Source organism: Centropristis striata, chromosome 18 (assembly GCF_030273125.1).
Source record: "Centropristis striata isolate RG_2023a ecotype Rhode Island chromosome 18, C.striata_1.0, whole genome shotgun sequence".
NCBI lineage: Eukaryota > Metazoa > Chordata > Actinopteri > Perciformes > Serranidae > Centropristis > Centropristis striata.
The window spans coordinates 5,039,791-5,095,461 of NC_081534.1; the positions used below are offsets into that span (position 1 = coordinate 5,039,791).

The 55,671-nt window shown below is 40.6% G+C and overlaps 1 protein-coding gene across 1 annotated transcript; it reads left to right on the forward strand.

Annotated features, from left to right (window-relative positions):
- Nucleotides 1–1,969: 1,969 nt before the first annotated feature.
- Nucleotides 1,970–54,316, forward strand: pak5 (p21 protein (Cdc42/Rac)-activated kinase 5). Its single transcript, XM_059356198.1, has 12 exons — nt 1,970–2,224; nt 10,973–11,196; nt 13,566–13,610; nt 38,524–39,363; nt 43,752–43,958; nt 44,844–44,985; nt 45,068–45,222; nt 46,441–46,574; nt 50,217–50,343; nt 50,848–50,973; nt 51,064–51,198; nt 52,437–54,316. The coding sequence occupies exons 1-12, from the start codon at nt 2,170–2,172 to the stop codon at nt 52,590–52,592; spliced, it is 2,346 nt and encodes a 781-aa protein (XP_059212181.1). The 5' UTR covers nt 1,970–2,169; the 3' UTR covers nt 52,593–54,316.
- The last annotated feature ends 1,355 nt before the right edge of the window (nt 54,317–55,671 follow it).

A 55,671-nucleotide genomic window follows, 5' to 3' on the forward strand; every position in this document is an offset into this window, starting at 1 on the left:
TCCCATAATACTAAAGCAGCTTTTGTGGGCAAGTGGGCTGATATGAAGACCTCATAAGATACAGTAGGTCAGCCACAGGCCACCTCCAGATTCAGATAATAAATATAATTGCTAGTTGCACATAAGCAGCAACCTCTGGGCCTGAAAGGTGGAGCTAATGCTTTAAACTGCATTCTTTCTCACAGCCGTCAGGTTGTAAAAATAAGTCTGATTGTATAGACGTCTATGAGAAAATGACCCTACTTTTCATCGTATTTATTACCATAGTAAATATTTTCCTGATTACTTTATTGTTTGGATAGCTAGTTTCAAATGTTATGCAATACAGCATGATGTTTACTTAGTGAATGATGGTCCCATTTAGAGTAAAATAGACAGTAAAGCACTGTATACTTTCAGACGTGTCTATCTTGTTATTGACAAGTTGCTACAATAGTCCATTGTGCGTTTTCATTTGAGAAGTTTGACCCATATACAGTTTGTTTTAAGCTCATTAAAATGTAGTTAATTGTATATATTTTGGTCACCTAAAAATGTCTTTGTCTGTTCGGTTGTAGTAAAAGACACTTAAGGTGTTGGCTGATCAGTTAAAACATCCAGGGTTTCTTAAAGAGACTTTCCTCATCCCTCTAATGCCAGATCCAGAGTTTTTGGTGCCTAGAATTTCTCATACAAATGTTTCACAGCTCATTTGTGCTGCTATTTGTGGAAGAAAGTGTGCGCTTGTTTGAACGCTCAAAGTGGTTGTTTTTAAAACATATAACAGCCAAGAAATTTAAATCTTATGGACTAGAAGTTAATCATGTTGTCTTCTGTTTCAGTTTGCCACTGAATATTTCACACTATATGAGCTAAAAGCTGCATAACCTCTATAAAGCTATGGCTTTACAGAAAAGCTTCATTGCATTTAACCCCAAGCAACTTTAGTAATTTCAGTGTTCGAAAAAAAGAGAAAAGAAAACATGCCTTTCAAACCTGCTGGCGGGTTATGGGGTTCAAACTGGGCTTCCTGGTCAGGTTTCATTCAGAAAAGCAGATAAATGTGCAGATATGTCAGCTGTTTGCTCTTATTAGTGCTGTTACAGCTGATTCACATTTTTAAACCATCAACTCACATTGACTGGCTTGAAAGAAGGTCAAAAGTTCTTTCTTGTAGTTTGTCAAAATAAACATGTTCAATATTTTATTAAATTGCTTTTTTGTAATTTGGTCCACATTCATGCAGAGGTGTAATTTCCCATGCACCCTCCTCTCCTCACCAACACACACTCTCCCTCCCTCTGTGACAGCCTCGCACTGCTTTGTGTGAGTGTGTGTTTGCCCTCAGCACAGGGCCGTCCCTGGCTGCCACAGCTGAATGTCCCCTCAGCGTCGGCAAATGGCCAGACTCTGTCACAGCCGCTGACTGGGCCAGCTGTTTCTTTCTCTTTCTTCCATCTTATCTCCTCTGTCACACTATCTGTCTCCCTCTCTGTGAAAGAGGCAGTGATAGGGCGCCTGGTGGTGCAGCACTTGACACCAAAGTTGATATCCACACATGCTGGCATCAGTGGGAGACGGTTTTGAATGTGTGTGTGTTTGACAGGGCAGCCGGGACACAAACACCATCCTGTGGATTGTGGGAACACAGAGGACACTTGCGCTCTCTGTTGTTTTTGCCGTGCTTGTGACAGACCGACAAGTGGGAGGAGGACAGTGAAAGTCAAAGGGTGCTCAGTTTGGAACGCGTCTGGTCAAACCCAGTTAGACAAACAATGAAAGTGAAATGGGATGGGTCCGGGCTTAAGCTGTCTGGCCGTGCCCAGGCTGCTGGCGTAGGCACTTTTTTGTGCCCTGTGCATCTCACATGGGGAGTTATCAGAGCGTGCAGGCAGGGACAGTCATACTGTAGCAGCAGCAGCAGCAGGCTAGCCGTAGTAGTAGCAGCTCGCTGGGGGCTGCAGAGGGTCCTGGATTTGACCTGATTCGTCAATTCGATAACTTCACAGAAGTGTCGCTCCTCTGGGGATTCATTGGCTCACAATTCAGCAATCATGGCTCGGGCGGGGGACTCACTGTTTCATGTTTTGTTGAGAGAAAATTGGGGCGCATAATGGATTTACCAGGAGTGCAATTTGACATCAAAGTGCAACATCTGAGGAGGCTCTGATTGTCCCAGTGTGTCTCGCCATGGCTTACCCAGAGCCTTTTGATTGGTTGAAAGAAACTGTCAGTTTTTTGCCAGGTAAGAGCAGCGATTTAATGAGTTTACATACGGGTTGAAATAAAAAGCTTCGGAATAGTAAGATTACAGATATTATCATCAGTTTTAATTTAACATGCCGCAGTTTCCTGATCATCCCAGGTCTGTAAACATGATTTGAATGAGATGTTACAAACTTCTCAGCGTGTTGTAAACACTGTGTGCGGATAATAAAAAAAAGCATCTTCCTCATCTCAAGTTGTTTACTGCTCTACAGATACATCTACGGGGAATGGGAGGTGAAATGCATGTCTGTGTAAACAGTTTTTGAGCCAATTAAATCATCTGAAGGAACAAGGTCTGGAGAGAACAAGTGAATGCAAATGGGACAGAATTGAACAACACACAACAAAGCAGGCCAGGACAAAAGAGGCGAGGGAAACAGAACCAAGACGCGATTGATGAGGAACACATTTTGCCTCATTTTGTGCATTTTTCTGTCACTCAAACCAAGTAAAGCTGCAACTCAAGAACACTGGGGAAAAGGATAAAATCCTGAACAATAATCAGGTTTGGGTTTCATGAAACATTTGACCTTTTAATTAAATTAGGAATTCCTCCTCTTCCCTGTAGCGCCAAAAGAAGCCGAGAACTTTGCCCCTCCCTCAACTTGTTTATCAGAAGGAACTTGTGTCCTTTTCATGTTGCATTTTAAATTATGTATGAAATGTATTTGCATATTTGTGCATGAGTGAGCGCTCTGCATCTCAATGCCAAATTATGCTTTCTAAATTACAATCTAAAGGATAGAAAATTAATGTGGTGTTTGGAAAACACATGCATACGTCATTCTGCCGCAGAGCGTTAGTGTGCACCGGGGAACCAAAAATAGACATACAAACACCAACACACATGCACTGGGACCCTGTTTTGCTATAGCGTGAGGCAGGTTCCAGTGAAAGTGTGTGTGTGTTGAGGTGTTGTTGTACAAGAGGGGAAATGCCTGTGGAGGCTCAGATGGTGACAGATGGTTTGAAGACAAATCAGCCTGGGAGTCAGGATCTCTGCCCTGGGACTAGTCGCCCCTTTAAGTATGTTTGTGTCACTGTGTGTGTGTGTGTGTGTGTGTGTGTGTGTCTTATAAACACTTTACACATATGTGTAGCTATGTGTGGCTGAGCATCTGTGTACAGTTTATTAAACTGTCACTGAGTGGTATTCTAACATTACCATGTGTTGCTGATAGATATTTCGAGGGCTGGGTTATAAATGTTATAATGTAAAGATAACTGATACATAGATTGTGTCACTACAACAAATTTGATCTATTTTATTTTGTTCTAATGTATTTGTAGTTATTATTTGTATGTATTGAATATATGTTAAGTAGATTTTAATAGAAAATGTGTAATGTGGAAGCACAAATCTTTCAAAAATAATTAGGTTTTCATTCATTATTTATCATTATTTATTTATAAAATTATATATATTATTATTTATTATATATTTTTTTCAAATTTGTTTACAACTATTTTTCAATTATATTTTAAGTTCAAGAAAATATTTTTTTTTTTTTCAAAGATCAATAAACGCATGATATTTCTAAAGTCAATGAGTAATCGTATTAAATTGTGGTGATCTTGTTATTTACCAAGCTAAATGTGATTATGATTTATTCCATTATCAAGCAGCCCTTATTTAAAGGACACTTGCATGCAGAGCAAAAGTTAGCTTCACACATCTCAAGAGCCCTTAGAGCTGTGGTTTATGAGTGAATACATATAACACACTCACATATAGACACACCCGCAGTCACAGCTCACTCCAGTCCTAAACGCCGAGAATAATGGAGTTTCATAATCTCTGCCATATATTACCAGGTGCAATTTCTCATCGCAGTGACATTGTTACTCTTTGGCAGAATAACCTTGCAGGCATTAGTGTGAAACTTCACAAAGTGCTTTACAATCTGCCCATAAATTACAGCTCAAGAGGTGCTTATGTGGCAGCCTGGAGGAGTTGTGCAGTGAGTCGTTCCTCTGGCCTCTGCATGGAGCCAGTTCCCAGAGGCCCCTACACTTAAAGCACCTCAGTCCCAACCTGTTTCCACTGTTGTGAGAGGGCAGCTGCTAAAAGCTCCGCAGTAAGTTTGGACTGTGTGAGCGCCTGAACATGCACCTCCATCTGCTGTCTTACATGCATTCAATGGTGTGTATGTGAGTGCTCAATGTGTTGTTGTGTCTCTTAGCAGTTGAGCCTGGCCTAGACGACTTAAGCCCTGCTAGCCTTTAATAATCTCATTCCCAAGACGTACCATCTAGGTCAGGGGTTTCCATCTTCACTGTGCTTACAGACCACAGACAGGGTGAAGGAGGGTGTCCCAAAAACATTTTTGTCAGCCATAAAATTAAAGTTTGATAAAAAAATATCTCTTCTGTCCAGCTCAAGGCAACAGCTCCCCTTACATACTGTTGCCATTACAGCATGGCACAGAAGCAGTGTAGCAGATTTATCACATTTATTAAGTTTTTTAAACACAATGTAAATATAACTTCCTCTCCACATGAATGGATTATTCAGCCAGCTAGGGCACAGGCCCAAGGGTCCAAAGTGGCTGAGCCCACAGGTCTTGATCTGCAAAATGTCACTTGATGACTTCATTTACGAACCATGGCGATAGTTAAAATGACCACAAAGAAACATAAAGCAACTACACTGAGACACAAAAAGACTACTACAAGACACAAAGCAACTACAAAGAGACTCAAAATGACAACAAAGAGACACAAAACAACTACAAAAGCCAAAACGATAAAATCTGTAGCTATTGTAGGAGAGGTGCTGGGCCCTTTTGCATTTCTGGGCCCCGGGGCCCATTGTCTTGTAATCCGCCCATGCCTCTCCACTTCAAATCTGGTTTTAAGTTGGATGTGGCATTATGGGATGTGTTTTTGTTTCTGTTTGTACATTGCTCTAAGGTAACAAGGGCTTCAGCTACCGCATGTGTCAGCTGATGATTCAGTGCAAGGCTGCGCGATCAGGCCCAGTTTAGTCACTGTGTGTTCCAATGCGGTGACTGCAGAAGGCAACTTTGCAGTCGATATTTACAAAATATTTGAGCAGCGCCTTCTGTCAGACTGTTCCTCTCCCAGGAGCTGTTGTTCAGCTTCATCCTTGACGTTGTCTTTATTGACTTTGTTTGGGAATGTCATTTCTAATCAGCATGATATCTACTGTACATGTCAGTGTTTCATCTTGCAGAAGCCACTTTGTGTTCATGCACTAAAAATAGTAACAAGGTCAGAAACCTTGGGTCGATTCGTGGAGGTTTAGGTGGACATCAGCCAAAAGTAGAAGGGGCTGCTGACTTGTCCGCATTGCATACGAGATTTGTAGCTCAGCATAAAATGGAAAAGATTAGAGCTAAGGAAGGATTGTAAGGCTTTTGTTTCTGCTGGTTTTCTAAGGGGGATACCTGCGGAGGGTATTGAAGTCATGTGTGTTTGTGAATCAGGCCATGTGATGGACCAGGAGAAAGAGCAATCATGTGTTTCTTTAACGTCTTACCTCTCTGATGCTTCCACTAATTTGTCTTAAAGAAGCAAGCCTGTCTTTTTCCATGTTTAAGTCAGATTCCCAACATGTCCCCATACAAGGGGTGGGCAATATGAGCTGAAGTCAATATCACGAGTAATTGAACATTTACCTCGATTAAGATTAATGAGCGATGATTTCGTTTTTTGCCCTCATAGTTCACTGACATGGTCTCTACTGTAAATATGCTCAACTATGAAAGCTGCGAAATTTTTTCTAATGAAAGAGTGCAAATCTTTGTGAATCTATAGAAATGAAGGAAACACACACAGATGAACTATTGTCGTTATTTATTGAATATTTCTAACTGTTTTTTCATGTTCAAGTTCTTCTTCATGTTGCTTGCATCTAGCAAATTGGTCGAAAGTAATAAAAATCATGATCATGGGCAACATAACGTCAGTTAGCGGTTTTGAATGTTGGTTTCCATTAATTTTCAATTAATTGCCAAGCAACCTACCTACCTCATACCTATATGAAAGCATAGGTTTGTCAATGACTCTCAAAGTGACATGTGTAACTGTTCTATTTAACATTGTGAAACTCATAGTTTTGTCACAGCTTTAAACACATGGACATCATGGTCATGTGACTGTTTTGGGATGTTAAGACAACATAAGCAAGGTTAGATTAAAGAAAACAGCGTTGGGGCGTCATTACGTGGCATTACGTCATTTAACGTAACAATTTCATTTAACCATGTAACAAAACCAACTGTTAAGTTAAAACAACTCCATGTCCTGTGTCGTTTGCCCTAACCACCACCCCTCATCTCACTTCCTGTTTTCCATAGTTCACTAGAGGTCGCCACCTAACTACAAACCTATGGGTCATAATTAGCTGCTTGCAAAGACAGTCTATATGGACATTTTTAGGTGAGCAAATGACTATTTTCTGCCTCACTTTTTGGTGCAAGGAATAATTTTGATTTTGTAATATTTTGCTGAATTGTTCAAATTTTCACAAATACTTTTTTGGGTGACACACTCACTAAAATTCAGTCTTTTCACTGTCAAAACTTCTGCATTCGTAAATCTTTGGAATTGTATTTTTTGTTATCAAATTTCTTTTTTATCCAAGGACAAATTTTCCTTGCTGGAGACAACTTGTTTGTTGCGCCTTGTTGAGTTGGTTAGCATGATAGGTGCCCTGTGCAATTTCTAAATTGACTAAAAACATTCTATTGAGACATTTGGTTCCCAATCATCATTTCTCTGCATCGCTCTGCTTGTCTCAGAACTTTTTCCTCCTTTGAAATACTCTGACTGAAACTGATATGGCACAAAAGTTGTTAAGTGGAAAGTGTAATTTTCTTAATCTTCTCAGCTTATCATCATGATATTGACTGTCTGACATTTCCTTTTGAAAGCATCACTAATTTGCAGAGTTACTTATTTGCTAAATAATTTGTGCTTACTAACTGCCAGCACTTCCATCCCCTCTTGAATAATAGCAGTCATCTGAGTTTAACCTAGAATAATTTTACTTTTTTTTACTCTGAACAAGACAGAATCATATTCATAGACCATTCAATTACAATAACTTTCGAACTGAGTAATCAAACACCATAAGCTTATAAATGCAGTGCTACAGTTGTATGTGGCAGCTGATGAAGCTCTGTTGTTAGACCTTCACTTTAGCACCTGAATGCACCACCAGGAACTCATAAATCACTGTGCATTTAAACTGATAAATTGGGAAATGGTTGTCAGTAATAGATGTTTTGCAAAAGACTGGTATGGCCCTTTAAATATGAAAGTGAATGGGGTCATACAAAAGTTGCATAAATAAAGCTTCTCTATTTTCTCAAGTTAAAAGTTGAAATTAAATATTGTAGTCAATAATATAATAATAATAATATCATCAATGTTTTGCACACTTGAATTTAGATTAAAGTGTGCAAAGCATTGATTGTTGTTCACATTTTTAAACCACTTGCTTTTCATTTATACATAAACTGTATCTATCTTCTATTTTACTGAAAAAAGATGGCATATTTATACTCATATTGTTGCAATACATTTTCTGTCTTTACAGTGTAAAGCAAAGCTGACAGTGAGTGCAGAGTAAATAACAGAGTTGTGTAAACATGCCTGTGGCACAAGGTTTCTATCTATGACTTAACACCTTTTTGATCCAGTATTGAGCTTTCTAAAGGCACCACTGTGCTGCATAATAATCTGTTGTGCTATGATTTTGCTGCACAAAGGCCTTCAGCCTTCTCAGCTTCCATCCTCTCACGGTGACTCTTCACATTTTTGTCTCTGTTAATTTTGCTATATCTCTTTAACTTTCCCACCATGCTCTGCTTCTGTTCTTATTTTCGGCCTCCACCCATTCTCTCTCTCTCTCTCTCTCTCTCTCTCTCTCTATCTCTCTCTTTCTCTCTCTCTCTCATAAATCTATCTCTCCATCTTTCCTGATTGAGGCCACTAATTTGGTCTGTCTGGCTCTCCTGCAGGGCAGCAAAGGAAACGATTGAGACAGATTTACATGATTACATTTTTTTACTTTGTTTGTTTGAAGTAACATTTAGAAATAGACTCTCTGGTGACTTCTGTTTTTGCATCTACTCAGGATGTACTGCTATGTCAAAACAGTTAATCATTAAACTAAAACCAATTAGGCGCACTCACTTCATTTAACCTCCCAACACAACAGCATGTTTTTACTGTCTTATTCAACAATTGACCTTTCACTGAATCTTCTGCTAATCCTCACATACATATAAAATACATATTTATGTCACATATTTAAGTGGTGTACATGGGGCTTCAAAAACTCTGGATCTAAAGATGTCTGATAATGGTGACATTTTTTTTTGTCTTTCCTAAATCCAAAAAGTCAAACAGAACATGTCGGGAACAGATAAATCAGCATGTTCATTTGCTCTAGCTATTAGCATGCCCAGCTAGTGTAATTAGCTTACTACCTACAGTAGTAAGCTAGTATTACTTCCAAAGGCAAGGGGCATATCATTTGTTTACTTTATTACTTTTTGGAAGTTACAGGTTATGTTGTTAGAAAAAAAAAACCTGTTCAGGAGTGGAACATAAGCTGTGTGTTAGGCAAGATGCTAGTAAATTAGAATTTGAGCTAATGCTAGCAGCTCTTTAATTGGTTTTGGGGAGTTTGTACAGGAAGTCTGAAAATTAAAATAACAGGAGAATCTGGAAGTAAAATACTAAGGCTAACGAGCGCTACACTGAAATATATCCTGTCCTCTAAAGTTAACTTACACAGATTGTCAGTTGGTGAGGATGCTGACTTTTTTACTTCTACTGTTAGCTAAGCAAATTATATTAGCATTATTTTATACTAATGGCCATCATTTGCCACCATATTTGGGACCTTTTTACAGGGTTCTTGTTTTAAAAAAGAATTAGTTGGAAACCTTGAATATTCATCTGGTTTCAACCAACTACCTATGTTAGCATTAGTATAAGCTTATGTCAGCTAGCTACAGCTGCTAGCATACAGTTGTCATATCAGCCAACAAAATCGATTGTCAGCCAAATAAAAAGCCTACTTTTGTTTACGTACACTGTGCCAGCCAGTGAATATATATATATATATATATATATATATATATATATATATATATATATATATATATTTCCAAATACATACATTCTACACTGTAAATACTCAAGTGAGACTTTCCTATATGTTTGCTTCAGTGAAGGTTTCTGGCTTGTTTTGTGCACAATGCAAATGCACTACACACATGTAAATAAATATGTGTTTAGTATGGACTGGCACAGCAAACTTTATGTGTGCTAAAGCCATAACAGAGGGAGGAAGAGAAAATAAGAAGGGGGGGAGGGGGGAAGAAGGATGACTTTGTTTTCCTCTGAGGACAATGCCTCCTAGAAAGAAACAACACAATAGAGCCTATTCACGGCCACACCAACAACATCATGACATTTTGTTCCTATGACTGGACATCATGCTTCCGCCCAAACCATCTATGCCACAGTGGGATTTCCAAACAGATCCTCTTGGAAGTGGTGTAAAGAAGCAGCTGCTGTGGCTTCTCCCTTTATCTAAATCACCATCAAACCTTACATAAAACCCCTCACAATCCTAACTTGGCATTCTTCTTCTCTTTGCTTCAGTGCATCCGTTTTTTTTTTCTTGTTTATGTTACATAACCAAAGTGGACACTTGGTTTTCTTGCATGTTTGGAAATTTTTGCTTGTTCTTTCCTTGTTTGTATCCTGGAGCATTAGGAGGCTGAGCCTAGCATGCTACAGAGCAGCAGAGTACATAATGGCACAGTACAATATAAAAGATTCAGTTTAAAACCGGTAGTTACAGCCAGTCAGTCTGATGTATGTGGGATAATTCTACTGTGCAGCTTGCATGCATGGCAAGCAAAACCTAATTGATTGTTTTACTTCAGACTTATAATAACTAGGGTGATTATGAGTTTAATGATCTTTCATATGCTTTGCTGTTATATAAAAGTGTTAATACCTTTATGCTGTATATACACATTCACCATAGTGTGCCATCGGTAAGGCACAATGAGCAGGATTGAAAGGCTGCTAAGAGATGGTTGGTGAAAGCTACTGTAAGATCCTCAGGCATTTTAGACAACTTCAAGTGTTGCTGCACACCAAATCTCTATAAATTATTCTTTACTTTTACCCAAATAAACAACTTTCATGGAGCTATTTCAGGTTTGTACAATAACTCAAACTTTTTTATTTTTTTGTGGCACATTTATCAACTCCATCAGCTGCACTCCCCATATTGTGGAAGGATCATTAATCAAAACCTGAACAGTTCATTCCAATTCAATGTCAAAACGTTGATATGTATTTGCTCGTGCTCTGGTGTGTGCAACAAAACATATGATGCATGCATTGTGGTTTATTGGATTTTCAGAAAATGAGTGCACATTTGATATTGCTGTGATGCAAACAAGATTAATAACACACTCTGCATCCACTCAACCTGATGTAGTGTCACACCTCCCATATACAGTTTGATATAAGTGAACACATTCAAGGTTATTGTGCTAAATCCTCTGAAAAGGCAAGAGTCTGTGCTGCCTTTCAAAATAAGAGTTTTCCTCCTATCCACATTACAGGCAATGTGCAGTCATGGGTTTTATCTCGTCAATCAATCAATCAATCAATGCTGCAGTTATAATATTAATCTACAGCTTTCTTCTTTGTCTGTTTCCAGGTTTGCCAGGGTTTTCCAGCATGTTTGGGAAGAAGAAGAAACGGCTGGAGATCTCAGCTCCGTCTAACTTTGAGCACCGGGTCCACACAGGCTTTGACCCACGGGAGCAGAAGTTCACCGGGCTGCCACAGCAATGGCAGAGCCTCCTGGCGGACACTGCCAACCGTCCCAAGCCCATGGTGGACCCCTCCTACATCACCCCCATTCAGCTGGCACCAATGAAGGTAGAGTGTGAATGGACAGAGGGCATCAAGTCTGAGCTCTGGGGACAAATCATTATAATTTTCTGTCTTATTGCTCACCCCACCTTTCTTCCATCTTTGCAACTCTCTTGCTCTTCTTTCTTCTCCCAAGCTTTCACCCACACCCCTGTGCCCTCTCCGTCTATATGAACTTATATCTGTGTATTCCCTTTTTTCACCACTGTTCCTTTTACTTTTCTATCTTTGCCTTCTCCCTCTGTAAAGCTATGTTTCACTTCAATGTCGCTGTTTTGTCACCACTCCATCCTCCACTTGTTACACTGTGTTGTCTTTCTTCTGAGACAAAATAGATCATTCTTCAGTGCCATCTGGCCACTTCACACTATTCAAATTGCTGTAGTATATGAAATTATACACCTATTTTTGTATTGTATATTTCTTTAAACCTGTATTAAGCAATTTTGTGATACTAAGTAAGACTGAATGGCTCCCTTGTGGTGTCAAACCAATTAAAAATTAAAGCCAAACTATATAACCTTTAATAGAAGAAAAAACGAAATCTTCCATTTACAGATTAAACGTTGAATTCATAAGTAATAAAATTAACCCTCAGTTTAGAGCACTCAGGGATTTAGTTGCTATAGTTTTAGTTTGTCTGTTACTGTATGAGTTTTGCTAAACTGTGTTCACCTAAAGAAATTAGGATTTGATTAAGAATATATTCACACATTAACATTACGTCAGATATAAAAATAATCTAAAATCTAAAAGTAATTGATACATGGTGGAAATAAATAGCTAAATGTAATGAGCAACAGTCCAAATGATTAGTTAATGGTACTAAATAAGTTATTCATTCATTCATTCATTCATTCATTTATTATCCTTAACCGCTTATCCCCATACTGGAGCTGATCCCAGCTGACATTGGGTGAGAGGCGGGGTTCACCCTGGACAGGTCGCCAGACTATCACAGGGCTTAAATAAATTATAAATTATTGAAATAGTTAAAAGTTAGGAATAAATTTAATTAGTTTGCTGACAGTACTGCGTATACAGTTTGATAAGATTAAAATATTGGACAAACTGTTTATATGGTGAGCTGAAAGCAATGGATAAACATTTAAATAGTGGTCATGGATAAATCATTGAAACATTCAGCCTTACTTCAAGTTGTGGTAGTTGTAAAATTGCTGACCAACACAACCTGAATATTGACACTTCAGTTGTATGAAAATAGTAGTAATAAACAACACACAATGCCAGATCATCCGACATTGCTTAGGGGTGCTTTAGACAAAAAAGCCTAAGAACTACTGCCCTACAAAACTTCTGAATAACTTTTCTGTTTGAAGAAATACCAAAAGCTGACCAAAATGATACAAAATCATTTTTTAGCAGTTAAGATCAAACCATAGGCAAGAGAATATGACCTAGATATTTTTGACAGACTTATGAAGCACTTTCTGGTGGACAGAAACATGACTTGCTGTAAATATAAGTAGATACACCCCCCCTGCTGGTCATCAATTGCTTAATACAGCTTTAAAGACAGCACCTCATTTGACTTTTCCATTAGATAATGTCACAATCTGATAAAACCCAAATGCAAACTGATGTTTCTTCTTCATTCGGCTGTGTGATGTCTCCTTCTAACTTCCCCTGTGATTGCGTGTCTCCCCTTGTCTCTGAACCTTCTGAGTGTCTCCTCTGATGTGTTGTTGTTCATTGGTTCTTCTTAACGTATCACATCAACACATTTGATCCACTGAACAAGGTCTTTAGCTAATTACAGACATTTACACACCAAACTGTTTTAATAAAAATGCTCCTTAGTCTTTCTGTGCACCTTTCTCTGGGTTGTAGCAGAACATATGATTAGTTTGAGGCCCTTCTCTTGCATACTGGAGGTACTGGAGGTTGTTTTAAGCCTCGTGGGTCTTCACAGAGGCACTGCTTAAAATGTGGTGTTTATATTTTTCATTGTGCTGTCTGTGGTCCCATCATACTGCATGTGTGACCCACTGCCCTTCAGCTTTGAAATCTAGGAGCCTTTCCTGTGTGTGTTACAGCACCTGCTTACACCATTTTTGTTGACCTTGATATTACTTAACACTTAACACTTGCCCCACAAACATGTTGAAGTTGACAGAAAGCACTGCAGCACTTTTAGGAAATCTAAAACATTAAGAGTAAAAGCACCATTGTGAGTATTTACCATCAAGCTAACTTGTATATTAGTCTCTGAGGAACCACTTACAGGTCCTGCTGACAGGAAAATACTTGATCAGACATCCACATAAGTCCTGTAAGAGAGAACAGCAATATGCCACAGGAGATATCTCTGAAGAGGGGGAAACAAGAAAATAATTCTCTTGCTCTCTTCACAGATATCTCCCAAGAAAGTCCGGTCATCCGAAACGCCGTTGCCCAAAGTATGACTTCCTCTTCCCTTCTGTTTTTAACCCCCTTTTTTTTTGTTGGTCGCTATCACACAGTCACAACTCCGCTGTTTTGTTTCCACATCTCTCCTCCGCTGCCTGCTGCCATGCATTCAGGTGGAGGTGGTGTGTCAGCAGGAACAGGGAGAAACACTGAGAATGACTCCACACATGACATAACTACATTGCTCTGCCAAGTCTTTTCTTAGGCCTCATCTCTCCACTCTCCTTTTGTTTCATTCGCATGAGCCTCCCCAGAAATGACAAGATTAACTGTAGCGGCATGTTCCCTTGTTTCTCCCCTTGCTATGAAGCGCCATTGATAATGATGATGATAATCATAATGACGATAATGATGATGGTGATGATGATGGGTGCTGAGATGTGAAGTGCATGTTGCCATGACAGCTGATTCTGCTCCGCTGTAGGCCACCACTCTGTAGAAAATAGGTCAGAAAGGGTTTGCATGTGGACCCTTTCTTTGACCCACCTCTTGATCCGACCCAAACCAGCCTAATCAGGCTCTCTCCTCTCCTCTCCTCTCCTCTCCTCTCCTCTCCTCTCCTCTCCTCTCCTCTCCTCTCCTCTCCTCTCCTCTCCTCTCCTCTCCTCTCCTCTCCCAGTATTAAATTTTAATATTGTTTCTGCGTCTGAAATAATAATAGTAATAATTATATAACAATACATTCAACTTGTATTGAGCTTTTCTAGGTATCCAAAGATACTTTACATCAACAACAACAAAAACAAGCAGTATGCAAATGAATTAGTCTGAATGAAGGTACAAGAAGAACAATTTGCCAGCGGATCTATGTAGTTAAAAAAAAATAGGTCACAAAACAGGTCACTCAAGTCAAGATTTGAGAGTGCATTGACATACTTGTAACTGCAAATCAAGTTTTTAGAGTAAAATTATGGGTTTTTTTTCTCTGGCTGTTTTGGCAGTTTATGAGCACTTAGCAAAGTCACAAGGTGCTTGCCAGCAGTTTCTAATTAACAGGCTTAAATAAGACATGCCTATACTTGTCATGCGTTTTATTGCTTAAATATTAATAGAACAGACTGTCATCCCCCCAAAAACGACCCCATGGGTTGTCTGTACATGTAGCTGACAGCCATTTTACACCAGGTGCAGATTTTCATCTGAAAAAGTTGCATGGAAAAGTATGAAAAAGTATTTGTTTGGTTCTAAGGAATGCTTGCACACAGCTGCAGAACATTTTTACAGGGGAAAATAATTCAGATGGACCTCGATTTCAGCAGATTTCCACCTGCAGAAAGATATGTTTGACCAATGCAATCCTGGGTTCCAACTGATGTCATACCTCCTGGTTGGAGGTCATAGGTAGCCTGCTTGCTGTCAAAAGCAAAGCAGCACAGTAGCATGGACCGCTGCAGGAGGAAGGTTTCAGGTTAGGGGCAAGGGGAATGCTGGCGGTGAGCCGAGGGGGCAACAGAACCAGGTTTAACTGCCTAGGCAAAAGAAATACACAAGTTAAGTAACAAAGTAACTAACTGTGACCATTTCACAAACATTAACCATGTGTTAAAACTTGTTGTAAAAGAACTTATAATTAAGTTCAGCCAGCCTCCCCTGGAGAAAAAGAAATCCCACATGGATCAGGCTCTGGTAGAAATCTTTTAGACAAATAAAAAAGCTCATCACAGACTGCTGTGGAAAGAAGTTTGATGTTACTTAGAAGTCGGGGTCACTTCACTCCCACGTCAAATCCAAAGGATTTGCATCGCTCGCTATCAGAGTGTGCATGCAAAGAATACAAACTAACACATTTGTGTGGAAGTCGTGTGTGAGTGCACTAGTTTGACGAAGCAGATGAAGAAAATCCTATTTGCTCAAAGTTAGTGACACCGATGGCCTCGCCTTCAGTCCAAACCTGTTCTGTGCTTACACATTCATCTCCTGATACTCAAGATTATTACTCCCATGTTTGTCGAGTTTTTAGCGTTTAATTGTTTGTCTTTTGTTTGTGTGTGTGTGTGTGTGTGTGTGTGTGTGTGTGACCCTGACTCCCAAGGTGGGCCGTGTTATTTATAGGTTCTCACCCATGGCCTGATATCCTTCCCCCCTGGTTGCCCTGACACTTGATTGACACAAGGCTTCCTCTGCTTGGCAGACTCCCCCAGCTCTGTCTACTAAGTGTGTGTGTGTGTGTATCTGTGTGCACACCAGGTGGGCATGGATGAAGCGGTCTCAAGTCTGGCAGACCATCAATGCTGTCCTCACCGAAACAGTACAGAGATACAGAGTACAGTAAAAGGTCAACAAATGGCGTCTGCATGCGTGCACATGTGTACATTTGTCTGTCTGCGTGCAGGCAGATTGTGTGTGCGTGGTCATAATGCCCAAATAACTACTACCTCTGCCCTCTGGCTTGTGCGCTCATCGTTTATTCACAAGGCTTGTAGCCTTGTTGTCAGACTGCTCATCTCAGCTGAGCATTAGTATTGCTTAAAGCCTTGGCTCTCATCTCTTTTCTCCCCCCTCCTCCCCCACCAGCCCTCAGCACACATGCTAATCCAGAAGTATAGGCTAACACCATGCCCTAACAGCATTTTCATGTTTTAAACATTGTGCTCTTAAAGCTTCTGCAGTCTGACAATTTGAAGTGTGTGGTGGTGCATGAGTAAGTGTGCTATAACTACCTCCGTGCAGAAAGTCTTGTTTTTTTATGTTGTGTTTCTTGTTTTGATGCAGATAGTTCTCATATGTGTGTATGTGTGGGTGTGTAGGAGGGTTGTTGTGTGACACGAGGTTACATGTGTGTTAATGTGTTGCATTCATTAGCACAAGCAGGGGCATTGCCGTGGCTATTATTAATGGCGGTCTCATGTTGCACCTTGACTTTGACACCCTCAAATTGCCGCCTCCTATGGAGCTGAGGAGGTAATTTACCATGATGGTGTGTGTGTGTGTGTGTGTGTGTGTGTGTGTGTGTGTGTGTGTGTGTGTGTGTCGTAGGAATGTGTAAGTACAGTGTGTGTTTGCATGCGTTTGTGAGGGTGAGTGCTTGGGCCTGCTAATGCTATCTCCTTGTTCCTGTTGTCTCATGTTTTCTCAACCGTGGGCCAGTATAAGATGTCTGAGAATGACCTGTGTAGGAAAGGTGAAACTTGTAAAAGCAAAGAAGTTTGGTGCAAACAGATTCTTCAGTCGGTGGTTGTGTTTCTACTGCGTCACCTGCCTCAGTTGGCACTTTGCTAGTTCAGTTTACAGGAAACTACTTTTCTCTACTTGAGTCTTATGAATTACTTTACATTTGGGTCTTTTAAAAGGTGTAAAAGATGTCGGCACAGCCAACACTGCAGTCAATTAGTAGTGAAGTAGTAGACTCCATAATGTATCAAAGCCATAACAACCTGACAATATAACTATGAAATAATAAAGTGCTCAAGAAAGAAGCAGGAAGATGTACTGTACCTGCAGTGAATTATCAACATCATTGTTATAATGGGATTCTATGAAACAACAGCAGTAAAGTTTATATCCTTCACACAAGGTCAGAGCACTGGCAGATCGACTTTGGCAACTCTCACAGGAAGACAGTAATATACTGAGTTCAGCAGTGTGGGGAAGAATACCTTTGAAATGTAATAGATAGTGGATTACAAGCATGTGATAAGTAATGTTACTATTTTACCCTGTTATGGTCAACCGTCCATTCCAATGGGCATGGCTTTTCTAGGATGTCTAGATTTATAATTACAGTCATCTAGCTCTACCCAAATGCACAAACATATTTCACTGGATGTCTATAAGCCAATCATAATGTTCTGTATCATCTAAAGTGGACTGCAGTAGAAACACAAGGAGGCAGAGTAAGGCACATTTTAATCCATCAATCATTTTGTTGGCATGGTTGGCTGGTTGCAGGCATGGCAGACGCAGGTACCTTAAAGCAATGTGCAGTGATTTGATTGGAAGACAAGAGACCATGCAAATTCACATGAGAAACAATCAAAATCAACACTCAGAATTCTTACAGAATTGGGGTGGAGTCCTCGCTGCGGTGGAGCCGGGTTCGAATCCGGCCTGAGCTCCCTTTGCCGCATGTCCTCCCCTCTGTCACCCCCTTTCTATCTGTCTCTCGCTTTCAATAAAGCATGTAAAATGCCCAAAAAATAATCTTTAAAAAAAAAAAAAAAAAGAATTCCTACAGAATTCCAGTGTATACTGCAAAATGAATGGAGTCTGACAAAATTGCACTCAGATTTGTCCCCACGACTCTGCTGACGTCCTGTTGTCCAGAAATATGCCAAAAGAAGGAAGGAAAGCAACAGGATGGATGTTATTTTATACATATAAGCTTTTTACCAGGAAGGATATATTCAAATGTTACCCCTTATGATTTTTAATACCGTAAACTTTCTCAGTAAGTTATTAACAGAACAGATTACAATTTTATTAAGTTTGAAATTGAATTACGCAGTTCTGATAGATGTAACTTACTCCTCAACGTTCAAGTGAAGATATGGCAAGAAGTAGTAGCAACTAATAGAGTTATAGCAAAAATCAATCTGTACACATGCATTTTGCTGTCAGTGTGCTGCAGAAAGAGTAAAGCTAAATGAGAACTGCTCCTTCATTTCCACTTTTACCCCTTAGCATGTTTTATTCTAAAGCAATTTAAATTATTTGTCTTGATTCCAGGGTTATCAAACAGCCCTCAAGGCATGAACATCAGCATCAGTAAGCCAGTTAGAGAGAAAAGAGGAAAAAAAAAACTTTTCAGGATTTTAAGACAAATCATGATTCCTGAGACTAACTTAAAGATTATTCTTCTTAATTCTATGCTGGCTGCAGAGGAGAGATTTTCACATTCACAGATAATAAGTGAACCTGGAGGGATCACAGGATTAATATATGCGCATCATGTTTTAAAGGTGGATATTTCTCTTTAATGCCCCCTTCTCTTCTTAAAATAACATGCTCCTCCCCTGAATGAAGATCAAATCTCCTCCTTGAATCTTCTAAAATCTTATTCCTCTGATTATTCCTCCTGTCTTTGACAGCAGTACATCACAGCACTGACTGCTTTTTTTCTAAAAAAAAAAAAAAATCTTAGAGTGGTTTGTATTGCCACCATAGGTCGGATATTTTCAGCTTGAATTATGTGTCATTTCACACTTAATAATGGTTATTTCCATCTCACTGCTTGTAGGTGGGAAGTTAATATGTAGTTAAATGGCTTGAGTTGATCCACAGGTTTTCCACAAGTGGGAATTTGAAACCAGGCATATGAGAGTGATATAGACACTATGCATACAGGGATGTTAAATCTGTCTGCATTTAGATTATGAGACTGTTTTCTGATTCTTAGTGAAGGTCAGTGATGTTGGTATTAAGGGTACTATTGTAAATTAAGTTTATCTGCTGGCTGCCATGAGTTTTTTGTACTATAATGCTGCAGGATGTTTGAGAAATAAAAAAAATTGAACTGAAAACATTGTGGTACTTAGGCATAACTGGGTGTTTGTGTAAAGATGTGGTGAGTGAGTATGGCGTGCTGGGTGTAAACATCCCAACCAACAGGTCCATGCATATAAATCAGATGTGTGCATAACATTATTCTCCGTTATAAAAGCTTAGAGGTCAAATCTAGCCTTCAATAGAAACCTTTAGATACATAAATCCATGTATTTCAGTAGTTATTCTACAATGAAGATATACTTTCCCCCCTCCTGCCTGCCTTGTCTTTCTCTTGTTTGTGATTTCTTGCATTTCCCAAAATGACTGCTGACAACCTCCAGAGTACATGCCTAAACTTCTTGCATTGAGCTGCGGGTTACATGTGCTGTAGGTAGTGTAGGTGGAGAGAGCTCGCTGGTATTTTGGGTAGCTGAACATCTCTGTGCTGTCAAAACCATTATAGCTGCACTGAAAATATCTCATCCTTACATCACATTGGAAGAAGAAATAATGCAGCAAAATGTGTCCAGAATTGCGAGGTATACTGCCAGAAGCTGTCATGTCTAAATAAGCAGTGTTGATTTCGGGTTTATGGTTGATTTGTTCATTTTAGTTTTCTTTGGAGAACTGTTGAGCATTGTAGGTGTATACTTTTTAGTGTTGTAGAAATTAAATTGTGACAGTTTTGCTGTCAGATAACAGTAAATACATACACAGTCTTCTTTAATGTCATTCATCCACAAAAGTCATATTTCACGGACTTTTAAAGTAGGGTAGCCAGCATAATGTAATTCCAACATTCTGAGATGTCAGAAAAGCAACAATAAAACAATAGAAAATCCTTGTGTTATCCTGAAGTCACCAGGCGGAACAATTTCCTTTCCTTCAAGTAAAATAAACAGAGATCATGGTGCATTCAGGTGCACTTCATAAACTCTGAGAATCTCAACCTGTTGTTGTAAAGTACCCTTCTAAGATTAATTGGCTTTTCTTTTTTGTTGTTGTTGTTTGATCAAATATGTTATTGTTTTAATTAATTATTTAAATTGAGCATATGATTTTAATGTGGTACATCCCAAAAAATATGGCAGTTATGTCACACTAGATACCATGTAGCTTTTTTAAAGAAAATGCAAATGACAAAGTTTGGGAAGAAAACATTTCATGAAATTTATGAATCAGGAGTTGATAGTCTAACAGTGGCATAGCTTCAGAACTGGGGAAAAAAGTTTAAATTGAAAACTGAATGGAGCTGTGACAATAAAATTTAAATCAAATTATACCATGGATTTGGGGAATCATGACTAATATAACTGTATTGGCATCACAATCAAGATGAAACATGTGCATGATCTCATCTGGTGAAAGGGCCACAGACAGCAAAGGGAGAGAGGAATGCTGCAGGAGGAGGGCTCTATTTCCACATTCTGATGTTTGTCTTGCATTTCCAGAAACCTGCATGTTGCAGCTTTAAATGGCACTAAGTCAGACATTTACAGTGTGTGACAGTGAGACAAAGAACTGATCTGGCACAGTGAGTGTATAAGGCACGTGACAATGGGCATGACATGCAGGGTGATAACTGGTACAGCTCTACTGTAAATGTCAGTGGGTCAGTGATGGCAGCCGCCCACCTCCCCCCCAACCAGCTTTGGCAGGTGACCGAGGAGGAAACCCGATCATTCTGGGTCTCAGAGGGTTGCTGCTGTGGGTGCAGACGGCCAGACTCCCAGTTCTTCCGGGGCTGGATGCAGCTGCTGCCCGGCATAGTGACTTATTATGGCAGGGGGGCGAGGAGCGGCGGAGATCGGGGCCGGAGCGAGCAGAAGAGAGACGGGGAAGCTGAGGCAGCTGGTGGGAGCGGTGAAGACTGAGGAGGCGGTGGTGTTCAAACCCCAGGCACAGACGATTCATAAACAGTCACAGGTGGGGTGTTCGGCTGTTTCTGTTTCTGGTGAGCCAAAACTGCATGCTGGTATGCTGGCTATGCAGATTTGTCTGTGCAACAGGTCTCAGCTCTCACTGCCAGCACTTCCCAGCACTTCCAGTAGTGTAAACATATTAGAACAAACAGTGATGTTGCAGGTAAGAAAAGCAGCTGTTCCATTCAGTATTTATTCTGTCGTTTTGTGCTGACAACAGGGATCTGGTGTTTCCAGGGTCGCATATTTGTCCCTATTTCTGTTGCATTCTTAACACTGAAGCGTGACACACCATGAATTATAGCTTTACAGGTTGTTTTCTCATGTTTCTGGAGAGAGGGCAGGTTTGTGCTCTGCATGGCATGAGTTATTTTTGTACCTTTGCTGGGTTTGCTGTATGTATACATATTGAAACAGAGCTTAGACAGATAGTGTTTCTGATTTAACAGGGTCACCCAGTCCTTGCTCCAGGGGCAGAAATGCAAACCTGTGTCTTTATCGAAATAGGGAGAAGTGGACTATTATGGGTGTTACACGTGTAAGCAGGGGAGTTGCTAATTTGAGGAAGCATTTTATTGCAGTGTATATTAATGGTATTGGGTGAGCTCCAAGGCAGTGGAGTGTTCAGACTGAGAATGAATGAGGTCCAGACAAGTGCTTAGATGTGGAGCAGGTCCAGAATCACTAACATGTCCACTTGTTACAAGCTCTTGTAACCCAAAAGCCTGTCCAATTTTTAAACTATTTTTGGGGTGGATGTTTTGAAAGAACATGAAATAAAAAAGGCCTCCTCCATCACTCTATAGACACACACACACACACACACACACACACACACACACACACACACACACACACACACACACACACACACACACACACACATACACACATAGTATTTCTTTGCTCCAGATCTGCCACTTGCACTCTAGCCTGTCATGCACAATGACTTTAGCATTCATTCAACTTCGTAATGGAGAGAAGAAAGTTGGGTCGCTTGTGATCGATATGCGTTTAATTTCAAGTTTGATTTGAATTTGACTCAGTATGTATCACAATCCATCTTACATTGATTTAGGATTAAATTGGTCAAAGCAGAAATAGACTTGAAGGAAAATAACTCCTGATTGATGCATGTCTGCGCAGCCATGCACCCTCATGCACACACAAACAGATAGAGAGAGCATCTGTCTTTCTTGGCACTGAGCTGAAGTGGATGGCATTGATTTAGACCTCTCTCATTCCTTCCTCCACTCTGCTCCTCCTCCTCTTGCTTTCTCACTTTGTCTTCTCTCGCGGCTGCCATTCACAGTCACACTCTGCAAATCACCTCTCACGGAGGCTTCGGAGCCACAGTCAGCGGGGGAATTTTGGCTTTCAGCAGCGTGAGCCGTTCTTTGCCAGGGCAGCTCAAAATGTCCTGGCTAACAACCATCCTTCAGTGTCTGAATGTGGGTTTTTTGGAAAGACATTTAGGCTGTGAATTTTAAAAAGGGAAGGATTGTTGCAAGAAAAACTGATTTGAGAAGACTAGTGTGTCATACTATCAAATCTGCAAGTTTGCAGTGAACTGGAAGTGCTCTCTAGTGTCTGATCTACTTGAACACTGTGTGTCTTCTGGAGTTAGAAGAAATGTGCTTCTTCTTTGTGGATATTTGCATCCTATTAAAGTGAACCACAGCATTTGAAAACTACTTTAATCGCTCCTGACAAGCTAGCGTATCTCAAAATGAAATAACACAGGCTCTAAGAACGTTACTTGTCTTCTTTGTTTCTCCATCAGATGATACTTTACATGTGGTATGAGTTGATTTAATGCCTGGACCTGCAGTAACCTCGTGTGGCCAGATAGGAAACTACAACTCAATGTTTTTCAAAATGTTCACTATCTTTATCACTGTGATAGAATGTTGAATGAAAATGTTGATCCTTCTATCAGCATTTCAGAAATTCATTGGCCTTGTGTGTGATATTTTTAGATCTATTTTGACTGGCTGTATCAGACCGGACAAATCATTTTCAAACATTTGAGTACAACTTAATAGAATAGACAGTTAACAGTTAAGTTCATTTTCTCATATATTTTAACATGCTAAAAATAATTCACCATTCATTTGGTTTAAACTGTCCATGACTTTGACCTGATTTTCTAATAAAATGCCTGTGGAGCATAAAAATTCCCCCTATTCAATGCCAGAAGTTAAAGATATCCATGCAGTAGAAATATATATTAATAATATGTTTTATAATATTAGCTTACTCATAGCTACTATCTTCCATATTCACTTAATATGGCATGGCTTAGTTTTAGAGTTAACTGGATAGTATTTATGGAATATTTCAATTTGAAACGGATCAAATTTGACCTGAACACAATCAGAGGGTAAATGTGTGTTAACAGAATATTGAACTGGGAAACATAGGACCCTGGGAACACAGGTGGTATAGGGCGACTGTGGCTCAGGTGGAGCAGTGGCCCACTGATCGGAAGGTCGATGGTTTGATCCCTGACTATGGCAGCCTACATTTCGAAGTATTTTTGGCAATATACTGAACCCCAAATTGCTCCCGAAGCTGCGTTCATCTGTGTGAGAATGAATTCCTGATAGTGTTGCACCATGTAGGGTAGCCTCGGCTACCATGTTGCCATGCTAATATTACAATACAATATTACAATCTTAATGTTCCAGCTCCAGGGTTATTCATTACATTTTCCCAGTCTGGAACTTATTTTACAGATTCTTCCAGCACCACATGAATGCAGCAAACATGCCCTATCATGCAATGTTAGCAAAAATGAAAAAAATAATTGTGTATCCATCCTGTGATTCAGATCCACTTTGAAATGTAACGGGTTCTTCCTTGGATGTGCTGTATCCTTCCACCAAGTTTCATGACGATCAGGCCGTTAGTCTTCAGTTTTCCTCCTGACAAACAGACAAACTGAGCTAAAGACTGGCCGAGGTTATGCTACTGTATGGTATTAAACTTCACATTCATAATATAAAATGCCTTTTGATTGTGACCTTGACAATTGATGTAACATAGAAGTGTGTGTGAGAGAGAGAGATAAAAATGACAGTAGTGGAATAGAAATGAGAGGAGAAAAGACGGCAGGAGAGAAGTCTAATGAGTGGATAAAGGAGTAGAAAGTGAGCTTTGAATGAGGATGGAAGAGGTGGAGATGTGATGTAGAGACCTATAACTGGCTGACTGGGCTCAGATTAATGAGTGCCGGTGTGTAATTAATCTATAGTGGGCAGCTGTCTGTTTATCTGTCTCAGAGTTGACAACAAGATAACTGAGGGACATCTAATTGATCCCCTCCTCTTCTTCTTTTTTCTATCCGTCTCCTCTCCTCCTTCAGATCAGAAAGTTTCCCTGACAGTGACAGACTCACTTGGAAACTCCTCAAGAAGGAAGACTATTTAGATAACTTAGTTGATCACACTGGCAAAGACACAGTACTGCAGATGTTTATTTGCTTATTATTATTGTTATATTTTCGAGCAATTTCTGCTGGCTGTGTTTCGGAATCAGCCTAAATCTGCCAGTGCTTAGAGGGATGGAAAAAAAGGAGGGTGTCCAGGCTTTACTGTGCTAATATGCTTAAGGTCGGGGATTTGGTCTGACTGTATGTTTGTATTTCATTATGCTTCTGCCACTAATCCATTTTGCTGGAAATCATCTCTCATTCCCATGCGTAGCACCCTGTGTGACTCATGGATCCTGGAGCTTGTAGCTGAAGCTCAACGCGGCTGAGGTCAAAGGTGACTGGGTCACACTGGTCTGAGCTGCCGGCTGGGGAGCTGTGGGGGTCGGAGGCATCTCGTCAGAGGAGCAAAACATAGCCTCAAATACTCACCAGCTGGTGTAAGGGGCTCCACAGCTCCACAACCTGCTCATAGCAGCATGATACACATAAACACACATGCTGTACACTTTAACCAGTGCTATACACACTGATGCATTAATCCCATTAAACACCACCAAAGGCTTCCTGTAGTTCTGTGTGGCTAAAAGTAGACACCAGTGTACACAAATGCATGTGACAAAAAGAGACTCTTTACCCTGAAGAAGTATGGGATATGCAATGTAAGCAGTTATTTAAGTAGTTCTTGACCTTCTTAAACTTCTGAGCCCTTTAAATGATGCAGTGACCTGTGACCCCTCATGTCTATGAGCCCTATGAGGAGTTTTCAGACGGCTTCATTTAAATAGTTTCTAGATGCCTGAAGAGGTTAAACTAAGTCAGGGGTCTGCAACCCTTACTAACTAAAGAGACATTGCTGGCCAAAAAGTGAAAAACTGTTTGAATGGAGTCATAAACCTTATTTTGAGGCTTGCAATGAAGATGAAAGAGCCTGCTAAATCTAAATTACCCTACCAACATTACTAATAGGACATAATGAGTACTTATTAATATAATTTTGTCAGAATGCAGGCAGGACCCAATTGCAAATGAGAGGCTGCAGGAGAATTTGGAAAGAAGGAGATTTGGAATCGAAAGCTAGCCTTGCCAGTGAAATTCAAAACTAGACTTGATGGTTAAGGTGCCAGGACTTTCTTAAGCTATGATGCACATTTTAGTTCACTCAAACATTTTTTTAAATGCAGAATATAAGCAACACATTTTTACAATCGAAGAATACCAATTGCTTTGGGCCTACGCCAATGAAAAAAGAAAACTAAAATGTAATGAAATAAATGTTTCATTTTGTATAAATTTTTGTCACATTTACAGGGAGCCACTGCAGATTGCCTGAAGGTTGCCTAACCCTAAACTAAATGGTATTTCAAATAATAAAAGCTTAATAAGTAATGAGTAAACCTAATTTTCTGCAGCAGAATGTAGTTTTGATGATCTGGCAACACCTTATGTTTATCTTGACAGGTTCTGGTAGGTATAAGGCTTGAGATATACTTGCTGCTTAACCACACCTTAAGTACATAATCGGCAGTGTTGGGAACAGCATATTTCACATACTTGCTGGAGGTTTTCACTAGAGGGCACACCAGAGAATATCTAGGCCGTTAAATCAAGCACACACAACTACTGCAAATAGCATTTTAGTATGGAATTTCGGACGCAGCCTGAGACCTTGCTAGAGGTTACTTTTAGCTTCTTGTTCCAAGCTTCTCAAAAACTTTATACTAACATTTTTTTTTTGACTCAAGTTTGGGACTATTCTTAGTTTGAGAACCACTAAATCATTTAAAAGCAGTGAAACGTCTTGAATTCTCTTTATATTCTTTGCTGTTTTGATAGAAGAAAAGGCATCCATACTTTTTTGTATGCATGACGACAGAAGCATTTGCTGTAAGACTTTGCAATCTGCTTTAGCTGAATCATTTTCAAGTCATCTTTCATTTCTATGTATCGTATGATGGTGTCCACCTATTCTATGAGCCCCTCAGTGTCTCCTCAGTAGGTTGAGATGATGGTTATTAACTACAGTAACTAACAGGCAGCAGGATGGCCTGAGGAAACAGGTCAGCTCACAGCCTATTAATCATGGAAATGCTCCAAAATCCGCTCCTTGAATAATCCTGTTCATGTTTTGCTAAGACCTCATCTGTAGTTCTAATAACATGTCAAGAAATCAGTGAAACTGTTCTGTGAAATCCTCCGCTTAGTAATGCAGGTGGGTCAACCTGTCAGCTTGCGTACTGATCTGAGGTCATATTTGACTGGGTTTTGAGGTCAGGATTAGTCGTTCTAATTAATAACTGAGATCGGAGATATGTGCCACAGGGAATTATTACCAGAAGCCCCACTGTACTTTGTCCCTTAATCAGTGAAATTAACATCCACATGATTTTAATTCAGAGTTATTTAATTCACAGTGAAATGTGCCGGTTTAGATATGAAATACTGAGTCAGACCAGCAGAGAGCAGCAGAGCACAACACACTTTCTGCTTCTCACACATTGCTACACACAAAACACTGCTGTGAGTGGAAAACTGTCATTGGCTGCTCATTTTGACTTTGCTTGACACTAAAACGTTTTGGTACTTAAGTAGCAATTACATTTATGCCTTACTCCATGAAGATCTTTTCTTACAAGACGTGACTACTGCTCAGATCAAATAATCTGGTATTAATTGAGAGACTATTGTAAGAATACTGAAATCATCTCAGTAATTGTGTCTTAACTGCCTTTCATTTTCCTTTAAATCAACTAAGAGCAAAAGTATTTAAAGGACAAAGCTCGTAATATTCTGTATTTTTCTGTCAAGCCAAAGCCTGATATGTCTTATGAGCTTATTAGCTAACTTATTAATAAACTAATAAGGGTATTAGTTTATTCCTCTGTGAAACAGAGCTCCATTGTTGTCTGAAGAGAGTTAAAAACACATAACAGAACTACACGTTTGCACTGGCCAACATGTTCCTTCAGTATTATAAACTGTAGTTTATTTGAAGACCATTTGGCTTCCATAAATATGAGCACACCAAATTCATTCACCCGTTCACACACACATTCATGCTGGTGGCCGAGGCTACCAGGGCACACCATTAGGATTCAAACACTGACCAACACAGCATCAGGAGCCATTTGGGGTTCAGTATCTTGCTCAAGGATACTTTGACATGTAGGCATCGAATCACCACCCTTCTGATCAATGGACGACCGTCCAACCAACTGAGCCACAGCTGCACCACATGGTTATCTCAGAGCAACCTGGTCTCACAGAAATCCGTGAAATAGCCACGGATTTCGCTTAACTCAAAATCCGTGGAATAGCCACGGAATCACTCAAATTTCCGTGAAACTGACATGGATTTCGCTACAATGCAAGTTAATGACAGTCATATCCCGTGGCTATTCCAACATACAAAGTGATTATGTACATTCACTGAGTGAATATTTAGAAAATAAAACATATTTCTCGCTAGAAATGTGATCAAAATCCATTTTTATGCTAGCCTGGGTATACCCAGACTGCCTTGCGCGCTCGAATTTGATTTCGAACCTCCAGGCCGTCTGGAAACCAAGCGATTATCTTAGCCCTGTTTTAGGGATCCAATCACAGAGCGGGGAGGGACGGTGAGACGATGACGCGTACTACTCGGCACTTGGAAGCTTTCCGGATCCAACATGGCTGCTGCGGACGCGAAACTCTCTTTAGCTGTAGATGGTGTTTTAAATAGTTTAGAGCGAAAGTTGAAAGGCGAAAGGTCTCTCGGCAGCTCCGCTGTCCCCCGGCTCGTAGCGAGATCACCGGTAGCGGGACTATTAGCGCCGCACGGGCGGTTTCTGCGGCTCGTTGCGCCGAGCCGGTGAGACCGCCGGTCACCGCCGGTGATCTCGCTCCGAATCGGGGGACAGCGGAGCCCCCAGAGACCCGCAGCAGCTTGTTTATTGCCCATAAAATCAGTGGATGTGTGTGGCTGAATGACATGAGGGGGAATAAAGCGTGAAAATAAATAATCTTGCAGAAAGCGAGAACTGGAGAAGCAAAGCAGCAGCAACACTCTCTCACAGACACACACACAACAAACATCCATCTCTGTTGCTCTACTACGTCATCTGGTATAACTGATCTGATTGGCTAAGAGCTACCTACAGACGCTTTGATAGACATTCTAAGCGCCCAATAAACGGCTCCGGAGGATCGTAAACCACGCCTCCTCTACGGAGAAATACATTGTAGGTGTCCAGACCTAATCTCCAATGAGATTTGGTCTGGTGTTAGCCAGGCTATTTTTATGCAGAAACTAAGTCAAAATATTGATTTTTCACTAAAAATGAGAGAACTGTCCGCCATGTTTTTTGTTCTGACTGCTGGGACCTTGAAAGTCACGTGACTTGGAACAAACCAATAGCCACGGGATATGACTGTCATTAACTTGCATTGTAGCGAAATCCGTGTCAGTTTCACGGAAATTCGAGCGATTCCGTGGCTATTCCACGGATTTTGAGTTAAGCGAAATCCGTGGCTATTTCACGGATTTCTGTGAGACCAGGTTGAACTCATTAGCTATTGGTTTGATGGCGATTTAACCTTTGGTGGCAATATTTCAGGGGTTCTTGTGCATACAGATAATGAGTATCTGGGACAAAACTTTCTTTTCCCAGCACCAGCTATTGCTTGTAGTACTGACTGTTTACTTGCATATGACCGAAGCCTCCTCAAACATGATTGGCCAATACTTCTCGCACTACAATTGGACTACAAACAGAAATCAGAATGCTTTGGACATCAAAATCTTCTCCCATTGCCTACAGATTCTGCGTTCATATGCAGAAATCTATTTTATAGAGATTCAACATGTATTATTCCACATCTGAGTTAATAAGTTACTCATATTTGAGTCATGACAACTAAAAACTAAAGAAACCTGCTGTTTTAGGAAAATAATGAACCTTTTAAAAACAAAAAGTATATAAACATTTGTAAGCCATATATAAGGATGTATGTTTTCACTAGGAACTAATGGGTTTGGGGAAGTAATAGAATAGTGGAGCATATGAAACATTTCAGGTTAAAGGGTCAGTTCACCCCAAATCAAAAATGCTTATTATTTTCTTACGTGTCATCTAGTTTGTTTTGGTGTGAGTTGCTGAGTGTTGGAGATATCGGCCTCTTTTATAAATCATGACCCTGTTGCTAAGCTAATCCATACACCAGGTCATGATTTCTGTAGAGATATTGCTGTATAGTTCTCCAAATTATTGTTGAGCACCACAAGTCAAGAAGCACATAGCTCCATTATATTCGAAAGAAGCCAGATGTCTCTACTTTGATAAATGGCAATACAAGTAAGAGGAAAAATCTGTATTTTAATATTGTGGTGAACTGTCCCTTTAAACAGGTTGTTGCTTTGACCGCTTGTATCCACCAGAGGGAGTTAGAGGATAGGAACACTTTCATCTTGCTGCTTACCTGAATCGTGTGAGATTATCTATTTAAATCCTGATGTTTGCTGTGGATTCATGCACAGATATGAGCCCACATATTCTACAGTATCACCTACATCTGTGTGGAGGCTGATAAGAACAGTGACGCCACACCAAGCTGCTTTTATCAGCTAATGATGGATGTTTCATTTCAAACAAACAAACAAACTCTTCACTCTTTGTTTATGCATCAGCCGTGGTAGTAGCTTTTTTGTTCATTCATTAATCAGCACTGCAGGTCATGTTTGGTCCTCAGTGAAACACTCAAAGGAGAGTCGTGAGTAGTCTCTTTGTCTGCCGTCTCAAGGGCTCTCCGATATTATCTTTCTCAGACGGCCGTGAATAAGCTTCTGTTCACAAATTGGTCACTGATGCAGAAGGATACTGCACTTCAGGAGCAGCGGTGGCGGCAGTAGTAGTAGAAGTGTGTGCCGAACGTATTTGTGTGTGTGTGTATACATAAATACCCACGCGGGCTCTGCAGTGTGAGTCGTGACAGACCGAGAGACTCACAGAGTAGAGATGGTGCCTGGGATTTGATACAAAAGGGAGAGAGAGGGAGAATGGTGGGACGTGGATAAAGGAAGAGAAACATTTCTGTTGTAAGACATGTATAATAGTATATTTACAGCATGTCAGCAAAGAGTCAGTAAAACATGATTTCTATGTGGTCGTGTTCTTGCAGAGTTGGGAGTGGGTGTGTTGAGTAGGCGATGATCTGCAGTGTGTGTGTGTGTGTGTGTGTGTGTGTGTGTGTCCGTGTGTGTGTCCATGTGTGTGAGATAGAGAGAGTGTGGGGGTGTGGTAGGTGATGAGCTTTCATGTGTGACTAAAGACTCACGACTGGGAGGAGTTACACATCTGCCTCTGTTGTCGTGTTGTGTGTATTTCTTTAAATCTGTCAGTGTGTGTGTGTGTGTGTGTGTGTGTGTTTGCGTGTGTATGTGTATGTGTGTAGATACAGAAGGGTAGTTCCCATCCTATGCTTAGACCATACAGGTGCAGGTTAGTGAAGGAAAAGTACAAAATATTAACATAGCAAAAATTACTGGACTAAAATAGGCAACATTTTAGCCAGGGCTGAAACATTTGATTGGCTAATTAATCAATTAATCTATTCAAGTGTCTATAGGTAGAAATGTAAAATAACATTCATAATGTTTTCATAATGTTTTCATTACTTTATAACCAGCGGAAACGAAGAATAATGGTGTTTTCATTGGCTTAGAATGAGCCCTTCATATCTATGTGTCACTTTGCACTGGAACATGGTTTGTCCGTTCTGGGCTACTGTTTCTAGTATCTCATTTATGTTATCTGAAGGCCATCATAGGTCCTCCACACGCTTGGAAAGGGAGGGGTCTTAAGTTGATTGCAACCTCATCGCTAGTTCCACTTAATGCCACACACTGCTCGTTTAAGTGGATCAGCAGGAAACAAACCTATAAGTATTTTGATGATTGATTTAATCATTAATCAAGCAAAAATGCTCATGAACATATTTGGGTTTGCATTGTAAAAATAATGATTTAATTAAAAGTCATGTTGTCATGTTGTGCATTTGTACCAACCAGCCACAGGTTCAGTTGATAGTCTGAGAATGGCACAGCCTTCAGTGCTGAAAAAAATAAAAAAAATAAAATTCAAAATTTAATTGAATCGTGACCTTAAAATGGAAAATTTGGTAAAGTCTCAGTCCAATTTATTTTATATCATGTAATCAAGTGTGTTCTCTCTACTTTTTCCAATAAGTGTGCGTGTCCACACCAAATAATTAGTTTTCTTCAAAACTGGAATATATAAAAAAATCTTAATGTAAAAAAACCCTAATAACTTTTCAGCACTAAATCAAGTTTTTTTCAAGAGCTTATCAGTGTCCAAATGTTATCTCACAAAAGAGAAGCAATATTTAGCTTGACAGTTATCCATTTTTCATTTTATTTAACACATTTTAAACGGTTTGCATAAGCCTTGGGAGGACAGTATCAGACCTGCTTATCGGATGGTTGAATCAGTTGAATAGCTCCCCCCTCCCCCTCCCCCTCCCCCTGCTGTCGTCAGTATATCGGTGCAACCATTCCAGTGACTTTCCGAAAATGAAAATTCAACATTTACAACCACTTCATGCCGTGATTGGTCAGCTGTGCAGAGGTGAGAAAGGGTGCAGCAGGATGGATGTCTTCGAGGAGAGACTGTCTGAAAAAATGCATTGTCTCCGTTTTTAACAGCATCTCAACCCTTTATGACTGTGCTCTTCTCACAATGCCTTCCAGTGTGAAGCAACTATAAACAGCACATCTTACAAACTAGTTCTGAACAAGGATAGATAGAAGCTGGGAAAGAGTCATCAAACTTTTAAACCTATAACGCAGCATTTCAGTTAAAACAGTTGAAAGTGCAGGGAGGTTTAATTTGTGTCAAATTCCTGACCAAAAAGCAGTTTGAGGACCAAAATGAATTGAAACAGCAGTGCAGTGGAACCATGCAGCAGAGGAGCAGAGCTGCTCTCCTCCTCCTCCTCCTCCTCCTCCTCCTCCTCCTCCTCCTTCGGCCTCTCAGATGTCCCGGGACCCTGCTGGCCAGTGAAGCGCAGCCTCCAAACCAGGGTTCTAGCTAGGAGTCACAGGAAGGGCAAGCTCATTAATTATCTCTCCCTCTCTTCCTCCCTCCATCCTCCCATCACACCCTCCCTTCATTACCAGCAAGGTTAATCCCCCCTTATCTCCCAATGAGCCTCATTTTTCATGGCTCCCTTTCTACGACACTTCCTCCCTCCTTTCCATCGTCACCCCTCCATCCCTCTATCTGTGGTTCCTCTTTCTCTTCCTGCACAGCTGCTTTTCAGAGTTTCTTCTGCTTTTCTACTGCTAATTTTGCATCATCGCACTTAGTTTGTTTTTGTCACTCCTACACATACTTTCTCTTTCACCTTTTTTGTTATCCTCCCATTTTCGTCTTTCCTTTCCTTTCCTTTCCTTTCCTTTCCTTTCCTTTCCTTTCCTTTCCTTTCCTTTCCATTCCTTCCTTTCCTTTCCTTTCTTCCCCTCTCCCCTTCTCTCCTCTCCTCTGTCCTGTGCTTACCTTGAACAGGCCGTAGTGAGTGGAGAGAGTAGATCTATTACAGCTTATCACTAAAGGACAGGCCAACGCCGCACGCCGGTGAAATATGGCTGCTGTCACAGCCGCCGCCGAACACGACCCGTGCACAGAGCTCGCAGAGCTGTAAGGACAGGGGGAAGAGGGGAGAGAAGAGCGGGAAAGGGGGGTGGGGGGGCTCCGGGAGCCAGTATCAGCCTCCTAATTCAAATTAATGGAAAGATTTTCAGGCTTGATGCCGACCGTTTGACAGTGATTTGGCACACAATTAACCTTGTCTCCCTCTCCCCTCTGCACTCTCATCACCTCTTCGGTTTCATCCGCTTTGTTTTCTCCGACTCTCTCCATCCCCTGTACCTGTCACGCTCATTGACACAGTCTTATTGATTATAAACCAAATGGAGATGATGATGTTTTATTAGATAACTGACACTCCCTACTGTTGTATGCCAATTGAATTAGCTCTGAATCACCGACATCCACGTAGCGTAACATGATGTGACTTGCCCTCATTTTAAATTTCACACAAAGCACGCTTTTCACAAATTCATAGCACAGTTCAGAGGACGTGTGAGGATAATTCTCATGACAATACCAGCAGCAATGAGCATTTGCAGCAGTTTTATTTACATCTGTTAACAGCATTAATGTGACACAAGGATTATTTTTAAGAAAAATGCAGCTTATCAACAGGGAGAGCAGACCTGTTTGACTTTTTTCACCAGTGTTTGAGTGACTTGTGATTTTTTATGTCAGCCCAAGCCTGCTCTATGCACTGCAACATCTGTCCAAGGCATGATAGATTTCCACTCACCGACCTGTTTAAAAGACCATCCGTCCTGCAGCCTCCGCCTCTCAGCTAGACTTTACTCACTGCTTTTATAGGCCGTTTCACCTTGGGTTCCAGGTCACAGCACCAAACAGCCTATAGCTCTCAAACAGAGGAGAGCAACTGGAGTGTTAAAGAGGGAGAGGGGAGGTGTACCAAGTAACCAAACAGAAGAAAGAGATGATGTGTGAAAGAAACAGCCTTAGTATTAGTATTAGGCTTGTGCAGAAGCTTAATGTCTGTCTGAAACAACTGCACCCACAAATAAAATAAGTTGCTTGTCCTGTATTACTTATTGAATGGCTAGTTTTTAGCGTTCTTATTTCAGAGCGATAAACTAAGTTCATGCTCTATTATGTAAACTGTAGTTTAGCAGTTAACAAACTGCTGCAGAATATCTGCAAATTCACCACCAGTAGTACTTACATTAAAATAAAATGCAGTATCAAAATAACACAATTGAATTTGAATTTTTTTTTATTTTTTTTTAAATCAACACAATTGATTCGGCTAATTTTATTGAAGCTATACACTATTTGCATCTAACTATTTGTATTTGGTAACAAACTGCTACAAATATGCAACACAACAAAATTAGCTAACTTAGACTGATTATCTGGTTTGATTACAAAGTTAGCAGTAGGACTAACCACCTTGGAATAATACGTTACCATTATGTGTGTCTTGTTCTTCCCCTTCTGCCAACATTGCCTAAATGCAGCACTAGTTAATGGCAATGCTAGCAACTTTGTGTGGCCGTCCTTACACATAGCTTTGCCTTAAAATACTAATATCAGCTTGCCAACAAGTTCACAATCAGCACTAAACACAAACAGAGTCCGACTGATGCTAGATTTTTGGGGCTGATGTGAAACCGATATTAGTGAGTAAAAAATACCAAAATCAATATATCAGCCGATTTCATATATATATACATGTAGCATTAGCATTACACTCTATTGTGCATTTTTGCAAATGCGTGACACACATTTATGTTATAACTTATAGGCTAAGTTTCCTTCTTTCTTTTTGTCTTTCGGCTCTTTGCTCGTGTTTTGTGATGACACCATTTAAAACTTACCAGAGCATTATTTTCTGCATTAAGTTGAATTATGGTTAGAATTGATCCTCTAGGGAACTTAAATATATGTATTAGGTTATAGTAATTAAATCATTATTAGTTGAGATATTTCAGTCTCACATGGGACGACCGACAGACTGGCATTGCCTTCCCCAGAGTCACTGTGGAGCCAACAGGCAGCAAGGTAGATTTAATTTAATTGAAGAGCCCTCAGTCAACACCTCTCTTATATTTTTGGGTAGGACATTCCTTCTTAGATACACTACCGGTCAAAAGTTTTAGAACACCCCAATTTTTCCAGTTTTTTATTGAAATTCAAGCAGTTCAAGTCAAATGAACAGCTTGAAAGGGTACAAAGGTAAGTGGTGAACTGCCAGAGGTAAATAAAAATAGGTAAACTTAACCAAAACTGAAAAATAATGTACATTTCAGAATTATACAAGTAGACCTTTTTTTCAGGGAACAAGAAGTGGGTTAACAACTTAACTCTATGGAGTCTTGGGCTATTTTGTCCATTTTTTAATTCATTTCATGTCTTTGAAAGTCATTTTGTGTCTTTTTTTGGTCATTTTGTGTTTTTTTTTTAGTCATTTTGTGTCTTTTGGTGTCTTTTTTTGTCATTTTGTGTCTTTTTTTAGTCCTTTAGTCCAACATAAAATGTGATTTTGAATCTTTTTTTACCTTCAAAACACTATCATGCTCAATAAAGAATTTTAAATGTTGCAAATGTGCATTAATTTCAGAGTACACTGAGACATTAAACTGCATAATTTTCAATTCAATTCTGGAAAAGTTGGTGTGTTCTAAAACTTTTGACCAGTAATGTATATACAAAGGAAAATAGAGTTCTTAATGATAATACTGCTTTTAATAGCTGTGGTAGCCTGGTTGAGACACAATCCCATCGATGAATGAGATGAGAGGAAGGGAGTGTGTTTGCAGTGACAGTTTGCAGGTAGCTAAGTGAAGGCGTGTAGATGTATCCTTGTGTCAGCACAATGTTGCTGAGGGTTGATGATTATCCCCGCTTTTCTAAGACTCTGCCTCAGCACATGTGACATGGACAAAGTACAGCGGAGACAAGTATGACAGGTATTTGACAGACAGCAATGCATGAGCGTTGTCAAAGGGTGTCAAAGAACTTGCTGATGTGACATTGTCGGTTCTAAGAGCGAGGATCAGCAAACACCTTCAGAAGTGGAAAAGACTAACAAGTATACATGCAAATAATACAATGGGTCAGCCTTTTTTTAAAGGAACATGAGGGTTGTATCTCTAAAGAGAAAATAGAAAAGAATCATGTGGTTAGTTTAAGTTATCACACACCACATATCCAGTCCCACTGTGTCCCAAGTGTCACATTGTGATGAGTGTGTAGTACATTTGTGGCAATGGCTGCCTCAGTGGGAATTAAACAGCTGTCCCTGTGGAACAGACATGCTGGGTTACAGTTAGCTAAATTAGCTACTTAAATTTAGTTCAGCTTTTTTGTACTCCACTATTGCTACAGCTTTAAATAGGACCTATAATGCTTTTCCTTATTTCTGCCATTTAATATATTGTTTCAGTGTCAGATGTACAAATTAAACAACATATTAAACAAGGGCAAATGTGTAAAAAAAAATGTGGTAAATGTATGTACAAGTGTGATTAAAAACCTTACCTTTCCGACTGTTCTGTTACGATACATGTAGAACTAATCGGGAGCCTTAATGATGCTACACCATCAGCTAACGGTTAGCAAGGGACAATCAATATTAAAAATATGCAAACAGCCGACTCCTTACAATGTCATACAGCCCAGCAAGACACTTTTAAGTGACCAAAATGTTCCAGTTAACTTTGATGAAGTGAAAATCCACAGTACACCATGGTGCACAATTATTCACTGTATAACCCTGCCCTAAATCATGCCCTGCTGTATCATCTACTTTTCTCTAAATGGGGGCTGTAATTTACTAAATGAACACCAGGCTGTAATGAAGAGGACTTGAAACTAATGATTGAGACCATAAATGTCTAAATGAATGTTTACTGAGGTAATCAATCAACTGAAAAGTAGGGTCATATTCCTATTGCATATAAAGGAAATCATTTTTTGCCACCAGTGGTGTCTCCCCCTGCTGGCCACTAGAATGAATACAGGCTCAGAGGTTGCCTCTTGGTGAATAAAGGTGTTCTAGCAAAGACAGCATGAGAAAACATGCAACATTAAACATTGTAAACTAGTAGAAACGTAAACTACAAGTATGAGCCTGAAAATGAGCATAACGGATCCCCTTCAACAAACGCATTCATTTTATGATATTCTAGGTAATATCATTTTTTGAATTCCAAGGGATTTCTGCCAGCTTGTGAAAGAGTTAGCATTGACAGGTGGGTGGGTAATTTGTGTGGATAGGGAGCTGAAAACTGACTTAGACCATAAAAACATCAAGGTGCAAATACACTCAACGCCTAAAGCATGATGGGCACTTTCATGAAATACACCAAGGATGGTAATCCAGAATGGAAGGTAGCAGTGTGAAAGCACAGAGGGATTTGTAATACAACTGAGATTGTGCAAAATCTAAAAAAAAATATCACAAGATGTCGACTGGATGGATTTGATATTTGAGTTATTTAGAGGCAGAAATAAAATTTAGCAGTTTTGTTTGATCATCACAAAAAGCTCTCGAATAGATTATGTAAGAGTTGGAAATTCAGACAATAATCCCTACAGCTCAGCCTCCTCTCAGCACTCAGCAGTCACGCAACATGTTTCCATTGTTCTAATGCAGCGTTTCCTGTAATGGTAGACAGACAGGTAGATAAAAACTGAGTGTCTCTCTTGATTTTCACTGTATGGAGGCGGTGATCCTCACAGTCTGCTCCACAAAAACAGCATACGTGCACGTACATCATGCATGCGCACAGAACGTAGTTCAGCGAGTCCCTCTGTAGCACCAGTTCCCCATGACTCACGACACGTCCGTGTAAAGGGCTTAACACAAGGTAGGAGGGGATAAGCAGCACCCCTGATGTTTAAGCTGCCTTTGCTTTGAAGCAGATGTGAGCATGTGTGTTCAGTCTCCCTCTCTCTCTCCTTTCATTTGTGTGTGCAAGCGCATGCTGGTGTGCTCATGCACCTCACGAGCGCTAAACCAAACATCACGACTATTAATGTACCCTGATCAGCCCACTGAAAATGAAGCTAATCTGTTGCGAGGGAAATGGGGCAGGAATTAGCTCCTTCAATCCACCACTGGTTTCCTTTTAGCATCTGAGGTATCCCGCCATTTATCTCCATGCATTTTCTAGCTGCATCCCAACTCACAACAATTAGTGGTTGTGTAGACTGATGCCTGCCGTTATTTTATTTTTTCAGATGACAAATACCGGCGTTCATTTAGTGCAAGTGATGATTCATTTCATACTTGTCACGAAGCCCTGATACACATGAATTGAAATTCCAGCCTGAAAATTGACATGGTTTCTGAAGTTGATTAAACAGGAATTTCAATTCATCTCATTCAGTTTTCAGCCAGGAATGGTTGACTGAAATTGAATGTACTGCAACCCAAAGTATCAGGGCTGTTCCATCAAATGTTCAGGCAGCAGACTCTCTTGCATGTTAAGTGTAAATGTGTTTGTTCTTCTTGTAGACCATTGTTCGAGGAAACCGGCCACCCAAAGATGCTTCCATCAACGGCCTCCTGGAGGACTTTGACAACATCTCAGTAACACGATCCAACTCCCTGCGTAAAGAGAGCCCACCGGGACCCCACCAGGCTGGAAGCAGCTCCAAACCCTCCAGCAGTGGTCACCCTAACGCCCCGGAAGAGAATGGATTCAACCATTACTATTCTCGCTACTCCTGTGACCTAGACACCTCCAGCAGGGACTTCTCTCTCGATCCCAGCAAGCCAAGCTTCTCTATAGATGGGGACTGGGCAGTTGGGAGGCACTATCGATTCACTAAGCAGAATGGTCACTCATACCCCATACGCAGCCCCTTCTATCCAGACGCCATGCCCCAAAAATCAGACTATGGTAAGCTTCCCCCGGACTACCACACCTACTTGGAGAGCAAAGGCCGCTCAGCCGATGAGGTGGCCTCCACGGTGGGGAGTGGTGTGGGCTCTAGTGGCTACTATCGGGCGTCTGTGGGTGGCTCATCCAGCCAGGACTACCGGGACACTTCAGTAGGCACGCCATCTCGTGCCTCACTACACAGCGAGCAGATCAACTATCCAGACAGTGAGTGGAGCTACGGCGGCCTGCGGGACGAATATGAAAAGCGACCCAAGAGTTCGTATGTGACGCAGACCAGCCCCACACCCGCTATAAGGCAGCGATCTCGGTCGGGCTCCGGTCTGCAGGAGCCAAATGTCCCATATGCAGCCAGCGGGGCTTTCAAGAACCCTCCACAGGCCCATCCATACAGCTCCTACACCTACCCCCGCCTCTCAGAGAGCCTCGCTAACTCACAGACCTTAACCAAGGTAATTTCTTGGAAAAAATCTGTATGTATCATTGTAACATGAACTTTGACAGTGTTTACCCTGCAGATCATATTGGCTTCATGTTTCATTAAGACATCTGATAAACCTGTAGAAACATTTCAGAGAAAATTACACAGATGTATCCTCACATTTATTCCCACCTCCCATCCACCTGCAGTCTTTCAAATATTCAGTCCTCTCGCTCTCTCTCTCTCTCTCTCTCTCTCTCTCTCTCTCTCTCTCTCTCTCTGTCGCTCTGTACATTTTTTTCTGGCCCTCCTGCCAGATAGATGGTGTCAGCTGTTAATCTACTCCCTGAAGGAGGCAGGCACTGCCACATACAGAATTACCCCTCTTCAGTAGCCTCTGTCTCTGCACACAGATCAATTAATGCTCACGCTGACCATCGACCAGAAAGCTCTGAATTACAGAAAGAGGTTCAGAGACTAGACAAAGACAGGCACAAAGGAATGTAGAGAACAGAGAAAGAAGATAGAGGCAGTGACATGGCAGGAAGAATGAAAAGAATAATGAAGATGCCAAAACCAGAGAAAGTCAAAGGAGGGGGGAAAATTCTTTTGATGGTAAAATTTCATGGTAATCCTTTGATTTTCCTTTGTTCAAATGATAAAAAAGTACCAAAACAACAAAAAAGTGCAGACTATAAAGAATAAAGAATGTTTTAAAACATTATACAACATTCTAGTCACAAATGACAGTTACAGTTGGAGTACTCATAAAAAGAGGATGGGAGCAGAACAAACATTGAACTGTTTGTGGTCATTTGACTAGTTCAAAAGAAAATGGCGATTGTTGTGACAACACGCATCAGTGAGGCCAGAGTTGAATGACTGCCATCCGCTCTACTCTCAGAGAAGCTGTCTCCTAGTGACTGGGAGTGAGGAGGCAAACTTTAGGTCAAGTCAATTTTGGTAATATGCAGGCGGCAACCTCCGGGTCTGAGCAGGGAGGCAAACCAGGAAGTGCCTTAAGCTGCATTCTACTGAAAATTCCAGCAGGAGGCGCTAACTTTGGCTGCAAAATAATCTGTCCATTCAAGTGCAAAATGAGAAAACTTCTCACTTGATTGAATATCTCAGGATTTTTTTTTGGACAACATGGTCTCAATTGCTAGGAAAAAATCTTCTTCAAGACAATTTGATAATAGTAGTTCTAATAATGGCCCCATTTAGAAGATAATAGAAGATAAAGAATCATATGATTTGGGGCGTGGCTACCTTTGATTGACAGGTCACTAACAATGCGAGCCGGCATCAGGAGAGAAGCAGAGCAATGCGTATCCACGGCAACGTGTCAATAAAGTTATATAAAACGTTATATACATATAAAAAGGACAATTAACGATGTGGTCTCATAACTTTGACCATTTCACACTGTATTTTCACTTATTGACAGTTTATTTGAAGGTTTTGTTATCCTCAGCAGAAAGCCAGTAAAATATTATTTAAATGAGAAAATGATTTACAGTCAACACAAAATTACCAGTTTGATTATTATTAATAATACCTGGCAACATACTTGCTATTAATGACATGTTTCATAGCATATAGCTTCCCATTGTGAGTGAAAAACCTGCGGGGAGAGATACCCAAGACATTCTTCCACACAGAGACTCCCCAGACAAGAGCAAAAACATTCCTCTATGCATTAGTGGCTGTGTAATGTAATCATATGTTTCCAGGATCATTTCTGCATGATTTTTTTATACCAATATTATCATACAGAACTGCATTTGCTACAGTAGAAAATATTTCTGCAGGAAGGTTATACAGTACTAGGGTATAATACAACAGCAGGGGAAAGTCTCAGACAGTGGTCACTCTATAACATGTCTTTACATATTCTTCATTTCATTCTCCAAAGCTTTCAGTGCCCCATTAGGCCCATCATAGAGGTGTGTACCGCAATCACAGCTCTCCACACACAGCAAGACCAGTAGCTGAGAAGAAAACTGGGTTTGCTGATGTAGATCCCAGGGTGCCTTGATGAAAAACCATTTAACCTGCATGCTTCAGTAAATAGCCATTCACAGAAAAAAAAAAAACGCCATGGAGACTGCAAGAGTAGCAGGATTGGAAGTGATGCAGGGGAAGGTCATTTTTCTTACATATTGTTTATTATTACCATTTTCAGAGTCGTCATGCTTGAAGAGGCACATTTGTTTTCCTAAAAATGTACACTATGTGTAGGGAATGTAAAGATTTAACAGGATGCAGTATCATGCAGAGCTTGTATATTGATCCAAAAACATAGAAATGCTAAAAGATATGAACTCCTTCAGACTCTATTAGGTCATTTATTTTGATGTTCTATGCAGTGCTCTGTCAAATCTTAAATCAAATTGAATATAGGCCATAGTGAAGAGTGGGCTGAGGAATCAATGATCCCTAATTTGCCTTGTATTGTTTGGAGATTTTGCAGCAGTGGTAAGAGAAAAAAAAGAAAAAACAAGGAGTCATCTGGCAGCTTAAGAATCACTTCTATTATTATTCTTTTCTACTATTCTTCTCGGCTCATGGACCTTGAAACAAACCCACCCCTCTCTCTCCTCTCTCATTCCCTGCCTTTTCTTCTCTTTCCCTCATTCAGCCCACTCACACCACTGAAGTAAATCCTTCTTTTTCCCTGCTGTTGTTGGGAGCCAGTGGGGATGTAACAGTAGACAGCACGGAGACTTGGCCACACACAGTCGCACACACACACAGACACAAACACACACACTATCTTCCTTCCTCTCTCTTTTCTCTCTCTCTCTCTCTCTGTTTTGTGGCGAGTGCGAGCTCAGTGCCGCAGCTCTCGGTGACAAATTGATGTTGCGGCACTTTCCCTTTCTGCAGCCTTAGCATAAAACTGGCCGAACGATGTTCCACCGCGGAATTCAATTTCACAGTTGAGTTAGGTTGTTGATTACCCTGCCAAACTCAGATTAATGCGCGTTTAACCAACATGGATCAGGAGACCCCTGGCTGACAGCCAGCCAGCGGTGCCGGCCAACGATAGGGGGGCGCGAGACTGGGCCGTCCCAGCAGCACCTCCCCCCTACACCTGCCTGAGAGTGATTGATTAAAAGAGTTCACACCATGTAATTATACACCATCCCAACACATCAGGGCTCCTCCTCCGGCCCTGTCTATGAATGTGTGTGTGTGTGTGTGTGTGTGTGTGTGTGTGTGTGTGTGTGTGTGTGTGTGTGTGCGTGTGTGTGTGTGTGTGTGTGTACTGTAAAGAGACAGAGTGAGAAACAAAAGGAAAAAGGAAAGCGAGGAGTTTTTTTTTATCATCCTCCCAGTCATGCTGGTTGAAGAACATTTTGGGAGGTGTGGAAAAGGTAATTTAATTTATTCTCTGTAGGGAGGAAGCTGCTTGATTCACTGCTGTCTGTATATTCTGTCGGTATATTCAGTAGAGCCTGGTCAGTATTGGGCCGACATTGATTTTAGAGGGGTTAAATTCTCTGATTATGGATACATAATCATAATTTAAGGAATTTTTTTGCTTAAAATAAAATATATCTTTTCCATGTCCGTTGTGCTCCAATTTAACACTGATATTACTATGCAAAGGTACCCAGAAGGCTGCTTATTCAACGTTTTTGTACATTATTATACAGTAAATCAAACAATTTAAGAAAATAAACAAAAATGAATAAAGCTAAAAATACACAACTATTGTTTGTTGTGTCAGTCCATTTGAATTAAAAAATACATAGCTACGTATCTATACGATGCTAATTCTGAACCACTCCAAGCATTGTTTTCTGCATTATTTTCTATAAAAGGACAAAAAAATATCTTCTGAAAAAATATTAATGAATCCACCTACTCCACCTAGATTCTCCTCAAGATGTGTGTGTAAGTGTGTGCATGCAGATGTGTGTGTACGTCAGGCCTATTATGAGTCAGACCAGTTCAGCTGAGTCATACCACTGAGCTTTTAGTAGTTCTCTTTGAGATAAGCTCTAGACTCTCATGAGTGTGTGTGTATTTATATGTGTGTGTGTGTACCAGTATTCATGCTCCAGCACTACTTTAAAGGAGACTCAGGTGTTTCTTGGATGTTAAGGAGGAGGTGTGTCCCAGATCTGGAGGCTCCCTGGGCTCCTGGTTGATGAATGGAGTGGTTTAGGAACTTTGTGGGGTGGTAAAGATAAAGTATGCTCTTTGTCCTGGGGACTAAATGTCCTTTGTTAGATTTGAGCTGAACTGAGTGTGTGGTCATACATTTCTTTTGATGCATCCAAAACAGTTACTTACACTTTTCCAATGCATAAAGTATGCACAATTGTCAGAGTCATGCATGACTGGGCAGTGTCTTTAAATTTCGATTCAGCAATCAAGTAACCTTTGTCTTTGTGCTGTCTTCTCCAGGGTGACTATGAGCGTCCTGCACGTGACAGCAGTCCCCAGGTGGGTGGTGACACCTATCCCCGAGGGCCTCTAAAGCAACCTCAGAGCCACATGAAGCCGCCTGGCTACCCCCCAGTGCACCTGCCCTACCCTCCCGTCTTTCACCATTACAAACCTTCACCCTACCACCATCCCCCATCCCAGCCCAGCCCACCGTACACCCCTCAGGTACAGTATGGTCATTATGTGATGAAAGGCTATTTAGGGCCAATTCAGGCCCCGTTCACACGAGGACGCTCGCGGGTGAAAACGACAAAATATTTTATCGGAAGTGCCTTTCGTTTAGATGGTGACGGCATTTTGGGGGCTTAAAGACGCAAAAATCTGAAACCACCTTCCAAAGTGGAAAAGTTAAATACGCTCCGCCGCAGCGTGTCCGTCTACACTGGCAAGACGCAAAACTCTGATCTGATCTGCTCACGTCACGTATGTGTTTACGTCACATACATGCTCCAGTACAGGAAAATAAACAAACGTGGATTATTTCCATGCGTCGGACCTTCAAGCTGCTCTGGCAGCTCTAATAAACTTACAGGAGTCTTTCCACCAAATGTACAGGATATGTAGAGATAGTATTAGTGAACAGAGAAGGATCTGTAATTACCTCTATCACATTTTGGATGCAGCAATTCGTCGGAGGCGAGCCAGACGGCTGTGAACGAGACCTGGGAGATCTAGTGATGGTGGAGAACTTTGTGGAAGGAGTAGCTGATGAAAATGTGTGGCGTGAAAACTTCTGCATGCCCAAAGATGCTCTTATCGCTTTAAGTGATGCCGCCTGGCTGCATACAATCAAATTTCACACACTTTTGCATCACCATATGCACGCAGATTTCCTCCCAAAAATGCTCGTCTAAACGCGGAATAAAAAGTGAAGACGCGACGCCACTTTTGCGTCTTCTGTTCAGACCGTCCTCATGTGAACGGGGCCTAAGATACAATTTTAATTCATTAAAAATTTCCTTTGAGGGAAATTCCCAAATACAATTCATGGAGGAAAAACTCAATGCTCTCTCTGTTGCTCTGTTCCATTTGTGTGTGTTTGAAACACAGGGGGCCTACTCACAGCCTTCATCACCCTACATCCCCCCGGGGGCCTACCCGCCTCCTTCCTGGGGCTCCAGCTCCGACACTCAACCCTCCAGAGTCTCACATGAGCAGTTCAGAGCTGCACTTCAGCTGGTCGTCAACCCAGGTGAGAAGTGGATCATAAATAAGTGACACTGCAATGGCTTGCAAAAATATCAAAGTTGAGCTTTGTTGGTGTTTGCCTGCAGGTGACCCCAGGGAATACTTGGACAGCTTTATCAAAATTGGCGAGGGCTCCACGGGTATTGTGTGCATCGCCAGCGAAAAACATAGCGGCAAGCAGGTGGCCGTGAAGAAGATGGACCTCAGGAAACAGCAGAGGAGAGAGCTGCTCTTCAATGAGGTGTGAAACACTGACAGTACACTTATCTGAAGCATGTCCACACCGAGAGCAACACATTTTAACACCAACTATCACCCCTTGGTGTTGTTAGTTTATATAGCAACACATTAACTGTCGGCCTGGTTCTGTATGTGTATTATTGGGAGGCTGGATGTTGGATTTTATTCTGCTAGGTCACTTTGACTCACATCAATAGAGTGAGATCTGAGTTAACGTTTTTCTGAAAGCTTATAGCTCAAACAAGCAGCAGCAGAGATGAAACTGCTTTAAATAGCATCATTAAATGTAGCTCATTTTGTGCAAAATAGGTACAAATAAATTTCACCACCCCACAGAAAAACCAGTAGCTTGCTTAGTAATGAAAAAACATGAGTTCACTTTGCCTCCATTTTCCCCGACATATATCCATGGCTATCACACCACTAACACATTTTTACATCTGTAATTGCATTCATTTGCTTAAAATGAAGTGGCGTTCACAGCGAAAACCCTAGGCAAGGAATTTATTCATAGCTGTCTCTGTTCACGGCGTGCTAACTGTTGAAAAATGAGCTCCATATCATTTGCACTCGGACTGAAATAAATTATATTTGCAGACAAACTTCATGATGGCTTGTTTAGCAGAAAAATGGGAAATGAGTGAAGGGCGAACAGTGGATTTTTTTTATCAAGGGTATTGCACTGATTCTATTTTGGAGCATGTGTGCGTGCATTTCTGTGTGTGTGTGTGTGTGTGTGTGTGTGTGTGTGTGCGCGCGTGTAGGAGCGACAAAAAATAATACATGCATGCATGTATGTTAGCAGCATGTGTGTGCTGTGAACACAGATGTGAAGCAGTGGGTGTTCAGTTGGGAACTAATTTGCTCTGTGTAATCCTATTAATTTCTGAATGTAATCCTTTTGTAGTTAAGCCTGCAGAACATGTGCACATTAGACAAAAGAAAGTTTAATTAATAAATTATTGAAATAGCAGATGATTTATTTGAAACATAATTTTTGCATGTGTTACAAGTTTCCATACATTTTATTTTGTGTGTTGATACAAATACAGTATTGAATTTAGCAATTAATAATAATAATAATAATAATTGTGGTACATGAATACATATTCAGTGTTTTTCACATCAGAATATATAATTAATAGTCCAGGTTTGTGAAATGAAAAGTAAATACATAATCAAAGTAATTTCCTTTCCCCTCTGTCTCTTTGTGGTTCAGGTGGTGATCATGAGGGACTACCATCACGAGAACGTGGTTGACATGTACAACAGCTACCTGGTGGGAGACGAGCTGTGGGTCGTCATGGAGTTTCTCGAGGGCGGGGCACTCACTGACATTGTGACGCACACCAGGTAACCTTTCTTAAATATAGAAATGCAATAGTCAAAAGCTTCACATATTTTTAAGCAGGTTTTGAAAATTTGATAAAGCTTCCTTAATTGCACAGAAGTTTTTACGCTCACTTGAGGTGGTTGTGTGTCAAAAATTGAAACGCCTGTGCTTAATTTATTCTGACTATTTAACTCACGTGATCAGCTGTTTCTGCTGTCGGGGTCTCTTCCCAGTTGCTGGTATACCGGGGACCAAGCACCCTGACAACTCGGAAACCAAAACAAAACTTTCTTAATAAGAATGATTATTCATCTACTTAAGCAGGAACAACCTACTTGAAACGCCCAAAAGAACCGAGCCCTATCTGAGGATGCCATGGTGCTTTGTCACATATTGTATGGCGTTAAAAGTTCTAAAATATAACTGGCAATCAAACCCCCCCCTGCTTTAATTACAATGAATAAGATCCATAAATCACGTCTGAGAAGAGTCGGTTAAGGGTTACAATTGTTAGAGTACCAGTACAAGTTAAAGGAATAGTTAATAGTTAATAGGAAAATACACCTACTTGCCTAGTTCCTGAGATGCAGTTCGATCTCTCTCATATCTATTTATTAAATATAAAGCTACAGCCAAGAGACAGTTAATTTAGCGTAGCATAAATACTTGAAACAATGAAACAGCTTGTTTGGCTCTGTCTAAAAGTGACCATGTATCAACACCTCTCAAGCTCTAAACCCCAAGTGTAACAGTGAGTTTGCCAGACTACACTTCCTTTTTTGGTGCAGTTTAACAAACCTAATGTGACATGTTAATTAATGAACTTAAAAGGGTTCTGGTAGGTGGCGTTGTTACCTTTGTGTGTGTGTGTGTGTGTGTGTGTGTGTGTGATTTGGATTGAGTGCCTCTGCTCTGAGTGTGTATGTAAATGCTGAGACAGACAGGAGCAGCAGCCATATGGGAGAAGGCTCACATCCTCCATTTTTGTTTGAAACTGAACTCTGGTGACGGTGGTGACATCAAATGAGTTGAACTGGTAACCAGCAAGCAAAGCTGTTTTGTTAAAAAATCATAAGCTCAATTAATTTTCTCCACACATCAGAAACTTCACAAGACGACCAGGAGAAACAAGCAGATGGGCTGTAATCCAGTCGTGCGTTTGATAGTTTTAGGATTATTGTTCTCCAACTTTTCCTAATTGCTTCTCTGTTGTCGAGTCGTGTTTCTGAGCTGCTGCCTCATTGTTTTAAGCTTACTTTGTGCTTGGTGTTTAATTACAGTCATTTGCGTGGAGTGTCAGCATTAGCGCTGTGCGGTGTCGGATGCTAATAACATGCTTTGGCGAGGCTGAGCACCGCTGCTACCGTGAAGTATTTTGAACAGTCTCCCACACAGATGTTTCTGCCGTTTGTGTGTTCAGTGTGTGTGTGTGACAGAGTTTCAGTACACACACAAGTGGTTGTAGAAGTACTAATGGAAATCTCAGTAAAGAGGATAGTATTGGGCACACATTCTTTCCTTAAATCTGCCATTTTCACTTAAATGGAAGTAAATGTGTATGTTTTTGTATAATATTTCAATATTCTAATTGATAGTCACCAATCACAACAAATACACAAAGAGAAAAAAATCATGTTTCATGTGAAATTAAACTCCGTAGCTAGATGTCATCAAAATGTCATGATTACATTTCATTTGGTTCGTAACCATAAACCGACCACTTGATTTAATTATCATATACTGTATCAAAGGTGATAGTACAAATAATATGGTGTTTTTCAGCGGTAATTGTCCAGGTGAAAGCTTTGTGCTATTTCTGCTAAGCCTTTTGTTGTGGAAATAACTACTGCCTCGCGTCGTGCAAGCCTCATCAGCTCGCTGGGTTGTTGGCAGCAAACACACACACACACACACACACACACACACACACACACACACACACACACACACACCGAGAAACATGAACACACACGCATCGAACACACAAACAGGCGAGTCACAGTGGCAGAACTGGCTTCGGTCTTGCTGAACTATTTCAATCAGGTTCCGATTTCAATTATACTTTAGAGTTTGTTAATGAACTGCACCTCACAGCGTTTTTATCCAATATAAGTGCAAAAGCGTGTGTCTTTGTGTGTGTGTGTGTGTGTGTGTGTGTGTGTGTGTGTGTGTGTGTGTGTGTGTGTGGAGGGTTGCCTGTATGTTTGTGTGTGCATAGGTGCGTGTGTAATTCTCCTCCCCTCGACAACCTTTTCAAGCTCATTAAAACTGTTTTTCACTTTGTGTTTGAAACAATTTTCTATTTCAGCGAACTTGTTTGTGTGTGTGTGTGTGTGTGTGTGTGTGTGCGTGTGTGTGCGTGTGTGTGTGTGTGTGTGTGTGTGAGGGATGGGAAGTGGGGGGAGCAGTATGAGGTGAATTGTTTTTGCATACACGTCTCCATCCCATTCACTTTAAGTTATCCAGTTGTTTTTCCATTAGCAGAAGGCTCATTTATCTCTTGTGATTGTAAATGCATACATGTGTGACAATAAAATCTGCTGCAATCTGCAGCGGGAAGTGTGTGTATCTATATGTGTGTGTGTGTGTGTGTTGCCTGGGGGTTGTTTCCCATAATGCAAGTTTATAAGTGACAAGCGGGATCCTTAGGACTGAGCAATGAGATGAAGAGAGCGCTGTGTGTGTGTGTGTGTGTGTGTGTTGAGAAAGTTAAAGATGTATTGCCTTGTGTGTACTCTTTGCAGTAACATGCATGTATGACATTTTTTAACGGTTTCTTGGTCTATGTCCACAAATGAGCATGAGTCTCTATTTCTGTACATGTATGTGACGGCAGCTCAGAGCACACACACACACACACACACACACACAGTGATAAACACACGGCAGGGCCTGGCCAGCTGGGTCTAGATGTTAATGTTCAGTGGAGCTGTGAGTTTCTGTGTGAGCTCAGTCAGACGCACTGCATCGCCCTGTCTCTCCATATGGGACCCTCCTGCCTGCTCCGCACAGCACAGCTCCAGCCGCTGCAGGCTACACAGGGGTATTTTCAAACCGGATTTCTGCTCCATCTCAGTTGTGTTGAACTGTAATTTCTCTAGAACGACAGCAAAGTCTGAAACAGCAGTCATTTCTACCACCAAAAACTGTTTTATTACTTGAAATTAAAAATATATTTGGTCCTTTTGTCGTGGTTTCACTGAGAAATGTATTAATAGAATTACAAGTAGATTAATGACATTTATTCATATTTTTTAAATTTATTTTACCTTTTCATTCCCACAATACATCTTAGAGAAAGAGAGTACTAAAAAAAAATCTGAAAATAGGTGTTTTTGATGACATGACAAATTATCATTAGCAAAAATGATTCAATTAGTTAAGGCTGGCCCTTTAAAAAAGACTCCTTATCCTCACCTCAGTCAAAAAAAAATGTGCTCTGCCCCTTTTATGACTGCCCCTCCCACTCTATAAATTATACAGTCCTTGAAAATATTTTCAGTCTGTTTGCTTAAAAACACACCAACACTGAATGTTACAAATAAAATATATATGATATATAGGATATAAATTCTTATTGAGTTCTTATTATATTCAACGTGTAAAATATTGTCCTACATGCCTTAACTGACACATGTGTGTGTGTGTGTGTCTCCCTGCAGGATGAATGAGGAGCAGATAGCTACAGTGTGTCTGTCGGTGCTGAGGGCTCTGTCCTACCTGCACACACAGGGCGTCATCCACCGCGACATTAAAAGTGACTCCATTCTCCTGACTAGTGATGGCAGGGTAAGTGAACATAATGAGTGTGTGTTTAGATGTATTATTCAGTCACGCTCCTCCCTTTGGGATGTTTAAACCCGGAGATCCCTGTTTGAACAGGTATTAGTAACCAGTGCTGCTCCCCTTGTTCCTGTCACTGGTGATTTCAGTCTTACACACACACTCACACACACACTTACTGACCTTCTCCGTGGACGGTACTCCCGCCACTTGTCAACAGCCAGTGCCAGAAACTCATCATCATCAATTACCACTCGTGCCCCAGTAATTAAATCCTGCCTAATGCCTCCTAACGAGCTGATAAGACATGATTAATTGAAGGCTAATTAACCATTAATACAGGAGATTAGTGTCTTCTATGAAAGCTCTTCATCACAATGGGTCAGTGCACTTCTTGACATCAAACACAGAGGTTCTGAACTAATACAATCTCCACTACACACCTACATGATAGAGAGTGGAACCTGAATGTGTGAGTGTGTGTGTGTGTGTGTGTGTGTGTGTTTGCAGATCAAGCTATCAGACTTCGGCTTTTGTGCCCAAGTTTCCAAAGAGGTGCCCAAGAGGAAGTCTCTCGTCGGCACACCCTACTGGATGGCACCAGAGGTCATCTCTAGACTACCTTATGGGACTGAGGTGAGGACGACAAACACGTATGGATTAACAATGAGACAGAGAGACTTCAGCTCCAATAAGACCGATGAATGTTTTCATGTGTGTATCCAGGTGGATATCTGGTCTTTAGGCATCATGGTGATCGAAATGGTGGACGGAGAGCCCCCCTACTTCAATGAACCCCCTCTGCAGGCCATGAGGAGGATACGAGACAACCTGCCCCCTCGGCTAAAAGAGTCGCACAAGGTAAGAAAGACATCAATGCAAGTTTTATGGGTAACGCTTTAGAATAAGGTCCTTAATAACCATTAATCAACAAGTAATAAGGCATTGTTCTCGCTTTAGATCAGGTAGTTGCAAAAAGCATAGATAACTTATAGTTATAGTAATGTAACTTATAGTATAGTAATGTAACTTATAGTAATGTAATGTAATATAGTTAACTTATAATAGATGAGCAATAAAGTATATTTTAACGTCAATAAGCAAACAAAATAAGATTAATAAAGGCATGGCAAAGACATAATGGGTGGGTCATGGGTGTTTGTAATGCCATTATTAACACTTATATAAGCTTATAAACACACAATAATGTTAATAAGCATCTTGTAAGGACTTACAAGGGCCTTATTACTTGTTAATTAATGGTTATTACAAGGACCTTAACATAAAGCGTTACAGTTTTATGTAATGTAAGCATGGAGGTAGGAAATTCTCAAGTCATGGATGCATTATTGAGCTGGAGATGATGCGGCACCTTTTTTGCAATTTTGCAACAGAAAATGCCCCTTGCTGCCCAAAAAACCTTTTCCACATAGACCACCATTATACAAGCAATATCAGTTAATCAGTTACTTTAATCTGTGACATCATTATAACGTGATAAAAAAAAAAGTCTATGAGCCGAGTGGGGGGAAAAAATTGAACTATGGCAATTTTATTTTTATTCAATTTAAACTTCCATGCTACTTTGCCTCGTGGTACCTTGTCTGCTCTTTGGCTCTTTCATGATGGAAAAAAGAGAATCATCTTCTCACAGTGACAAATGTAGTCTCCTCCAAGGTTATGACAGACTGATAAAAACAAGCCAACAAGATGTAGCAGCAAAAGGCTACCTTGTGTACTTGAACAATGAGGAACAGTCATGGCTGCTAGTGATGGTGAATGAAAAATGAATTGCACACAGGAAAAGCACCTGTGGTTGAAGACACCCTCATCCAGTGAATTGATAGAGCCCAGTTATATAATGCTCTCTGGAGCAGGCCAGTAAAGACTACAGCTGTCTGCTTCATGACTTTGTATTCATGTTATAAAAATCACAAATGTCAATTAGATTAAAAAAAAAAGGAAGGAAGGAAGGAAATTATCATCACTCATAGTGATCACTTTAAGCAGTTTCTACTGTAAAAGTAAATATCCCTTTTAAATCAATGATCCTAGATCAAATTAAGGAGTGGAACTAAAGTACCCCTTTATGTCTTCAGGTGTCCTCGGTGCTGCGGTCCTTCCTGGACCTGATGCTGGTGAGGGAGCCCTCACAGAGAGCCACAGCCCAGGAGCTCCTCCAGCACCCCTTCCTCAAGCTGTCTGGACCCCCTTCCTGCATTGTCCCTCTCATGAGACACTATCGCCACCGCTGACCTGCTGGCCAACACCTGCCCTCCTCTACACTAAAAAAAAAACACACATATACACACACTACTAGGGTGGCACTGCCCTCACCCAGCCAAAACACTCCCACCGCTTGGTGGCGCGCCACTAACACTCAACACCTGTAACCGTGACGTAGATTAGCTAGAGGAATATCTAAGAAATTACTTTTAAAAAACACACGACAGAGAAAAGAAGAAAAAAATCGTCTACCATTTTGAAACTATGAACTGGAGTAGAAGAGTGCACTGTGCCAGAGGAACTCGCAGTAGAAACATGTGGGCTGGCTCGCCCCGCTGCAGTCTTCTTTCTTCCCAGACTGTGAGTCCTCAGCTCCATGTAGAGTTGTAGTAGCCATCAGCGAGAGCTTCAGAGGAGTGTGGCGAGCTACTGACGTGGTGGAGGGACCTTGGGGCCCCGCTCTGCTCCAGACCAGAGCAGCAGAGGGCAGAACAATCAGCTGCGTGCAGAGAGGGTCTTTGACTGGTAATGACTGTTGTACGGCTCAGTCCATCTGAAGGACAGGCTGCTGCTCAGCTGCTCAAACAGAGACCAGCTCTCTTGTATCTCTCTTCTCACACACTAACAGTGAAAATGTATTTTAGAGAAACTTGTAAGTTTTTCTGTACAGTTTTGATAATTTGCAGTATTTTATCGTGTCGTAACCATTGTGATATGAGCAGTATTAAATAGAGTTTCTGCAGAGATCTTTCCTACTGTTTATAATCCAGTTTTTGCTTAAAGATATAAGAGATATCCCAAATAAACCCACCTAAACCTAACTGTTACTAAAAATACTAAATATATTTATTATCTTACATTTGTAGACAGAACTTCCATTAAATGTTGGAAAAAAGGGTAATGTCAGAATTTTGTATGACGTTTTAAAGTATTTATTTATTTATTGGAATTGAAGGTTTATTTTTTTGGTAGTGTGGCCTTTTTTTTTTGTTTGTTTCGTTTTTTCTTTGGGTTTTGATTTACATTTCTAAAAGCGCATCACAGACAGTGCTATCAGTTGTTATATCATTCAAGCAATACCCCAAACCTATTTATGAAAACATGAAGCCCTGTATTTATGATACTGTAATTACACCATGCATTTAAATGTAGCACAGATGGAGTGGATTTGACGGGGAAAAAAGAAGATTTACTCTACGCAGACCTGTTTCTTTTATATTAGGAGTCTCATCCTGTTTCTCTAAATGCGAAGAGGCGCCCATCCAAGTCGTCCGCCTCCCGCGCAGATTTTAGGATGCTGATAAAAGGTCTCGTTTTCTACTCACATCCTCACTGTCATCATCTCACTCCTTATCCCACCTCAGTCAGACACACTACTCGCTATCACTGGAACTGTGCTGCCATTCTCATCTCTGGTCGGACCGGGAGAACAGTGTAATCCTCCTCCCTGCATCGTTTTTACCCATCATTCACTGTGATATGTAAATATGACTGTGCATACGTGGATGTGAGTGTGTGTTTGTTCGTGTGTATGTCAAAGAGCAAAAGAGGTAGAGCGTGTTTATCTCTGTACAACATCTGAACGTGTGTGTGTTTGTGTGTGTGTGTGTGTGTGTGTGCTGCTGGCTAATCCTTGACAATGTGTCAAGACTTGAATGAGTAACACTTATCTGTGGTGTTGGCTTGTACAGTGATATTGCATGTTTGTTATCAGTGAAGCTGGTTTCAATTAAAAAACGCCCATAAAAACATTGAGATGTGTTGCATGGATTTTTCCTTCATCACCCTCTACAGTCTCCTCTTCTTCTACTCTCTGTGTCTCATATCAAGCAGAGATGCTTTTTTTTTTTTTTTCAAACGGCACACTGTCAGATTATTTAAGGGAGTTCCTTTCAGTCATCAACAGTTTATTTTCTCTTTGTTGTTTGGGTCTTCCATATTCTCTAAATTCAACAGTTCTCATTTCCAACTATTTCACCCTAACTTCACCTCCGAACAGAGAAGCAGAAAGACACATCCATGGATCGGCGTTGCCATAATATATGAGGTTATTTCTCTTTCTTTCCTCTAAGCCATTTCCCTCTGAAACACCATAATGGGATATTGATTTACCTCGGACAGAGAATGGAGCTTCTTTCTCAGAGAAAGATACCTCTGCCGACGGCCCGGTAAATAAAAGCACAAGTACTGGAGGCCAGTGGGACTGCAAGCCATCAATGAGGATCAAAGTCAAGGCTGTAGTCACTGAGTTACTATTAGATTAATGAATAATACAATGCATCCACATATTGTTAAAGGCTTCAGACACAGGATGTCAGCATCACATTAAAGGTACAGGCTACACAAGGTTAGGGATATGCTAATTGAAAACAGTATCAGTGTTTGTCCAATGTTGGACAAAATCACTGGATTGGATATCGGAGGAAGAAAAAGTTAAATCTGATACAATTCATCAACCTAAACTACCACATAACTGCTAAACTAAACTTTGAGTGGCCTTCCTTAAAGAGAGAGATGTCACAAGTACCAGACAAGCAACTGTGTGGAGAAGTTTAAATAAAAAGAGGCAGCAGTATTGCATATTTGAGTCATGTTGTGGTCTATGTATTTCTTTTTTTAGGGGAGTAAAGTATTTATTTTACAGTACAATTACATTCAATTAAATATACTCTTAATATAAAATGGACAATCTTGACAAAATGTCAAGTAATAATGAGATTAAAAACAAAAAGGTAGGGTTTTAAATGGCTAGGTTAAGCAAAGTGCACCCATACAATGTATTATTAGCATTTCATTTGTTTAAGAGATGGATCAGCTTGGTATCAGTATTTGCAGATACTCAAGACTGCAATATCAGTATTCAACATAGAAAAATGGTATGAGTCATTCCTACTCAAGAGTATACATTTGTAGCTAAACAGGTGTGTTGGTGGACTTGCACACACTGTCCACTGACATCGCTTTCTATTAAGTGCTTCCATGTTTGTTTGTTTTAAATTAGATTTTTCATTTTCTCAACAAACCTTCTGACAAAGTGGTGAAAGGAAAAAAGGATTTGTAATTAAATTGTAGCTTCATTAAATAATAGCTACCATTAAAGACTGTGAG

Bases quoted from the DNA above. Each gene is read 5' to 3' on its own strand.
- pak5 (XM_059356198.1), top strand. From the start codon at position 2,170: ATGGCTTACCCAGAGCCTTTTGATTGGTTGAAAGAAACTGTCAGTTTT. The intron at 43,959-44,843 runs GTACAGTATGGT...TTTGAAACACAG, and splicing joins GCCCACCGTACACCCCTCAG to GGGGCCTACTCACAGCCTTC. The intron at 46,575-50,216 runs GTAACCTTTCTT...GTCTCCCTGCAG, and splicing joins GACATTGTGACGCACACCAG to GATGAATGAGGAGCAGATAG.